This window comes from Andrographis paniculata, unplaced genomic scaffold (genome assembly GCF_009805555.1).
Source record: "Andrographis paniculata isolate CXL003 unplaced genomic scaffold, ASM980555v1 Contig75END, whole genome shotgun sequence".
Taxonomy (NCBI): domain Eukaryota; kingdom Viridiplantae; phylum Streptophyta; class Magnoliopsida; order Lamiales; family Acanthaceae; genus Andrographis; species Andrographis paniculata.
Window position 1 is genome coordinate 1,833,405 of NW_026137612.1, and position 53,348 is coordinate 1,886,752.

Sequence of the window (53,348 nt, forward strand, 5' to 3'; positions counted from 1 at the left end):
AAACAAATACATAGATATGAGACGGAGAGAGTATAAAATATTAATATTGTTCACACAAAATATCTAGTATATATATTCTATTTATTTACAAAAATTAATAATGCAATATAAAATACTCTCACCTTTCAGCTCTAAGGATTACAATTGTTTTTTGCGTATTAATTTTTGAATATTAATTATTATATCAAAACGTAGTACAAATTAAAAAAAATAACAAAAAATACTTCTATCAGTGTATTGTAATACTAATATAGTAATATTGTATAAAAAATTATATAAATATAAAGGTATTTTTAATGTTAATACAATGACGCAAAAAATAAATGTAACCTTAAGAGACGAATAGAGAAGATATTATTTTATATCATAAATATTTTTTCGTAACTAACATAAAAAAAAAAAAAAAAAAACACTTTAAAACAAAACAAACACACCCATAATGTATTTAATGGCTACCCAATATAATATTGTCCTAATTTCCAACTTCTACGGCTCATTCACCTAATTCATACTTAATTATGAAATGGATCAAGAATGAATCATTGCTTTTATTTTGGCAAATATCTCTAAAATCCCCTGCTACTTCAAATCATCAGATTTCCCTAAAAGGGCTTATCCTATTTAGAATATTTTTTTTCTTTTTTTTTTTTAAAAAACAATTATTATAATTCTATGTAAAAATAGTAGTATATCTTTTTTGTTACAAAACATTAAATACAAAATATTATTTAAATAAAAAATAAAAAATAAATATAATGTTAACATTGTATCACATAAAAACATATATTGCATAATTTATACATAAAAATATATTTATAATTTTAAAAATAATAGTAATATATGTTATATTATATTGAATTATATTATATATTGTCAGAACACATAGGGTTGTCAATTTGGTCCAGTTCGGACTGGATCCGATATAAATTTTACAGATCTGAAACTCAATTAAAATTCGGATCCGTATAATATGGTATCGGATTCGGTATTTATGGTTCCGATCCGGAACCGATCCAAATCCGGTAATATATATTATATTCTCCCTCCGTCTAATTGGAAGGGTGGCGTTTGCTTTTTGCACTTAGATTTTTTAATATTAGTATTATATTAGATTGTAGTAAAAAAGACACAAGTATTCCTATTAGTATGGTGTAATATAAAAGTAATGACATTTGTGTAATATATTGTAAGTTGAAAGGGTATTTATTATGTTAAGTAGGTAGTACAATTACTAAATTAGGAAATTATAACCTTGTTTTAGGACAGATGAAAATGGAAAATGGTAACCTTTAAATGGGACGGAGGAAGTATTATTATTTATTATATAATTATATATTTTATTACATAATATTTATATCATATTTTATAAATTTAATATTTCTACTCTAATTAATTTTATCCAAAATAAACATGACATGCCATCGCAAGACCTGCAGTTTTTTATTTTTATTTTTTTTTTTATAGATTATCTTAAATTTGGTCTAAGAGTATTGGACCCGACACCGAATTCGAACCGGACCGGATCCAGTCCACAAGTTACAGATTCCGACGGATCTTGATGCGAAAAGCGAATTAAAAGGGCGAATCCGGATTTGAAACTCTAGGATCCATACCGGATCCAACTCGTTTACAATCCTAAAAATATATATATATATATTATATTATCATATGATGTGAGACATATACGGTTTGTTTTTATTAAATATACTCACTAGACAAATTCTCATCAATTTGACCCAATCAGCATGAAGTCGAACAGAAACAATAACCAAACTTGGGCCTTAATGTAGGTGTAATATACTAATAACTGATCCGTAGTCGAGTTGGGATTTGAATAGTAAAAGATTTGAATTGTAATAGTTGTATGATGTGATATAAATAGTTGTTGATGTGATATTTTGAATGTAAAATTATTTTTTAGAATAATATAGAAAATAAAAAATACGTGTTTGATGTGATATTTTTGGAGAAAAATTTTGGATGAAAAAGTGGATTTTTGACAAAATTCCTCAAACAAACACTTTCCAATATGTCTACTTCAAGCAGCTGTAGATTTTTTATTTCATACCTAATTTTTTATAAAATTTATGTAATTTGATAGGTTTCTAAATTATCTTTCCAACGTTGCAAACAGTGTGTCAATCCGAGTCCAAATGAAAGAGTTATAGCTAAAATAGTAACCAAAGATATGATGTTTACACAAAAATATTTCTTAAAAACGTTATAGCGATTGAAAATCGAATTTCAACATAAAACTTCACTTTCTCGCGTATATTGTACCTTCATCTCATCCTCCAAACATCCCTATGAAACCCTAGCCGCCACCTCTCCCTTCCAACTCAAGTTTAAGGTTATTTTGAATTAAGTTTTTATACCTCATTCTTTTTTACTCTTAAAATTCAATTTCATGACTTGTATGTATTATTTTAAGCTATTTTGGAAATTTAAACCATGAAATTACTGCTTTAGAGCATATTTTGATTCTTCATTTTTTATCTTCACTTTAATATATCTATGAGTTATTTGAAAGAACAATAGATTTTATATGATTTTCAAAAGTTAGACACTTTCTTTCTTGACGGAAAAATACTAAAATCTATTCAATATGTTTTCTATAATGTTTGGATGTTGTTTTTACTTTTCATGTTGTAACTGAGATGTAGATATTTGTGTTAGTTTTAATTAGAGCCCAATTTTATTTAATTTGAGTGGACAATGAATTTTATATAAAAAAATTTAAGTTAAACTCACCCTATTTCTTGAAGGAATGTCTGTTAAGTAAGTTGAAATAATATTTTTTTATATATTATTTTAATATTTTTTAATTGAAAATATAGATATACGTGTTACCTTTAATTAGAGACCATGTTTGTTCTATTTGAGCGTAAAATGAATTTTTAGTGAATTTTATAATAAAACTGTTATATTTTCTTGAATTGAACGGACTCTTTGAGTTAAGATAATATTCTGAATATAATTTACATTACTAATCGAAATTTTTGGTCTTTGAAATAAATTTAGCAATATTAGCTTTGATTTGGTTTTAGTTTCATAATGTTTCGACTATCGGTGAGTCTATAGTGAATTTTATAAGATATGTGCTAAATTTGAGTAAGTTGATTGATCGTATTTGGTGATTAGGTGAAGTCCAATCGAACCAACTCTCACGAGTCATTGGTTGTTGAGTCTATTAGCTTCCTCTAAGTAAGGTAAAGGATTAAATATCACATGTCTGATAGGTCATATGATTATCGCTTGATTGATAGACTATAAAAACAAAATTTATGTCAATGTGAAGTGATATGAGAATATGATGAACATATTGTTTATGTGTAGCCAAATTGATATAAGTTGGGACTTTTTGCAAAATGATTATGTGCATGTATGATTATATGCTATAGTATGCGTAATTGTTGATTTGCAAATTAGCCAAGTTGATGCTAGGCTAACTCATATGTATTGTTGAGTCAGTGCTAGGTCATCCAATTGATTGCAAATGAGTTAGGTCAGTACTAGACTAACTCTTGTACCTTGATGAGCCAACATTATGTCATTCAATTGATTGAGACAGGGTTAGTTGCGCCGGTGCTAGACCAATCTCTGCATTTATGGATGCCAGTCCTAGGCATGCTTTGACATTTTGATGATTGTAATGTAGCATGATAAGTTTTGGTTTATGCATATTTAATTCCTTAGTCGACTTTTGCTGATGATACTACTTTTTTCTATGCGGAGTTCTATTCAGGACCTTTCCCCATTTGATGCATCATTGGGGTGAGACTTTTATTGAACATTCATGAACTTTTGAATCGGATATTGTCCAAATTTAGGGTTACACACTCTTTGCTTTTGAGATACATTGAAAATTTTAAATTTGTGTAATGACATTTTAGAGTTGCATGTTTTAACGTAAAGAAAAATTTGTACACTTAGAGTGCGTTATGTTTTTGTATGACATTGTTCTGATGTTGACGTTTAACACTTCAAGATTGTTATTATATGAGATGTTATAGTGGATCTATCTAAACTTATTCATTGCATCTATTCAATTTAGAGTTAATAAGGTTGATATATATATAATATTTCTCCGTCTCATAATAAATTATATCAATTTTATTTTAATCTATTTTATAATAAATGATATATTTCTATATTTGAAAAATTTTACTAATTTAATAATACATACTTAACAAATATAAATTAACTTAATTAATTTTGTAACATATAACATCATACATTATGTATATCATGTATGATATATTCAAAACTTTTTATTTTTATCTCTCTTTCTCAATAAAAATATTTTTATTTGCATTTAAAACTCTTCATTAATTTTTTTATAAAATTTATTTATGTTAATCATAAATAAATATATATTTTTATTTTTATGTATTATATAAAATTTTATTCTCTATAAAATGATATTCATATTGCATATATTTTATTAAAAAATAATTTTTAAAATATTTAAATGTATATTCTAAACTTTTAATCATATATTATTTTTTATTTTAAAATAATATCCTTAATCAAATATATCATTTAAATGAGACGGATGATGTATGTCTTATTTAATTTTCTTTCATTTAAAATTCTTAGTCGGGCTAGTTCGGCTTGTTTGGACAACTTGATTTGATGAGATGTTTTTATACGAAATATGAAAAAAAAAAAAAAAAGAAAAAAAAAGCTCCAAAGGAATTAGATGTGTTCTTTCTAAAAGTATTTTAAAGAAATATTTTTTATGTGAGATATAAAAAATTGTATAAATAATATAAAAATAATAAATATACATTATATATTATTTTTGGTAACACATTTGATTTTTTTGCAAAACAAATGCACCATCTTGTTAAATACGCATTACAAGAAAATATCATTTTTGTAACGAAATTTTTTGGTCATTAAATTCACTTTTTCCGTTACTAATGATATTAGAGACAGAATTAATGATGGAATTACGTTAGCTACGTGATCTTTAGTAACGAAATTCCGTTACAAATATACTATTTTTTTTTTTAGTGACGCTGTAACAATATGCTAATTGTCTCTTCAATAAAATTTAGGGCTTGCTTGTTTGCATTTCTTTATGATGCAAACTAAAGTTTATTTTTAATTAAAATATTATATGTAAAATTCTACTTACTCGTTCTACATATTTGTTGATATCTTCTATTTTTTTAATTTTAAATAATTTATCATTTTTTTTGAAATATAAATATACGCTTTAATTATATTTAATTTTCATATTTTATAATTTTCTTAATCTTAATTAAACTATTTATTTATCTTAATTTTGATCTATAATTATTTTTATTATACAATAATTATTTTTACTAATACATTCATTAATAAGTACCAATTATACTTTAGCTAAATTTTTATATCTACACTAATAGACCCAAATTATTTAGGATAAAGAGAGTATATTTTCTATATATATATATATATATATATAAACTCGTATATAATATTTATTTATTTTTATTATAAATATCTATTCATTTTTAAAAAATAATTCAAAACATCCAAAAAACCTGTAATACAAACAAACACGTCCCTAAATTGTCCGTGATTTATATCATTTTATCATTATATTCATAATTGAGTTTAATCACTTGCTTCGATTTTTTTCCCATAAAGATTACTTGAGGTTGGGTGTATTTGTATTTTTTTTAATTTTAATACTTCTCCATCCGCCGCAAATGTAATTTTAATATTAGTTTTATTGTTTTTTTTTTCTTTTTTTTTAGTATAAACACTTTTAAATTTAATAAAAAGATATTCATATATTTTACACAATATTACAAATAATATTATTAAAAAATAAATTAACTTGAATATCTTTAACATATATATATATGACTAGTTGTACGGATAACTACATGTTATTACGTAGGTGTCCTTAATATTGTAACATTTGTTATTTTGAGCAGTTGTACGAAGTGGTAATATTGTAGGCAATTATTGCTAAATTTGTCAATTAACCTCTTTATTGTCAGTTATACTGAGGATATTAGGTATTGTTAGGATTGTTATTTCCAATTTCATTTGCTATTTTGTAGTAATTTACTTATAGAAAATATGTTGATATGGTATTTGTAGATCGTAACATTTTCTTTAATACAATAACTTAGTTACCCTTGGATAGCGCTAGACGTGGGCCGCCACCACGTTGAACTTGGTGGGGTTGGTGTTCCCTGTGGCCCTCTCCTTCAAGGATCGAATGTCGTTGGTGCTTAGGGTGAAGGTCCGGGCGTCCACGTATTCGGGTCGGAAATCAAAGACAAAGCAGACGGGGTGCTGTTCCTGGACGGTTAGGGGCTTCCGCTCGGGGTGGGGGAAGGAAACTTGCGGTGGGGGTTTGGCGCTAAGAAGGGTGCGGTCGTTGTGCGGGATGATGGGAAGCGGTGGCGGTGGTTTGCCATCGTCCCTGGCGGGCGGGGCCTGAGAAGCGAGGTTTCCCAGGAACATCTTCAACCCCGCACCGTCGAACAAGGCATGGTTGAAGGCCAGCCCCATCACCACGCTGCCGTAGCTGAATGATGTCACCTATGTATGTATGTATGTATGTTTGTATATATTATTATAAATTAAAACTTGGACCATGTAAACTGAATTTTGTGTTCTTGGAGTTTTCTCCGAATGTGTTAGTTTAAGAGCTCATTAAAAAAATCTCTAAAGTGTGTTTGTTTGGGGGATTGAATTTTAAATCCACTATTCATCCCATTTTTTCTTTCAAAAAACATCAAATAAAATACCTATTTTTTATTTTTTATATTATACTAAATATAAATTTTACATTTAAAACATCACATCAACACATATATATATCACATCATACAACTATTCAAATTCAAAATTTTTACTATTCAAATCCCAACTCAAAATCCAAACCCCCAAACAAACACACCCATATATTATATATACTTTTAAAAATCTTATATGTGTATATAAGAAAATAAAAGTGCTCTTACTTATATATAGATGTACTTGGAGAATACAAAGCGGATCAACTAGAAAAACACCATGTTCACTACGAAATACTTCTTAATCAATACCAAACTCAATCAAAGAAAAAATTAGTAAAATACCATAAGTTAATATAACCATATGAGGTGAATAACATATCAGCCAACTACATCAAGTGTTTTTCTTAACCTTGTACACCAACAACAATAATCGAACCACCAAGTCACATCAAACCTAGCAAGTCAACTGCGGAAGGGAGAGAAGCGGAAGCAAACCAACAAAAAACAATGATGAGTTATAAATATATATGTGTAAAGACGAAAAATCAAAGTGGAGAGTGATCAAAGAGGGAACGAAGCAGAGGCGGGGTGTTTCGATTCAATAACCGCATGAGATTTAATGCAAATGACGAAGAGTTTGTGGATATTATGAGAGATGGATGTGAGTATGTGCTCTATGTATGGGGATAGGTGTATGAAAGACTGCGGATGCGGCAACAGATTTGTGCACCGTGCGTTGAGGTAAGTGTATGGAAGAAGAAGGAAATGACGATGAACTAGAGTACCAAGTGAGAGAGTGAAAAAGATGAGTAGTGATGGTGTATATAAGACTTATATGAATACCCACATAAATATATGTGGGCAAGGGCCACAAGAGAGGAAGAGTGGGCCCAACCCAAAACCTATTCGGTCCATCACTGGCCCAAGAGTTACAATAGTCTATATTGTTAACAACTTCTTCACTTGAAGGCCATCACTAGCAACCTGAAACAAGTTAATTAAATTGTTAAGTTTACAAAGATGAGAGAATGACTTACTATCCAAGCTCTTTGTGAGTAAGTCACCATGTTGATCATCAAATGAAATGAACTGTGTCGAGAAAACCTCCTTAGAGACGTAACCCCTCACCATGTGATAGTCGATTTTGATATGCTTAGTTCTTTCATGAAAGATGGGGTTAGCAACAATTTGTAAAGCAACCATATTATTCTAAAATATTTCTACAAATTTATCATGCGACACATGCAGATTTTGGAAAATACCAAGAATCAGAGTTATTTTAGCATAGGTTTGGGTCATCGCCCTATATTCAGCCTCAACAGATGACCGAGACACAGTCGATTGTTACTTTCTCTTTAAGGAGTGTTATCCCAAAATATTATTTGGATAAAATAATATTTGATTTTGGATAATCTATTAAGATATTAATAGATTTGAATAAAATAGAATTCTAGGCAAATTTGGATTTGGTAGGTAGTAGTATAAATAGAGGTAAGGACACCTTCCTCTTGGACCTCATCTCTTCCCACACAAATTTTAATCTTTTATGCAATTTATTTTTCTTTTCCTTCAATTTACTTTTTTTCCTACTTTTATTTTTCTTTTAGCCTTTAATTTTTTGTCACATTCCTTTAATTTATTGTGTTCTTCTCATTTTATCTCTGTCTATTTTTATCTATTTCTTGATTTCTTACTATTACAAACACGGTTCCGGGTCCTTTTTGGAGGAAGCCGGAGGAATCACTCGATTTTCGGCACGCTCGCTCCGATAAGCCGTCGAAAAATATTTTGAGCGACAACAGATTGGCACGCCAAATGGGACACGTCAATGTTTCTCCCATGAATTTACAAAGTCGTAGTTTAAGCGATCCGACGAATTTTAAAAATAGCTAAGGATCAAATGAAGGTGGTGGCGAACAATCCCCGGCGATTCCAAGAACCATCCCCATACCACACCCGAAAGCATCTTCTTCGACGGAGGCTGGTAGACAAAGTCTATATGCGCTACCACAAGATATTGAAGAGAAGATCCGAATAGGAGTGGAATCCGCCTTCCACAACCAAGCGCTACAATTAACGAAGTACTTGTCGGATGTACTTGGTCCAACGATACGCAATGAGATAGCACGATGGCACGACGATGAAAAAACGAAAAGAAAGACTCCTATAAGTGCCGACGAGTCTGAATTTGTGCTAGACGAGCAAACAACGTCGGCAGCCGTGGCTGGAATCCACGAAGCACTTCGTTTAGGCCAAGTCACGATACGTCGACGAGATAGAGATGTTTTAAATACACAACAACCCACGCAACATTTAAATGATGTCGAACAACATCCTAGGGAAGTGAATGAGACACTATTAAACAGAGATCAACCTGTCCAATGGAGGACAAACCCTCTATTCGTCCCGACGAAAGAACCACATTATTCGACGACCCTTCTAGCAGTACAACCGGCTACGTTTCCGTAGGTAACAACGATTTATCCTCAACATCAGCATGTTGCAGCGATACCACAGCCACGGACTATCCCCGAGCGGAATTCAGCCACCAACTGGAATGGATGGACACCTCTGCCTCATCTAACTTATTTTCCATACAGAACGACATCTCCATGGTATCCCATTGCCCCTTTTCCACCATACGGAGTTGGGGGGCAAACATATAATCCTCCAGGCACATTTTCACACGGGCCAGATGGGTATACACATCCGTCGACTATAATGGCCCCCCCTACCGCATCGCCTCAAGCCCCAACATTTCAAAAAGTTTTTGGTGCATCATCCATGAATCCACCAACAGCCAGTACACATGGGATAAATCATGTAGTTGGGGGGCAACCTGCAGTCGTTTAACAAGGAATATACCCGCAGCCAGTACCGGCGACGCCATCACAATTCGAAAAAAAAAACAAATCCGACTTTAAGAGTTCCCCAAAATCAACCACGACCTGCTATAGGACGAACTCAGGGAATATGCGAATATCCTATATTTAATTAGAAAAAGTGCAATGAGTTAATGCAATTGAAGAAAATGAAAAGATAAATTGCGGAAATTAAATCTAACTAAAAAGCGATAAAATATACGTATCTCGAAAAGGATGAAGCGAGGCGTTTGTGTCTGACTTTTGCGTTCCCTAATGACTAGATTTCCATGGATGAAATGAGCGGGATGACGATAGCGTGATAGCGGAAAATATATGTATAATTGCGGGGTGGCTCGGAGAAATGAATGTGATCGCATTTGCTCGCTTAAGCTGATTATCGACTCGGTTGGTACTTGATCTTGGGGGATTTACAACGAGGCTTCAGCGACACCCGGCGAAGAACATTATAAGCAAGAAACCCTACTGTCACTAGGAATCTCTGTGACCCAATAGACCCCCGCCTATGCCCCATGAATTATTCTTCCAACCGTTCCGCTAGTGGCTCTACCCCTTTTATTACCTCTCTTTAATCAAAATCGAATTCAAAACAGCAACTAAGCAGGTCGACAAGGCTCCCGCGTACTTAGCTACGTTGAACTACCCGGAAACCGCTTTTGGCGCATAACAGGGCTGAAATAGTCGATTCTTCTATCGCCCTTCCGCAACCTTGTTGAAATCCAACTTGAACAATTCAAATCGAACATGGAATTTTTGGGTGAAGGTGAGGTGGAGAAATATGATAGGAATTTTACTAGCTAAAATACTATGCTGAAATTAAAAGAAAAAGGGGGAGAAAATCAGTTTGCTCGCGACACAAAACCGAAAATCTCGTATTATTAAACTAGATAAAAATACGGAAGAAAAGAAATGGAGAAAATGGAATGTATGTTATTGTGTATATATGGTGTATATGTATATATATGGTGTATATTTATCTATCTATGGTCTATATATATATATATATGGTACAATTAGAGGGGATATTTATAGGGGAAAAGCTTCTAGAAGCTTGACGGTTACAACCGCCAATAAATAACTAATTCTAAAAATAACTACTAACTATCTCTAAAAATAACCATAAATAACTAACTCTAAAAATAGTTACTAATATAACTACTAATAACTACATATTTTCTAGAAGGTTCTAGAATAAAAATTACACAAAAATAACCAAAAATTGGCTAAAAAGTAGTGCAGGATTTTAATTAAGGGAGCTGGAAGAGTGTAGTAAATGCAGGAGATGAGGGTGCAGGAGACATAAATGCAGCAGAATTCTGTGCAGGAATTATTGTGGCGGCGCAGTAAATGCACTGCTGACCAGCGGCAATAAATGCAGCGAGAATTAATGCAGCCGCCGCTTCGCTCACTTTCACGTATGGCTTTCCGCTCCGCTCATATTTTCGTGTCAGCCGCTGGTTGAATTCCGTGTTAGCCGCCGCTTCGCTTTCCGTGCTAGCCGTCGCTTGCCTTCCGTGCCAGCCGTCGCTTGCCTTCCGCGCTCATAAATACAGCCGCCGCTTGAATTCCGTGTTAGCCGCCGCTTCGCTTTCCGCGCTCGCTTGCCTTCCGCGCTTGCGCACTCCTATGTAGCCGCCGCTTGTCTTCCGCGCGGCCGTCGCTCGCCTTCCGTGCGGCCGTCGCTTGTCTTCCGCGCTCATAAATACAGCCGCCGCTCGCCTTCCGCGCGGCCGTCGCTTGTCTTCCGTGCTCGGTTGACTTTGACTTTCGCGCGTTGACTTTCTGGCGTTGACCGTTGACTTTTGTTGACTTTCACGCCGGTGACTGTTTTTCGCTTCTGAAGCCATTTTTTCACTTTTTAAGGCCAGTTTTGGGCTCCCATATCAGTTTTCAAGCATTATTTCACCTATATAAATAATGAACATCTTATAAATATTTCTTTAAATAAATAATAGTTATTAAATAAAATTAATTTAGTTAAAATTAAATACTTAAATAGCACATAAATAGTGCCAAAAAAATATAATTCAAGAAACACATCAATTAATTTAATTTATACACCATAATAATTATAAATTACACTTAAAAACTAATAAATTAATATTATACAAACAAGATGAAATGAATACAATTATTAGAATAAATTAACATAAATGATATCAAAATTTGACATAAATAAATAAATAATTAAATAAATATAAGCTATAAAATATGGCAAAATCAAGAGTTATCAAACTCCTCACACTTAACCTTTATTCGTCCTCGAATAAATTCAATTAATGAAATTAAACCAAGTATTTTCTAAATAAGGACTCAATATTGTCGCAATATCAACGGTGGTGTGTAAACGAATCTTAGCTAAAGTCCAGATCCTTAAGCTATTTACGCGATATTACTCATCTGCAAAGATTTGAAATTATGTCTCCCGAAATATTTTCAAACTTAAGTTTTTGGAGTAGCTTCTAAAAATGATGCGACGACTCAAAGTTTTAAATAAACCGCCATAATCAATCATAAATTAAGAAACAAGGCGGCCCGGCAGACATTGCTACCGATAATAAGTTAATTTCGACATTTTTTTTTTTCGTTGATTTTTTTTTTTTAAACCGAGTCAAGTCGCATATAAAGATAATCGGCATCCTCCTCACATAATTCGTTCGTCAATCTCATTTTTAAGGAAACTTAATTCATCCTCTCCGCTAACAAGCGCAGCTAAATAGACGAAAATTCTAAAAATTAGACTAAGTATGAAATTAATGAAACGAAGGGGATATCAACCAACTTTATCAAAATCCCGATTTATACTCATACTCAAAAGAATTTCAATTCTTGAATAGATTCAATTTCAAACTCAAATTAAGTACAATGGAAATCAATTGACTCGAGAAAATAACATATTTCACGGCTAATTTTATTTTAAATAAATGAATTAAATATAAAATAATGTATTTCAAAATAAATTAGACAACAATAAATTAAAAAAATAAATATGAATAATTTAAGCCAAAATAAATTAATTAGCACATATTATTTATTACGGCTGAGAATACACATTATTATAAAATTAAAACTAGAATTAAACTACAGCTAAACAAAAGCATACACATAATCAACATCCTAAACTAATGCTCTGAAGAAAGATAGACTACAACCTACTAATCTTAAAATTAAGCCAAACAAGTACTCAAATAAATATCCATTGAACAACCCTATACTTGCTATAAATAAAAACAATAAATAATTCATAAAACAACAATTATCCCAATAGAATTTAAAGAATGGCAGCAAAGCCTGGGAAAAGACACAATATATGAACTTTTGAGACTAGATTATTGAAAAACTAACAATACACAAAATATTTAGCTAAACGGATTAACTAAATACATAATCAATTAAGTAAACAAGCAGGTATGCTGCAAGTTGTTTATCTAGACAAAACAAGTAACATGGACTAAAATCAAACATAGAAGTAAACTACCCGACCCATTAATTCAAACATGCAGGTTGTTCATGCTAATTATCTAAATTAATAACGTGAACTAAACTAAAACTAACACAGAGCTAGACTAACCAATAAGTTAAAGCAACCAAGCTGGTTTCAACAATTAACAGCAAGACAAAATTAAAAACTCAAACTACGCAACGAAATTGGGGTAATATATTACATTACAGAAAAGCTAAGCTACATCATTTACAAATTCTAATAATATTGATACCAAACCAGCAGCCTAAACTATAATAACTACAGAACAAACTTAATGATGCACTATATACAACTAATGCTATAATAATAACTAAGCAAATTATGCTAACTGCTAATCACAACAGCCTATTACTAAGACTAAGTTACGTAGACTATGAACAGAACTTAGAACTAACCGATCTATCTACACAATAAGCTAAACTATTCTATCATTACTTCTAAACCAATCTGAAAATTAACCTAATACAGCTATATTACAACTACTAATTTATCTAAGTAACACATATTCTACTATCTAACAAGTTAGCAATCAATAAATAAGCCGGCATAAATAATCGATAAGGGAATCAAGAACTTCCCTGATTCATGTCTTGTGCAGCCTGATTTTTGTTCAAAATTTTTGGTGGCGCTGATGACTTCCCTCCTCACACTTGAATTGTTGTTCGCCCTCGAACAATTTGTAGTTTGAGAAGGCGCTGCAAATAATTCAAAATATATTTTCAACAGCAAAAGATGAAATGTAGTAATATTATCTAAGAATTAAAGATATATGACTGCATTTAAACTCCCTTTTTGACTTGTTCGCGGCTCGGGAATATCCAAAACAGCCTCTCCTCACACTTATTGCCAAATAAGTGTGAATCTAATTTCGAACAATTCTGAAAATTTCCAAATTGTTTGTGCAGATTGTTCCTTGCAAAACTTTTCACCGAATGCCCATCAATCAGCCCTTTGCAGACTGTTCGCGCCTCTAAATTATCGATTAATCCCAAAGTCACTTAACCGGCCGGTTCACTTGCAGCTGGGTGTTGCTTCGTTGCGGTCTCCTAAAAAAATTTAGCGCTGATCTGTTGCTGCTGCTTAAGGCGGGCTGCCGCTCACTTTCGTCACCGCTCAAAGAGGCCTAAGCTAATGCTAATTACACATCAGCAATGAACAAAAACAAATTAATGTTAATCAAATCCTAACCCAGCAGCAACAAATTACTATGAATCAGTCTAAGCTAATGCAATCACCAAGTATGTATACAAACTCGACAACTAATTCCAATCTAACCCAAATCCAAATTCCAACATAATTTAATTCCAATCACAACTAAATCCTAAATTAAATATCAGAAGGAGCATAATTAACATAATTACAAGAGGTACAATCCATCCCATAACAGCCCCTGCAAATTTTCAGATTATTAGTATTATGTTCGGAATTAAGAAATTCGATGAAAATAGGCAAGAGAAGGTGAAATTGAATAATACAACCTTTCTTCCGATGTTTACCGGTGGATTCGTAGGCAGCTAGAATTGGAGCAAGTGGTGTGGTTGGCTTCATCGTTGTCGGTGGGAGAAAAGAGGTTACGGTAAAGAAATTGGGGGGATTTGCGGTAAAAGAATTAGGGCTTGACGAAATTGAAAGAAAATCGGGTGTGAAATTCAGATTTTCTCAGAATTAGGTGATGAAGATGACGGAAGGAAGGAAGAGATTGAAGGCGTAAGTAGCTAGGGCTTAATGAAATGGCGAAAATTTCAGGGAAGAAAGTACTGGGTGAACGATGGAAAATGGAGAAATAATTTGGGGAAGAAAGAATATAAATAAAAATCTTCTTACCTCGAATTACCGACTATTGATTCTCTAGCCCAAGACTATGATTTGAGAATTTTCTTAGTAGGCGCAGTCTAACAAAATGAACTTTTGCCCAAAATAAAGAAGAATAAATTCATCGCTTCGCTTGCAGGAGGGGCTGGTCTGGGTCGCTTCGCTGCACTTGACTGAAATTGGCTTCGCTTGCAGACCCGCTCACATCTCCCCCGCTTGTTTTCGCCGCTTCGCTTGCACACAGAGACATTAATGCCGCTTCGCTTTGATTTTATTTTAAACTTCAGATGAACTGATCTGCTGAATGGCATTGGGCGAAGAAGAAAACAAAATTAATTAATTAAATATATATATAATAATAATTTCTAAAAACATATATATGATGCGCATGCCCCTTTCTTTTAAAAAAAATAAAATAATAATAATAATAATTAAATAAAATAATAATAATAAATATAATTTTGCCCTAAATTGGGTGAAGAAGACGCCGCTGAGGTGCGCTCAGGAACTACTTCCATTCTATCGTTTGAGATTGTCCATCGTCGCTTGCCGACTGACTGATTACAAACAGCCCGCTTGGACAATCGTCGCTCATGGCCGCTGCTTAAAAAGGGCGCTGAGACAGGGCTTGATCGGTGCCATCGCTCGCCGAAGTTTTCGTTCGCTTGCTGTCATCGCTCACTTGAAATTTTTCACTCGCTTGCTGGCCCTTGTTGGCGCTGATTTTTTTTTGCGAGAGTTGGAATAATTCTGTCTGGTCCTCTAGCAATCGATTGGTGCATTGAATCCAGTCGTCACTTGATTTTGGGCTGATCTGCGCCGCTGATTTGGACAGACCCATCGATTTGGGTGCAGGATTGGACGCCGCTCGGTTAGGGCTCACCGGCCGGTTTGGGTGCAGCGGTGCTCATTTTGATCAAGGATCAGCGGCCAGTAGATTCATCGCTCTTAAGAGATTCATCCATTGGTTCACAAGGATAGATGTCCGCTTCTTCTACTTAAAAATTCACTGTGAACTGACGAGCGGATCATCTTTAATTTCCTGAATGAACAAAAATAAAATAAAATAAAATAAAATAAATTATTATTATTAATATCATTATTATTATTTATACAGTACAATTATTAATATTATTATTATTATCATTATTGTGCTGAGTATTATTATTAGTATTATTATATGAATATAGAGAAACAGATTAAAATTTCAAAAACAGAAACAAAAAATAGGAACCACTGCCGCAAGCAGTTTTTTTTTTTTTTTTTTTATAGATACATTGCCACGTAGGTTTGATCCTTGAAGGATATCGCACTCTCGAAACCTACAAAGCATACCGCCGACGGATTAAATGTTCAAAATAAAATTCAATATTAAAATTAAATTAGCATTAAACTCAATATTTTCCAATTAAAACAAAGATACTAGGCTTATTCCCCGGCAACGGCGCCAAAATTTGATCGAAGATTTTTGGAGAGTTTTTGAAATATCTTTTAAGATACAAAAACAATGATATATGAAAATAGTGTCGTGCGTGTTCGTGTAGTAACTCCAAAAAGTTCGTCAAAAATAAAAAATCTCTTTAACCGGTGAGTGTCCGGGTCGAACTCAGGGAATATGCGAATATCCTATATTTAATTAGAAAAAGTGCAATGAGTTAATGCAATTGAAGAAAATAAAAAGATAAATTGCGGAAATTAAATCTAACTAAAAAGCGATAAAATATACGTATCTCGAAAAGGATGAAGCGAGGCGTTTGTGTCTGACTTTTGCGTTCCCTAATGACTAGATTTCCATGGATGAAATGAGCGGGATGACGATAGCGTGATAGCGGAAAATATATGTATAATTGCGGGGTGGCTCGGAGAAATGAATGTGATCGCATTTGCTCGCTTAAGCTGATTATCGACTCGGTTGGTACTTGATCTTGGGGGATTTACAACGAGGCTTCAGCGACACCCGGCGAAGAACATTATAAGCAAGAAACCCTACTGTCACTAGGAATCTCTGTGACCCAATAGACCCCCGCCTATGCCCCATGAATTATTCTTCCAACCGTTCCGCTAGTGGCTCTACCCCTTTTATTACCTCTCTTTAATCAAAATCGAATTCAAAACAGCAACTAAGCAGGTCGACAAGGCTCCCGCGTACTTAGCTACGTTGAACTACCCGGAAACCGCTTTTGGCGCATAACAGGGCTGAAATAGTCGATTCTTCTATCGCCCTTCCGCATCCTTGTCGAAATCCAACTTGAACAATTCAAATCGAACATGGAATTTTTGGGTGAAGGTGAGGTGGAGAAATATGATAGGAATTTTACTAGCTAAAATACTATGCTGAAATTAAAAGAAAAAGGGGGAGAAAATCAGTTTGCTCGCGACACAAAACCGAAAATCTCGTATTATTAAACTAGATAAAAATACGGAAGAAAAGAAATGGAGAAAATGGAATGTATGTTATTGTGTATATATGGTGTATATGTATATATATGGTGTATATTTATCTATCTATGGTCTATATATATATATATATATATGGTACAATTAGAGGGGATATTTATAGGGGAAAAGCTTCTAGAAGCTTGACGGTTACAACCGCCAATAAATAACTAATTCTAAAAATAACTACTAACTATCTCTAAAAATAACCATAAATAACTAACTCTAAAAATAGCTACTAATATAACTACTAATAACTACATATTTTCTAGAAGGTTCTAGAATAAAAATTACACAAAAATAACCAAAAATTGGCTAAAAAGTAGTGCAGGATTTTAATTAAGGGAGCTGGGAGAGTGTAGTAAATGCAGGAGATGAGGGTGCAGGAGACATAAATGCAGCAGAATTCTGTGCAGGAATTATTGTGGCGGCGCAGTAAATGCACTGCTGACCAGCGGCAATAAATGCAGCGAGAATTAATGCAGCCGCCGCTTCGCTCACTTTCACGTATGGCTTTCCGCTCCGCTCATATTTTCGTGTCAGCCGCTGGTTGAATTCCGTGTTAGCCGCCGCTTCGCTTTCCGTGCTAGCCGTCGCTTGCCTTCCGTGCCAGCCGTCGCTTGCCTTCCGCGCTCATAAATACAGCCGCCGCTTGAATTCCGTGTTAGCCGCCGCTTCGCTTTCCGCGCTCGCTTGCCTTCCGCGCTTGCGCACTCCTATGTAGCCGCCGCTTGTCTTCCGCGCGGCCGTCGCTCGCCTTCCGTGCGGCCGTCGCTTGTCTTCCGCGCTCATAAATACAGCCGCCGCTCGCCTTCCGCGCGGCCGTCGCTTGTCTTCCGTGCTCGGTTGACTTTGACTTTCGCGCGTTGACTTTCTGGCGTTGACCGTTGACTTTTGTTGACTTTCACGCCGGTGACTGTTTTTTCGCTTCTGAAGCCATTTTTTCACTTTTTAAGGCCAGTTTTGGGCTCCCATATCAGTTTTCAAGCATTATTTCACCTATATAAATAATGAACATCTTATAAATATTTCTTTAAATAAATAATAGTTATTAAATAAAATTAATTTAGTTAAAATTAAATACTTAAATAGCACATAAATAGTGCCAAAAAAATATAATTCAAGAAACACATCAATTAATTTAATTTATACACCAAAATAATTATAAATTACACTTAAAAACTAATAAATTAATATTATACAAACAAGATGAAATGAATACAATTATTAGAATAAATTAACATAAATGATATCAAAATTTGACATAAATAAATAAATAATTAAATAAATATAAGCTATAAAATATGGCAAAATCAAGAGTTATCAGACGTCCAATGGCTGGACATAATGCAGACTTCCCTGCTGAGCCTCCTTGACTTGACCATTAGGCCATAGCCGAAGTTGTGCGGCAGTTGTACGGTGACCCATTGCACATACCTACTCGACAGCATTATCGACGCCATTTTCCAGATCATGTTGCGGACGAACACCCTTTACCAAGGAACGCGCATATTCCAAAGTTTACGTTATCTTTTGGCGATGATGGACGATCAACAATAGATCATGTCAGCCGCTTTACTGCGCAATGCGGCGGTAAATTTGGAAACAACGAATGGTTTAAATTACAATTATTCTATTTATCTTTGACATGCCTCACTTTTAGCTGGTACGCGACACTGCAACCTAATTCGATCTGATCATGGGATAAGCTGGAAATGGCCTTTCATAAAAAAATTTATACATCGTCGCCGGAAATTACTGTTTTGAATTTTACAAGCATACGACAAAGGGGAGATGAGTCAGGAGAACAATTTATCGAATATTTCAAATGTGTTGAGGGACGTTGTTGAGTGCAGATTCTAGAAGATCAAGTAGTGGGAATCGCAATCGATAACATGTTGCCCTACTTAAGAAAAAAGCTTGCATTGCAAGAATACAACGATCTCCGTCAATTGACGTCCAAAGCATTAAAAGCCAAGCAGCTGCATCATGAAACCCAAGCTGTCCTGCAACAACGTGCACATCATGCAGCTCACTTTATTCAAGAACAAGGGGATGAATCATCCTCTGACGAAGATACCGTTGATGTCTGCTTTACTGAATTTACGCAAAGAAAGACGTATACATGTCCTGCCTTGAAAGCTTCTAAGAAAAAAAAAAGTACTCCAAAGGGGCAATACACGTTTGACATTGCAAAATCGGATCAAATTTTTTATTATTTATTGAAGGATAAACAAAACCGATTAAAAAAGGGACACAAATTCCCATCTGATGGGGAGTTGAAAGGGAAAAGTTTTTGCAAATGGCATGGAATCTTTGGCCACACGGTTGGAAATTGTATCGTATTCCATAACGCAGCTTCTACAGGATTATGATTAACAATTTTATGACCTGGCACAGACCCTCGATGATTTGGCTGTTGTGAATTGAAAAAACGAGCAAACCAAATATTATTTTGCTCGATAGCCGAGATGGCTACCGTCGCACACTCTTGAGTATTTTCCAGAATGTGTTGGCCGATTCCATTATCTTCGGATGAAGATGCTGATGAAGAAGAACTTTGAACAACCACATGCGAAGACCCTCCATGTTGCAATTCATTTTTACACTAGATAAATATTTTGATATTTGGTTGAAGTATATAATATATGCCACAAATGTGCTGATGTATATAAGATGTATAAGGAGAGTATTAGGTGGATCCAATAGCTGTCATTTGATCCATCGTGATAGGTGAATCAAACGGCTCTCATTTAATCCATCATGGTAGGTGAATTCAATGGCTCTCGTTTGATCGGTCGTGTTAGGTAGATCGAACGGCTCTCATTTGATCGGTCATGTTAGGTAGATCGAACGGCTCTCATTTCATCGGTCGTGTTAGGTAGATCGAACGGCTCTCATTTAATACATAGTGATAGGTGAATCGAACGACTCTCATTTAATCCATCGTGGTAGGTGAATCTAATGGCTCTCGTTTAATCAGTCGTGTTAGGTAATGACTCTCATTTAATCCATCATGTTAGGTGAATCCAATAGCTCTCGTTTGATCGTGATTCACCTATAAATAAAGGGTTTTGCTTCATATCATGTAAACCACATTTGTCTAAATTTTAATAAATAAAAAAATATGTCTTCTAAAATTTTTGTTGGTTTCTCCCACATTGAAGATCAGTTACTTACTAAGAAATTTCTTGAAATTTCTCAAGATGCAATTACATCCACTTATCAAACGTTTGTCGTATTTTGGATACGAGTGGTCGAAGCCTACAATGCACAGAAGAAAACCTAATGGGTTGAACGTAGTTTTCGATCAGTGCAGACTCGAATGTGCAAATTACAAAAAGATGTAACACAATTTCTTGCTTGTATAAAGAAAGTCGAGAATTTGCATCGCAGTGGAGCATCGGAATTGGATATAGTAAGTATCACTTTAATATTTATTGTTATAAAATTTTAATAAACTTGTAACACTAACTATATTTTTTTTCCCAGTTGCAAGACGCTAGACAAATATATTCGGAAAAAGATAAGACAAGTTTTAAATGTGATCATGTTTATGATAAATTAAAAAATTATGAAAAATTTAAAGATCACACAACGAGTGTGTCTTCTAGAAAAATTGCTTGAAAACATAATGCAACGCATGTTTCTTTGTCATCGGAGCATCAAATTAGCGATTCTCCTGTACTATCTTCATTGTCTTTTCATCTAGAGGATGAGGGTGAGGTTGGAGAATCCTCGTTCAATTTTGCTGATACTGATATCGAAACTCCACAACAACACACACGTTCTATGAGAATAAAAAAATATTAAATTAAAAAAAAATGATGATACCTTGCATTCTGATGTTCAAACCATGATGAACAACATCTCAAAAGTTGTCGAAACTTTAAAAAAAATCATATGAAGAAATTAATAAGTATAATGATATTGACAAACAAAAATTAGAATATATAATGCTTCGACGTGATGATAGAATTTTGGAAATAGATTTTAATGTTGTTCCAGACGAAAATCTTCGTATGCTATATTATAATTAACAACAAGAGATCATAAGGAAAAGAACATCACAATATCAATCAAATTTGACTGATTCGTTCTCGCAATTCTTTGATGGCATTGGTGAAAGTGATGTGATTTAGGTCCGTACTAACCATTATGTGTTTTTATTTTGTAATTTTTTTTTATTTAGTGTGTATTACTAGTGTTTGTAATATATTTTCTTTTAATTCAATAAATATTATTGAACTTCTTTGTAAGATATTGTTGTTGTATTTCTATGTATTATATTGTTTTTAGTTAAATCAAGACGCTAAATTTTCTTTTTATATTGGTCAATTAAATTTTATTTTAAATATATTTATGTATGTTTGTAAGATAAATTATATATTTTTATTCATTACAAATATAAAATATTATTGTGTGAAAAATATACAAACAAAATACACAAATTGTTTTTCAAAAAATTACTTCGAATTTATTGCAAATATTCTATTTATTTAATGTAAAAAACATAATTTAGATCATAATAAATTTAAATCACTAAATAAATAATAAAAAATACAAATATACACAATTAAAATTAAAAAATACCAATTTGCAATTTTAAATATTAAAAAAGTTAAAAAAATATATAAAAAGACACAATAATTAAGTTGCTACAGAGTAACACCATTTTTTATGTTGTACTGTAACAAACACAAAAAATGGTGTTATATATGACATTCCATTGGAGGGGCAAAACTTCAATTATGCAGTTGCAACATTATATTTAGAGAGCGGCATTAAAAATGCCTTACAGACTTTGATTTTTTATTTTTATATATACTTTTTGTTTGATTTTTTTTTTAAAGTAAAATAGATATCAAATATAATATTCATACTAGTATTTTATTGGGTATTGCATGATTAAAAACATAAATAATAATAATAATAATAATAATAATGCAAAAACCTCAACAGATACAAAGCCATATATATTTCCAATATGGAATTTACTTCTAAAGTTCAAATATTTGGGATGTGTATGTAAGGTTAGATGCTAAAAAGTTTAACTTAGAATAAATATATTATATATATATATATATATGCATATGATTAGTTACGAGTGTTTTAACACAGTATGTTTCAATTTATTATTCATCCAATTTTTTTTTTTCTTAAAAATATCAAATTAAACATCTATTTTTTATTTTTTATATTATACTAAAAATCAATTTTACATTCAAAATATTACATCAACACCTATTTATATCACATCGTATAACTATTTAAATTCAAAATTCTTACTATTCAAATTCCAATTCAAAATCCAAATCCTCAAACAAACACACCCTAAATAAACTACTCAAAATCCAAATCCCCAAACAAACACACCCTAAATAAACTGATATTTTGAATATAAAGTAGAAAAGAGTTGAAATTGAAAGCATTAAAATGGAGAGCAAGTCACTCAAGAGTCGAGTATGGTAATATATAAAGAAACAATATATTTTGATGAAATATTTTGTGAGAAAAAAAAAAATTAGAGACACAAAGAGTTCAAATAGTAAAATTTGGGAAAATTCGATTAAGAAACAAAGCCTAGTCAAGTGTAACTACTAACCAAACTAGGTGCCCTGTAAGAAATTCCTCCATTACCATTACTAGCTGCCCTGCAAGAAATTCCTTCATTTTATATTTGAAATATGCAAGGCATGCCACATGCATACACTACTATGTAAAATTAAAATATTATATACTACTACAGGTATTTATATTCAATTTAAAATATTACTAGTATATTAATAATATACTACTATTTTATGAAAAAAAAAAAAGAAAAAGAAGAGAAAAAAGAAAATAAAAGAAGTACTCGTTGGCAGACCCTTGTCTCTAAAGGATGAGTGGAGATAGACTTATGGTCGTAAGATCATGCTTTTCGCTTGTCTAGAAAGCTTAGTTGTATGGTAATATTAATTAGGCAGGCAGGCATGCAGAGCTCCAGGCATGCCATTCACAAAGGCCACCAGGCAATGCCATATATAGCCATAGTCATAATCATGGGTGTACTCTGCCAATGGCATACAAGGAGCCAGGCACACCCACAAATACACCATACCTGCAACAATAATCATCATAATAACAAAAAAATAGATTGACTGATGAAGACGACGACGACGTCTATAAGCTCAGGGGGGATGGCTGCTACCTGCATCTCATCCATCTCATCTCATTTTTACATATTTATTATGAGAAGTATACATACATACATATATATATATATGAAGGAAGGGTGAGCTGGGTGGGTACACCACCAGCACCAGCACCTGGCCCCTCCCCCCCCCCCCCCACCCCCACATATGATCAAAGTGACTTACTTTTTTTTTTTATCTAGTAAGAAATGATCTGGTGGTGTAGGATTACATGTGTAATCGTGAAGTGGTCACCTGTCACACATGATTCGTCTAGTATAATTTGTCTATCGAACTTAATTTGCAGAATATTAGATTCGACCAGCTAACGACGGCGGATTTTCTAGTCATTTAAAAAAAAAAAAAAAACAAAAAACAACTGACTTACTTTTCCAATGCTGCTTTTATTCTTGCCGCCTTTCCTCCCGCCCCTGCCCTTTCCAAAAAGGTTTTGATACAGCCAGGAATTAAGGAGAGGGAGGGGGGCCATCCATCCTTTTATCAAAGTTCCCTTTTTTGCTGTCCCTCTTTCTATTCTTATTTTCTATCAATCATTTCATGTCACACAAATTATACTATTACTACTGGAGTATATATAATATGCACACACAACCAAAAATAAATAAATAATAATAATAATAATAATAATATGGTTGAAAAGTAATCTCCGCCTCTCCTTATTCATTCAAAAAAAAATCAATCTTTGCTCGGAGCCACATACTATATTATATCCTCAATGGGACAATACAATTAATGTTAAGCAATTAGCTCCATTCCATTAATTGTAATTCTCCAGCCACAAATTAAAGAAAGACAAGTTTCACTATGAATGAATGAATACTCCACTCCTACTACTGAGTAAACCAATCAATCAGCCTCCATAGTTCTTGTATGAGCCCAGTGCCAACTTCACTGCCCCTGCCCTCAATATGTACTCATGATATATTGCTGCTATGGCTGCCCCCGCCATCGGCCCAGCCCAGAATATCCACTGCATTACATATTTGTAAATCATATCATATCATATCATATATATATATATATACAAGAGATATAAATATGCATTAACAAAGTAGCAGTAGCAGTACGTACATGGTCATGCCAGGCCTTGTGGTTCCCATACATAACTGCCGCCCCGAAGCTCCTTGCCGGGTTTATGCCCGTCCCGGTAATCGACATCGACCCCAGGTGGACAACAAACACTGCGAACCCAATCGGCAGCGGCGCCAGCACCGGAACGTGGGAGTCTCTGGCGTTCCTTTTGGGGTCCGTGGCCGACAAGACGGTGTAAGCCAGGACAAATGTGCCGATGATCTCGGCGGCCAAGCCGGTGCCCTTGTTGTAGCCGGGGCCAAGCTCGTTGGCGCCGCCGCCGAACCGCTCGTACTCTGTCCTCTGGAATACCTTGACCAGGCCGCACCCGCAGATGGCGCCTAAACACTGAGCCACAATGTACGACACCGCTCGGACCAGCGAAACCTTGCGGGCGATGAACAGCGCGAATGTCACCGCCGGGTTGATGTGCCCGCCTGCCCGCACCCAGCCAGCCAGCCCTTCAAATTACGGATTTGAAATTTTAATAAAAATGATTTAATTATGGTCTCACCGGACACGCCGGCGGTACAGTAAACGAGGACGAAGATCATCCCGCCGAAGGCCCAGGCGATGCTGAAATTCCCGATGCCGGCGCAGCTGCCGTGGCTCTTGTAGCTGATTACCGTCAGGATGGCGATGTAGAGGAACAGCAGCGTCGCGATGAATTCCGCGATCAGCGCGCGGTAGAACGACCACTTGCGGACCTCCCTGGGGTCGTACATCGGCGCCGGCGGAGGCTCGCGGTAATCTCTGACGCCGCCGGCCTCGACGTCGTCGTCATTGCCAGTTTCCCTCATCTTCAATCAAGCGAATCGACAGACGAGCAAGTGAGCAATCGAAGTGAATGCAAATTAATTGTGATTTCCTCTTGGTTAAAGATGATCACACTCCAATGGCGCCACCATGACCGACCTTCTTTGCACTTAAAAGCGTATGGGTTAGACAAACTGTAACAGAATTTTGTTATTACAGTCATGATCCGTCGACAGATGTTGTTCAATACGTGCTCAACAATTTCCTAAATATGGCCGTGGATATCAAGCCATCCATTTGTCCTCCAGATCCATCCGAGTTGTCACACAGTACATACATATACATATACATATACAAGCAAGCAAGTTTTCCAAGTTTCCATTACAGGAATTAACAGCATACAAGAAGTTGCACAGAACCTGCTCATTGGCAGGTCCTATGTTTTCAATTTCGTGGGTCCTGATCAACATTTCTTCACACAATGTTGTCTTTTATTCGCAGTGTTACAAGCAGCCAGATGATCAACAAACAAAGAAAAGAGGACTGACATGTTTGTGTAATAAGTTGCATATAAAAGCAGTATAACACATAGCAAAGCTAAGTAAAACAGTATAATCAATCAATTCATCAAGTGAGGGGAAAAACTTGGTAGGCTAGAAGGTGTGTCCTGCATACATACTTACATACATACATACATATATATATATGTCTCTGTGTGTGTGTGTTTTCCAGATAAAATTTACAAAAACTTCCCCCTCTATAGCAAAATTTAAAATTTCAAAATGCAGTTAGAATTCCCCATCTATGCAGCAGCTCCAGCAAAAGTCAGATTCCTCACCTGGAAATATCATGTGTCTGAGAGTAGCCCAGCTGCTCCATCTCCCAGCTCAGCTTAGGAGCGACCCTTTCGTGGCGCGGCACATATTCCTACACACAAAATCCGTAGTTATATTTAATATACATACATGTAATAAACAGGGCAAAAGAGTATAAAGCAAATTAACAAGGAAATAAAGAAAGTGAATTGCATGCATGCCTCCAGTCTCTTGACAAGCTCCTTTGCTGTTGGGGCAGATATGATTATGTGGCGAGCACTCGGGCTTATGAACCCTTCCTCGACAGCTTTGTCGATGAATGAAAGCAACGCGTTGTAGTACCCATCAACATTCAGTAATCCCACCTGCAGATCATGTGCAAAGTTCATCTCATTACACTCCATTAACTTAGTTACTCCCATGTTTCATTACAACAGCTTACTCATCCTGTCTATGTATATATATTCATTCACATACCGGCTTATCATGAATTCCTAGCTGAGCCCAGGTAATGACTTCAAGTAATTCCTCCAGCGTTCCGTAGCCTCCTACATGCATAATATTATTGCTAAGTTATTGAGCATAGAATACTATAGAGACAACTATAAGTGTAATACTCCATGTGTTAAACGAATATATATATACATATATATGTGGGTGGGTGGGTGGTGGTAGTGCGCATAATCTTGTATAGGGAATATAATCCACCACTATCCAAAAAATATTATTGCCAATTCTTAAACTCTAAATATCACTATGTTTTACACTAAATTCAAACATAAAAATAAATAAATTAAAAAGTCCCAATTAAACACACCTTCTTGTTTCTACTGGCTGAGAGTCGGATCAAATTTTCACTAAGGGGAGAATAATCATTAATGGAATTGCATCTCATCCTTGGTAGGCAGGCAGGCAGGCATGCATGTTTGTTTCAAATAAGGAAAGCCAGCTGGCCCCACCCCTACCCCACGCCCTTTGTGCATTTTCTCAAATTTTGCATTCATTGCATTTGCACCTTGCAATAATGACTTGTCGTGTATAGTTTATATACTAGTAAGAGAGTGCCGGGGGACACAGTGGGGCCCAGCTAAACGAAAGCCTTGAGATCATCTACTCATTATCTAAGCTGCTGTGCATTTTTCAGTGGGTATTGTAAATGTTACTAATGTATTCCATTCCATGTTTCAGGAATATTCATTCTATCATGAAGATAGACTTGAACAACAGATAACAGTCACAGTCACAGTTAAGACAAGGATATGAGAAAGAAAGGCTCATAAAATGTTTCTGAACAGAGAATCAAAAAAATAAACAGCAGAAATTGGAAAATCTCACATTGGGGTTGGGGAGGAGTTGGAGAATATTTTATATCAGGCAGGTTGTTCATCCTTCAATATGGGGGTTGAATCGAAGATTGAATTTTAGCACAAGAATGGTAATTTTAGCAGAGGTGTATACCAACCTGGTAAGGCAATAAAGGCATCAGAATGCCTGGCCATCTCAGCTTTCCTTTGATGCATATCAGCTACTGCCTTCACTTCCCCTACTGTTACACCTGTTATCTGCAAAAGGATGATGATGCAGCACCAAAACCCATGTTAAAATGAGGCTTGAATGAAGATGAAGATGAAGATGAAGCAATGGATATAATGGATATGGACTTTTTCATTTGTCTGATACATCTACAGCAACATGAATAAGACAGCAAGAAAGATAGGGAAAGTGATGAGTAACCAAATCAATGTGATAAATACCTCTGGCCACAGAAATTTGTCTCGGAATAAAATAAAAACAAATAAATAAAGTCAAACAGCTTTCGCTGAAAAACCACTGATAATAAATGGGAAGAACAGTTATGGAATTTTTTATTCAGCAAGAAAAGGCAGCAGACTTTTGAAGCCATAGCAGACAACATATACATGTATATATATATATACATCTGTACATACCTCTCGAGGCATGAGTGTCTTGGGAATCACCCTGCAGAGGAGACGACAACACAGACAAATAGTATCAGTTTTGGCGAACTCATATTTTAATGTTCAACATTCCTTCTTGTCATTTTTGTCTTCACCTTCTTAGAAACCAAGTACGGTCAAGGATTAGGATTCAAATATAGAACAATTACAAGGAAGAAACAGCAGAAGCTCACCCAATGACATGGCGACCGCCATCATGAACAGCTTGTGAAACCAAGCCCATCAACCCTATGCTCCCTCCTCCATACACCAAATCGATGCTCCCCGAAACCTTCCCCCCAAAAAAATGCATGAACATGTTAGGGTTACAAAGAAGAAGAATCTAAATGCATTCAGAAATATGTTGCAATACATTTCTGGAAGAACATTCAAGTATAGAAAATCCGCCATAGCCGAGCGATGATAACAACACAGGATTTGTATCGTGAAGCATCAGTATAACACAGCTAAACATTGATAAAACTAGAGTAAACGTGTGATTAATTGTTTCAATCATGAATATAAACAGAAGATTAAGATCCTACATTCAGCTTCTCTACTCGAAAAACTTTCAGAACCTGCGTTTAAACAACGCCGCTAAATTCCAAAACCGTCGATCAGTTACCAAAACATCAAACTCACAAAAAATCCACACACAAAAAGAACCGGAAAAAAACAACACTGTAGATGCAGATTGACCTTTCACCTACCAAACAAAAGCATAACAATCACACTTTCCCCCCTAAAAACAGAGCATTAAATACGAAAAAACAAAAATAATTAGAAACCGATCCAAAAGCTCGAACAATCAATACCAAAACTTTGCCAAGCTCAATAGCAGCATCTTGATAGCTCGTCTTCCTGCCTTGGCTGCTCCCACAAAACACACAAATCGTCTTGAATTTCGACGGCTTCACTTCAGCTTCTCTCTCCATAATCACTCCCCTTCTCTCGCTCCTCTCCTTTGTCTCCTCCTAATTTGTCCTTTGCCACTTGATGTAAGGCGCAACTCGGAGCAAAAGTGGAACTTTGATTCCAACAGCCTCTCAGAAATGGACACCTTGCTATGGCATATACGTACCACGCCTGTGCATATTCTGTACGTTTGTGCGGAGAAAGATGGATAAGGCGTGTGATGAATACGGACGCACCAGCTTTGTACCGTATGTATATATATATACACACACGCACGCATGTATGTATTTATATATATTAAATGGCTACCACATCGCACGTGCGAGAAATGGAGCTTGATCAAACCGGCCAAGAATATTTATTCCTTTCACAAACTACAAAATTATGCGTCGCTTAAAATGAACTAATTTAAAATCGAATGTATTGGGACTTAAAATGGAAAACAATAAATGTATATAAGAATATGAAGCCAAATACTAGGTTTGTTTCTTTTGATAAATTTGAGTTTAAATTTTTTATTAAAATAATATATTATGAGATATTCTACTAAGGGAGGAAGTATTTAAAAATCATACTCCCTCCGTCGTCTCATGTATTATGGGTCTATTATCGTAGATACAGAAATTTAGATAATAAATAATTAAGAAGTGTATTAGTAAAACGTATAATAAAAATAATTGTGGATTAAAATTAAGATAACTAACTAGTTTAATTAAGATTAAAAAAAATATAAAATTTAAAATTTAAAATGAGATTAAAGTGTATAATTATATTTCCAAAAAAGGAATTGAAAAATTATATAGACTGACTAAAATAGAAAATAGGGACAAATTATGTGGGACGGAAGGAGTAATAAATTTGTTTATTTTATATTTTTCAATAAATATATTTTTATATTAAATATTAAAAATAATATTTTATATTAAATTATTAATTTTTCGTGCAAATAAAAAATCTATTGTATATATTGTGTCCATATGAGTATATATTATTATTATATACTAATATTTATGCCAAAAATATATATATATATATAGATGAACAAACTTAATATGAAAATGAGTATTTGAATATGATGGTTTTAGATGCAAATTGAGATATACATTTTAAAAAATAATAATTTAAAAAAAAACTAGGTTAATTCTTTTGTGTTTTATTACCTATTTTTAATAATTTAATCTCTTATTATTTTTCTTCAAAAATATTAATATCATCTACTTTCTATACAAATATTACTATATCAATAATTATTTTCATTTTAAAAATATCATGTTACAAAACAAAATAAAAAAGACAAAAGACAAAATAAAAAGTAAAACACATTTTCATCTAATTTTTTTATTTGGGGGATTGGATTGAATTTATACTATTCATCCAATTTTTTCCCCCAAAAATATCAAATTAAACACATATTTTTTATATTATATTAAAAATCAATTTTACATTCAAAACATCACATCAACATCTATTTATATCACATCATACAACTATTCAAATTCAAAATTTTTACTTTTCAAATCCCAATTCAAAATCCAAACCCCAAATAATGGCTGCTAAAGTAAATATTATGAGTGAAATATATATGTATATAGTACATTATTATAGAGAATAGGAGTTGATGTTGATATTTTTCAATAATAAAAATATTATAGTATATATAATAAATAAACAATGCCACTCATTTTCATATTTTCTATTGTTATTTCGACTTTCAATTTTTTTATTTAGTTTTATACGGATATTTTGTTTTCCATAAATTAAAAATAATCTATAAAGTTACTTAAAAAAATATAAATTAAAAGTTCAAAATTATATATACTCATAATTATACCATCTAAGAATGAATAGACACGTGTTTGATTTAAGTTTTAAATTCAAATATTTATTATTCAACATACTTATTATAATAAAAGTACATTATATTTTTTTACAAAATATTATACCAATAGAAATATTTGATAATAATTTAGATGAAAAAAAATGTAATACTCCCTCTGTCCCGAAACTAAATATTCATTTGTTTTTTGCACGTAGTTTTAGAAATATGAGTATTATATTGGGATATAGAAGGAATAAAGTAGAAATGACTAAAATAACTTTATTAGTATGTGTGATATAAAGGTAATAGCATTTGTGTAATATATTGTAAGTTGTAAGGGTATTTGTAATGTTAGGTAGAAAGTACAGTTACTAAAAAAAAATGAATATTTTGTTATGGAACGAATTAAAATGAAAAAAATAGATACTTTATTATGAGATTGAGGGAATATAATATTTGAATTATTGGAAAATAAAATAAAATAAGATAGAAATTTATGGTGGTGCATGCATGTATGGTGATTAATAAAATTAGGATGGTTAGGTGCAAAGCAAGATGGATCATTTAAAGGGAATGCAGCGTCATCCTTCACCTTAAATGCGCTGCAAAGGAAAGGCTCATTTTAGGATTAATCAAACACCATATTTATTACTCTTTTCATCCTATTTAATTGGACTAGGTACGAGATTTAACAAATATTGATATTATATTGGTAGTAGGTAAAAAATATGGATAAAAGACTTTTTTGCTCTTGTAAGTGTATTAATGTAAAAAGTAGTGATAATTGTGTAATAAAAATAAAAAAATATGAATACTTTTACGATGATATGATTATTTATGAAAATAAGGCTATTATTTTGAAACGGACAAAAATGATAAACAAAATTATTGTATTGGAACAGAGGAATAGTTTTTTATTATCATAAAAGTACATATTAATTTAATTCAAATTCACACCGTATGATAATAGTTTACAAAAAAATATGTAATTTGATCTTTTCGCATTTTCTTTATTGCATAAATATATTGTATAATTTACAATATGATAATAATTTACAGTGTATTCCATTTTAACTCTAGTTATATATTGTATGTATTTCCTCGATCCCTTAATAATTTATTTATTTTTTTCATTTTAGTAAGTTCCATAACAAAAGTATTAATTTTTTTTAGTAACTATACTGTCTACTTAACATTACAAATATTTTTTCAATTTACAATATATTACACAAATGTCATACATTTATATCATACAATACTAATAAGGGTAATTTAGTCTTTTTATTTTTATTTCTACTATATTCTAATAAAATACTAACATTTCTAAAATTTCGTGCAAAAAGTAAATAAATATAATTAGCGTCTTAAATGCACCCCTATAAAAGTTTCTTGTATTAATTAAACATAATTAGTCCTACGTAATTTAACCAAACTATTAATTATTAATATTATAGTTATGGCTTCTTCTTCTTTTCTGATAATTATTGTTACTTAGACATATATAGGTATGGTACAACTACCCTATCTCTTTAACTTTATTTATTTTACTTTTTTTTTTTTTGGACTACTTAATTAAGGGTTGGCGATCAATTAAGGAAATTAACTTGCACTCGCTCTGTTCCAAACAAGATGCAACATTTGTTTTTAACATTTGCTTTTAACACGGGTTTTTAGGTGAATAATATTAAGTAAGATAATTTAGAAATTAGGTGATGTGATGGAAAAATAAATATATATATATATTTTTTTTTTGGATGGTGTAAGGGGATGAAGTGTGAGGTAGAGATTAAGTATAATTAATTATTTCCTATTTTAGAAATATTGCAGGGTATTTGAGACATACCAAAAAAAAATATTGTAGGGTGTTTGAAACGAAAAGAGTAATTTTTTTTTTTTTATAAATTTTTATATATTTAGAATTAAAAATACTTATTTGATTTAATTGCCATTACAACTTGCAATTAGTATGTTGAACGGAAAAAAATAAAAAATAAAAAATTAATGCAGTACTAAAAATATATTGTAAACAAAAAGTCACTATAATTTATAAATAAAAATAGCACATATTGTGCTGTCCCGTCGTCAGGGATGGCCTGGTGGTGTAGGGGTTGGACTCGTGACCGTGAGGTCATGGGTTTTGACTTTTTCATCGGGTCTGATTTGCAGGATATTAGGTTCGGCCAAATGTTTTACTTAGGGTGTGTTTGTTTGGGGATTTGGATTTTGAGTTGGGATTTGAATAGTAAAAATTTTGAATTTAAATAGTTGTATGATGTGATATAAATAGGGTTTGATGTGATGTTTTGAATGTAAAATTGATTTTTAGTATAATATAAAAAATAAAAAATAGGTGTTTGATTTGATATTTTTTGGGGAAAAAAATTAGATGAATAGTGGAAATTCACCAAAATCCTTCAAACAAACACACCCTTAGTGCGCACTCTCGGGTATGGCTTTTGATATAAGTTTATAATATATGTATATATATTTTGTTTTTTTTTAAAAAAAAATTCACCTATTTTTTTTTTAAAAAAATATATATTATACATATTTATTATTTTTATATTATTTACATTTTTTTTTTTTTTTCGAATCAAAACACGTAACAAACATACTAACTTGTTTGATAATTAGTTAAAATAGTAAAAATCTCTAAAAATTTCCGAACGCACACAACTACATGTGTTTGTCTTGTTTCCTGATTCTGGTTTGCTTTATAATTTTGATTTTATTTATTTAAGTTTTAGTTTTTTTTTTTTTTTTTTTTTTTTTTTTTTTTTTTTTTGTTTTCAATAGCACCCACCTATAATCTTTTACTTTTGTATTTACTTTTTAAATAAATATTTATATTAATTAAAAGCTCTCTATTTTATATAAATTTATTATTTATTAAATAATATTAATTTTAAAATATTTTATTGGAATATTATTTTTAAAATATTTACATATATATCTTAAATTTATATAATAAATTTTTTTTTTCACTTCTAAATATTTTAATTTTTGTCCGTCTAATTCAAAGGTTTATATTTTCTTATTTACATAATATTTTAAAAATAATTTAATATTTAATTTGATTTTGAATATGATATTTTATGTTCAAATAATATTTTAAAAATTTATAAAGTAACAAAAAATAAAATTAAGTTTTAATATAATTTGTATTTTATTTCTGAAAAAAAAGTTAATAATTAATACAAATATAATAAAACAAAAATAACTAAATCATATATAATTATTTTTTTCATAAAATATCATGTTGCATTAATATATTACTACCTTCGTCCCATTTAAATCGTCCTATTTTGCTTAGGCACAGAGTTTTATATATTGTATAATTAATGAGTAATTAAGAAACGTATTAGTAAAAATAATTATAATTTAATAAAAATAATTATATATTAAGATTAAAATGACTAAATAACTTAATTAAAATAAAAATTAGAAATTAGAAATTAGAAATTTTAAAATGTGATTAAAGTGTATAATTATATTTCAAAAAATAAAATAACAAATTATGTGGGATGTACGAAAATAGAAAAAATGAACAAATTAGTACGAATAGAGAGTATATAATTTAGATTTAAATATTATATAAAAATTAAATTTAAATATTTTATGTAATATTCCAATCATACAATTATATTTATATAGTATTTGATCATGATATTAAAAATATATATTTAATTACGATAAAATAACATAATAAAAATTAATATAGAAAATTTATTGAATAAATTTAAATTAAGGTATTGTCTTTATCTATGCGCTAAGTGTTTCATTTGACTTTTTCAGATAAATTAATATTTTATAAATATATAGTGTAATAAAATACTGTAATATCTATTTTACTTTTGATATTAAAGTTATTTTACTCTTGATATTAAAGTAAAAGTAATGTGAAAAATAAAAATTGATAAATGAAATAGAAAAATTTTATATGGAAAGACTAAAATAGTAAAATGAGAAGTCTACTTTCTAATAAAATAGTAAAAGTAATATGCATTGATTTGATAGGTAAGATTGTGTAAGTTGAAAAAGTGTATTTTATGTATTTTTTTTTTGTTTTTCTTTTATTTTTTTTTTGAGAAAAATGAGAAAAATTATTTTTTTGGATATTTTGGATTATTGTTTTATTTGAAAATAATAAAATTTGAAATTCTGGACAATTTTTTTTTTTATCAACCTATTTTTTTAAAAAAAAATAAGGTATTTGAAACAAAAATTTTATGTAGAGGAATTACGATTATTTATTGGAGAGAGGAGTTAATTGTACACGGCCGATTAAAGGGCATTGGTGGCATGAAAAAAAAAAACACTCTTGTCATCATCGTAAGAACATGCAAGTCAGTTCAATATATCAACCGTGTTGCCCTGTGAAGGCCGTCGTCATTTCACGTAATTCTAAAATGAAAGCACTTGAAACTGCATACGAGCAACGGTGTGAAGGAAAACAATGCAATATTATTTCGTAACGAACAAATCCTGGTACATAAAAATAAAAGATGACAACAACTTGTGAAAACAAGAAGACCCGTATGTAACTCGGAACTTGAACGAATTACTACAAAAGAAACAAAACGACACATGGTTTGCGAATGCCCAAGGAACACAGGCACGGAATGAGCGTCGTCACCGGGAGTGAGTCGCGATGATTCGTCAACCAGATCCGCTCGTACATCCTCACATATCATGATAGTGGTTATAGTGGGGAACGACCGCGTCAGTAGATGGTTGTGTCCGGGGTGTGCCTGCCGCGGACATGGATTCATCTATGTCAAGTTCAACACAAAAAATATATGGATTATTGAACTTGACGCTTACCGTTAACCATGCAGCTTTCTTCTCGGCGGTTGCATCATTAAGTCCCATGCCCGCATCCCAACGAAAGTTTGTCTCTCGAACAATAAGTTCACGTAAAAGAAAGTACGATATCCTAATCGCTTGAGCTTCTCTTTCATTTGCCTCAGCTCAAATGCACAATCGGTTTCCTCAATAAATTGCGTATGTATCTGAACCCAAAGCTTCGGGCCGAGGCAGCGCTCATCAAATCCATCTGCTAGCCACTGCAACCACACAATATGTATGAAGTATTGTTCAAGTTGATAAGTCCATTGCGCCGGTATTGTACGTGACACCCCGGGTGTCGCTCGCTCAAAACGGATGCATGCATTTGCTTTTAATTACTGGAAGGGTGAAAGGTTAGAAGGACGAATGAGCTAGTAAGATGTAATAGTACTTCACAATAGAATCAATAATGAATGCTTGTCCAAATAAAATGGAGCATCCTTGCAAGAAGATAATATTCGCATATCCCATGCGATTGATTTTTTGTGACACTTCTTTTCATAGTGTAAGGACTTTCTCTTGACATAGGCAGGTCGAAAAGGTAAGGGGGAGGGCGATTACCGTCATATGCGCTTGGGGGTTGCATGTGTAGTCATTTCGCCATTATTTGCGGTAATGATTTCAATTTTTTGAAAGACTTGTTGGGTTTTCCAAAATAAACAATATTTTGTTGAAGTGGTAATACTCTGGCCGAATAGATTTCCTAATCGGGTTGCAAACATTGTTCCACATTAAGTCAAAAGTTAATTCAAATAGAGTTAAATCAGGGATTTGCATTTAGATTTCGAATGGTCCTTCGGCAGTAGGAGCGATTACTGGATAGTATGATAAACTGCAAAGTAACTACATAAATGAAGTATAGACATATGCTCAACATACGTGGTGACATAAAAATGAGTGATCCGTACCGCCAAAAGTAGAAAACAAAGGGAATGGGGCCGTCAGCGGAAGACAAATGTAGCATGAGCTGGCACGCCATAGTGCTCACAAAGGGCCTCCACTCTAGACTCAATGATGCAGAGCCTCTCATCAATCCACGCCTGCACATGAATGAGCCGATCCTCCATAGCGGCGATGCATCCAATAGCGGTTGCAGATGTGCCCTCATCTGCCGCATCGTCCATCGAGGCCTCAATTTCCAGAGAGGTCTCCCCGCGCACCCTCCTCCAGACAATGCCCATTTGAATAAGCACTTCAAATCCGGCAGGCTTTATCGTCGAGGCCAGACTTTCTCCGAATGAGATCAAAATGTGTAGACAGTGTGCAAGTCGGGTGACATAAGGTCCAATGGTGATTGTACGATTGCGGCCATCCAATGCTTGCCTTGTGAACAGTCGTGCAAGGCAATAACCAACGTTGATAGGCACCCTCATCTCCATACTCCAAATATATTTGAGATCATCTTAAGTGACCACACTTATGCTGGAGTTGCGGCCCGTCAGCGTGCGGTAGTACGTACTATATGTAGCGCAATGTCGGGGATCGGAGTCCCGACGCCTTGGACTGACCCGGGTGGTATTCACGTTGGTTGCTCACCGATCATTAGAACTTCTATTGTGTCGCCTGCCACTCTCGCGTAAACTCATACAAACCCATGACAGTTGAGAACTCCGTGCAAGAGAGTCGGAAGCGGAGCATTGCGGAAAAGTCGACCTTATGTAATGCTTCTTGTCCACTCTAGAGTAGCCAAAAGTTCCAACGTAAACGTCTAGTGTGTATCGCCAGTAATTGGAAATAAACCGGCGCCATACACCCACATTCAAGTATCCCTCGACCTCGTCCGTTACGTTGAGTTCCCTTACGGTATCCTGAGAAATGCAGCGGCCCACGAAAAAGGAGACCCCCTTAAGGTGCTCAAACTTTGCATATTGGTCCGCAACATAGAAGGGGTGCAGAGTCTCCACTCCACCGAATGACGCAGTTGGCTTTTTCATGGTTTTCTTCTTAGATGCAAAAACGACTCATCTTCTTTGTTGGTGCCGTCCTCAACAGTCAACAATGAACCTACATAGTCAAAAAAATATGTTGTCATGTAAGGCACCGAAGACATAGCTCACACCTGCAAATCTAACAACGATGAATAAGCTCGGGGGACGGTGACATGAGTCAAGTAGCTGAATCTCGGGCAATTACTTAGCCGTACGTCCACGTGGGAAATATTTTAAGTAGGTTCCATCCTGAAATAGCAAGTATTGATTGTGTCTACACGGTCACGCAGACCTCCGTGTAAATTCCTGCGTTCAGAATACAAGGAAAATGTAAGGGTATCGCCACGCCCATGCAGTTTGGTGCAAGATTCCTTGCAGGAAGGCTAGACAACGTCAAGTCAAAGTCGCCACGGCCGTGCAGAAGAGGATGTAATTCACTGCTGCAAGCATGCAACCATTCACGTGGTCGTCGCCACGACCATGTACGAAAGGGTGTATTTTGCCCCAGCAACGACATATCAAATCTAGATGGCATCGCCATGGCCATGCACACCTGGCTTTAAGTAGTTGTCCTGCCTTCACTTTCACATCCAAGATTGTGCGCACGGCCGTGGCGACCCCCGTGACTTATTACCGGGCCAACACTAAACATGTAGGGATCCGCCGAATAGAAAGTTGTGATACAGATTTAAGGAACAACAAAAAATAAAATTAAGGTAGGTTTGTCCCGCATCCTTACAACACTATCGAGTAGCCCCCATGAATGGTAACTGAGGAAAAGTGTTCTTAAGCAATCGGAATTACAAGCAAGAGTATTTGTTGTTGTAATCCTACATATTAACCAAAGTGTACACAACAACCACAATAGCTGCGAAAGAAGAAGCTTGTAAGTACCGGCACAACCCATCCGGTCCTCCACTCCTTAAGTTCCCTCAGGGACGACGACATCCCAATTTTCGGTTTGTGTGCCCCTGTTTGCCTTGTTGCAAACAAGCGGTTCCGGCTCATGCGTATCAACAGATGGTGCATCCCCGGACCAATGTGTGGACATGTATGCTGCTCATTTGGAAGACTACCAAAATAACCTTTGGCCCCACGGAAAAAATAAGGCACAAGAAGTAAGCTTAGCCCGGGTTTTTGGTGCTTAACTTATGCGCTCAGGCATCGAAAAACCACTAACTGCACATTGGGAAATATTGCCCTCTAAGTTCATCTGCATTAACATGCTCATATAGATGATTATCAAAGTAAAGATGTGCGTAACATCCATAGGAGATATAATTACATAAATTCTGAAATGATAACGGTACAAAAATAGGGACGAAAGTTGAGATGTCGGCCATCCAACTAAGATGTGAACAAAACAAATACGGATCCACCTACAGACACTATAGGTGGCATAGTAACAACGTGCACGAAATCCGGGGAGATAAAAGAACGATAAACACTAACGTGACAAAGCTTCAGTGATCTCTTGATCGTGCACCAATGAGCATTCGTGGTCAGGTGCAGGGTCGCTTCCCTCCTCGTCCTGCGTCTCCATATTTTAGCCATTCGAAATCACGTAGTTGTGGACTGTAGGGCAGGCTTGTACGAGATTAACATGTTGGAAGAATTTGTACAGAGGCATCGACCCTCTCAGAATTGCAAACCTTCTCTTAAGCACTCCAAAGGCGTATTCCACTACGTTCCGAAGTTGAGAATGATGATAGTTAAAGAGTTCTTTTGGTCCGTTCGGCCGATCGGGGGTATATCATGGAAGGTCTCTTAATGGTAACGATTGGACCAGAATGGGGTCAACATCAGGGCCGAGTTTGTGTAGGTTGAATCCCCGATGTAGTATTTTCCTATGGCATTACATGATGAATTGAGAGTAGCGTATAGTGGAAGGGTTACTCCGATAAAAATATATGATGACTTAAGGCACGTACCAGCAGGGGGGAAGGAGAATCTCCGGCGAAGGTAATGGCACGATTAAGAACACGGGAATCGTGTCTACTTCCCTCAAACCCGGCATAAACATAGATGAAGTGCATGTCAAAATCTACCACGCCGAGGACTAATTGTTTAGTATTACCTTTGTGACTCCGAAAATATGGTGCATCTACGGTGGGGACGGTAGCATGTATAAGCATTCCGTCGAGTGCACCACTACAATCCTAATCGTTAATAAGAAAGTAGAAGTAATGGTTGAGAAATACTTTCATAGGAGGTCATTAAAAGAGAATTTGGATATACAACTCGGTACCTTGAAGTATGGCATAAAGTGTCTGTTCGTTTCAATAAAGAGATGCGTCATAAGTTGATCTCTGGGACACACTATCTCTGTGCCAAGAATGCACAATGCCTAGCTAACACGCTTGACATGCCTGAATATAGTATGTGTCGAGTTCTGAAATCATTCTACACTGCTGCGCTGCTGGTTAGAATGTGCGACAATATGTAGAAATATAGCCACCGCCTCATGTACACCTACGCACTTTTGAGCCCTAGTCCTAAAGAGACCCTTGGCCGAGAGTGTGTCGCATAGTTCAAGAAACATACTCTTCGAGATCCTTAGTAAATTTTTAATTCTGAAAGGGTGTCCGTTCAACAGTTCGTTCATGAATTTTTCACCACTTAGGGCCGAATCGTAACAACGCTGGAGCGTAATCCAATTCACGAGTGCGTTCATTGCCATTCGGCTTAGTTTCTCGAGTGCATCAATCTCCATAGAGCCATCATTTCCTTAGTAACATCTTTCCCACTGTCCTCGTTCTTGTCTGCACTCGACAGACGGCTGGATGGGATTGTGTAATTGCCCTGGAATTCCCCGTTCGAAGAACTAGTCATTGCGTTAGTAGTCTGAAATTGCATAATTTAGAGAACAATTCAACATAGCTCAGACATAATTTTCATCACCAATATGGAGTCATTAGAACTACATTACACCGAACCGTGCGTGAAAGTTAGAACGAATTGCACTATGGAAACAACAAACATATAAGAATTGGACGAATGTGAGACCGTACATACTATCGGTTCAAAATAAGTCGATGGTCCACATTTGCAGCTCCAGGGTCCATGAAAGAAATAGAAGTCGATGGTCCACATTGCAGATCGCATTAGCTGCTCGGAGAATGCATCTTCGGGGAGGCCCATGAAATTTTGTAGAATGTGATGTGCTTCAAACAATGATTATCTGCGCTCATTATGGAAATCGGTAAGCTTCTCTTGAAGCTCTTAAACTCCGTTGAAAACCTAACAACTCGGAGTTTGCAGACATATTTGATCCGCACCGATGTGGTATCAGACCCCCGCTCCATATTGAAAGATTGGTAGGGAATCATTCGTTTTTGGTTCCTTGGACCCCGCTCTCACCGGGCCCATCCTCACCTCCATGTCCTCCCCCTACCGTTGAGGGGCCGGCCGATCGCGTGGCAGTTCCTTCAGATGTATCCATGCCTCATGGAAATGGATTGTTGGACTGAGTACTAGTGCCTGTGGCAGATTGATTTGCAAACATATTGTGACAGTAGTCGAAGTGGGCGAACAAATATGTTAGTAAATGCCCGTACCCGGGGTATGCCTGCGGAAAGGGCTAAGTGAGTTCAATGCTCGGTGTTGGTAAGAAAATAATGCATTACTGGATTGCACGCCAACCGTTAACCACACGGCCTTGTGCGCTTCACTGGCATCGATCAGGCCCATTGTTGAGTTCCAACCTAGGCATGTATCTGAAAAGACGAGGTCACACATTAAACTGTACGAGGCCTTAATCATCTTGAACTTTTCCTGAAGTTGTTCCAAGTTGTAAACACACATTTTCTTCGTGGAACTGTGTTACTATCTAATCTCAAACCACCGGCGCAAAGGTGTCTCTGCGGAGTTCATCAGCTAACCAGTGCAACCACAAAATGTGCGTGAAGTACGGCTCTAACTCATAAGTCCAATTCGCATGAGGTTTCTGTGGAACAGTAGAGGTGCACGCCATTGAGGCATTTGTTTGAAGTCAAACAACTGATTGAGAAACGGAAAAAAAAAATAGTAAAACTAACTATTTAGGATTGTTGATGGTGGAACCATCCTCGAGAGATGGTATTAGTGATACCTCACATTTTCTCTTACAGCGACACAACATCCGAATGCTCCATACGGAGCTTTTGGTGTTAAGTATTTCAGGAATGTCCAGCTTTGCGTGCTTATGTAAGCCAATAGCGGAAGTGTATGGGTTAACCGATATTCCGTGAAAATGAACATGATATAACAAAATAACGCATGTAACTTAGGAAGTCCTTTTTAGGGGAGAGTAAAGGAGACCGTTTTATTGTACTGCCTACATGCTAAAACTAAACCGAAAACTCTAAAAAGAGGGTGTACCTTGTTGCCATTAATTTTGACGGTAATCACCCCACACTAGCCCTACAGTCCAAGTTTTCGTTGTAATGATTGGCCCTCTCCTCGATGTATGTAGGGATGCCCCTACCATGCACCAAGGGAAATCCATTATCAATAATTCGGTAAGAACCCAAGCGGGACTTCTATTTACACAAGTCAAAAGCATTATGAAGACAGTGGACCCCGTAGCAATAACCCCACAATTTTCAAACGCAACTTCGGAGCATAGTATTATGTCTTTCATATCGTCACCAAGTTTGTACACGCAACGACGTTTGACACAATAAATTGCTTGGTCGGAGACTAGCTGGGGCTTCCGTTAACCCCTAGATTGGACAACGTTGGCAACGCAATTTTAAACCAACTCTAATAAGAAACAAGTCACTTCAACCTAGGCTACGAAATCAAATTCGGGTAGTAAGATTTAGCTAACCCCTAACTCACTGTCTCTGGAAGGCAAAGAAGGCGTTGCTATAATTACAAATCCCCCATTCCCGCAAGGAAAACAACCTAGTAAAAATATTCTTTAATGCATTAAATTTGCCGTTATGAGGAGCCAACTCATAGTCAGTAACTATATTCTCAATGAAGGTGAAATCGAAAAAGCAAGGTATATTTTGATCTAAATGCATATGTATAGATAAAATCCCCCCGGAAACATTTCTTACACACTACTCGGCGAAACGACGACGACAGCACCATTCTTTGGAGATCGTAACTCCACTTAAACAAAAAATATATATATATTTCACACACACCCGCTCCCCCAGTTTAATTCGCTTGTCGTTCGAACTGCTAATATTTGTTCCTATAGTCAAATGATCATTAACAGTATATCTATTTCAATGTTTCTTCTCAACTCACATAACCAATGGTTTGTCCTATTAACGACACACCGTCTCTCTATTTATTTATACTAATGATTCTTGCAAAAATTTGTACTTCCACATACTAGAGACTCCGTCGGCCCGACGAGGTGGACACGGTGGAGTCTCTGCCGACGAACTGCCCACACCCTCAACCACTACGCCGCCATGTAAACCCCGAACTCTAGATTTGTGGCCCCTTTAACGTTTTACCGTAAACCCTGTTTGAATCTTCATAACGGAGTTCTAAAGAAATTCGACAACAACCCTTTACATCTCTCAATATTCTTCGCTACAGATTTAACATTCAACCGATGATGCGTACCATATCAACCCTAATCCTTCTAAATTGGAAATTTTTTAACCTAAAAAATGCAAATCAAGCTTATTTTGTTGCAAAAAGCAAAGAGGAGGTTAGAGCAGAGGCATATCTTGCTTAGCCGATGCCTTACAACTTTATGCACTTCCGGGTACCGGCCGATGCTCCGCGCACTCCAAACTCCTCAGTTCGAGTCCCCGTCCAATAGTCTGATTGCCGTCGGATTACAAATCCCTCATCGCCTTCGAATTCTCTGTTGCTAGCCCGTCGCCGTCGCCTATGTTATATGAATGCTCGAAGATGAAGGTGGAAGGGGAAAACACGCCGTCACCTATAGTGGTTGTAAGTTTGAAGGAAAATTGGAAAAAAAAAATGTGGGGTAGGTGTGCATACCCCCTCACCTTCCACATTAAATAAAAAATATAAAGAATTAATAATAATAATAATAATAATAATAATAATAATAGAAATACGAACCATCAGCTTATTAATCAAGATGTGTCAGCCATTTTCGGGTAGAAGAAGTTTCGCGCAGCCCGAATTTTCAACAGTATGCGAACAACAGGTTAAGGAAACATACCCTATAAATTTATTGAGATTCTCTTTCTTTCACATAATATTATTTTATTGAATATGAGAATATAAAATATTTTAGCATAAAAGATTTGATGCCTTATACGGCAATCCACATGGATTGAAGTGCATTCTCCAATACTTAGAGCAATTAGGGTGGCTATCCAAAAAAAAAAAAAAAAAAATCTCTACTTTATAATGTGTTCGAGTCAAAGGGCGGACAAAGGTGGGGGCGAGGGTGGACTGTAGCCTCCACCTCAGTCCGTTATTATATATATTTATATATATAGAAAAAATATATAATTAAGAAAAGTAATTTGAATAAATAAAAAATATTAAAAATTTGTATAAATTTTTTTAATGAAAAATTGTATAATTTGTCCAATTAAAAAATACCAAAAAAATTATATATATATAATACTATATCCGTCCGGCTCTAAGGGTCTCATTTACTAATAGAAGGACATTTGTACAAAAAAAATTATACAAATATAAAGATATTTTTAATATTAAATACAATAACGGAAAAGGTAAATATGACTATTAGAGGCGGACGGATGGAATATATAATTATTATTGTTTTAGTTTGTTATTTGTATTTATTTTTTTAAAAATATAACAACTAGAGCAATATAATTTTCGGACACCAAATAAATATAAATAATTATATATATATATATAAATTATTATATTCTATAGAATTAAAAGATTAGTCCCCCTCGGATATAATTCTCGTTCCGCTACTAGTTCGAGTCACTATTCTTAGCCGGTGTGATCAAATAAAAATGCATACAATTAGGCTTCAGAGGAGCCTCTACTGCACCAAGTCTTCTTGCCATATTTCGGCGGTGTTTACCATGCTGATTAAGAGTGTGGTTGACAATTAGTTGATAAACTTTTAACTTTTAGTTGATTCAATTAGTTATAGTTGATTCAGTTAGCTGATTTGACTAGTTGATTCAATTAGTTATTTGTATTAAAGTGTTTGGTAAAACAAATATTTGACATTAGTTGTTTATACATAAAATGACAATTAAAAACTTTGATGTTATATTTAAAATATTTAGTTTTGTTCATGTTAGTTTAAAATTTATAAAAGATTTTGTTATTAATTATTGAAAATTATAAAAATATTATAAAAATTTTTGTTATTAATTATTGAAAATTATAAAAATATTATAAAATATTCACTTTTATATTTTGAATTTGAGAAAAAAAATATTAAAAAAATAATTTTTTTATTAAAATTGTGTAAAATATAATATAATAAATTTTTCGTATATATATTTTTATTATGTTAATTATTATTTATTAAATTTTAATGTAATATTTATATAATAAAAATATATAAATAAATTAATAATATTTGTCTTTTCTATTTGATTTAATTTTAATAAATTTATATATTTTACAAATAAAATGATTTATAGGTAATAATTAATAATAACTAGTATTATTTTAAATTTACAAAAATAAAATTATAATTTAATAAATTAATTATATTAATAAATACTGCAATAAAAATATATTTATATGTATGAAATAAATAATTAAATATTAAAGGTAAATAAGAAATATACAAAATCAAAGTGAAAAAACTATTCCAAAACGATGGCTAGATTAGTTTTTTTTTATTCTAAAAGACTTTTTCAAAAAACTACGTAAGTTAACTTTTTACTGGTTAAACAACTAAAAACTGTTTAATAACCTAGAAGTTTTTTCCCGAACACTCCTAAATATAATAAGTACTGAATAATCTTAATTCATTGAATTAAATTTTTAATAAAAAAGACTGAAGATGGCGAAAGTGTAATTATTTCTCTGTCCAATTTAATTAGATTTGCAAATTATCCTTCTGCGAATTTGACGCAAGTCATACTTTTGTAGAAGAGGTAACTCACAATTTAATCGTATTTTTTTTCCTACAGTAACTTTCTTCCTCCTTCTGCAGCAGTTTTGTTTAACCTTCTTCGCTACAAACTTATGAGTAATTTGGATTAACTTCTGCGAAGTACTTTTGGCTTATACTTTTAAAATATACTCCATCCGTCCCAGATACCGTGTTTGCTACACTGTTGATACGGTATTTATTTTAGGAGGGGTATAATTAGTAGATAATTAAGAATGTATTAGTGTCCTATAATATAAATAATTATAAATTAAGATTAAAATAATTAATTAGTTTAATTAAAATTAAAAAAAATAAAAAATTTAAAATAAAATTAAAGTGTTTAATTATTTTCCAAAAAATAAAAGTGACATAGTATGTGAAACGGAGGGAGTATTTATTTATGTTTGTACTGGCTTTTGATAAAAGCAGAAGTAGGAAGCACCTCAGATTTACTTACGAAAAAACATAAGCAATTTTATAACACAAATTACTATTTTATCTTTCATAACAACAACAATAATAATAATTAACTATATTATATATAAAATTAAATAAAATTAAAATAATTCATTTATATATTATATTTAAATTAAAATTTGAAAAATATAATTAAGATATTAAATTTTAAAAATATAAATTTAATTATATATTAGATAATTTAGTATTTTTAAAATATAATTTATAAAGTTTTAAAATAATTTATAGCGTAAATTTAATTTTAATTTTTAATTAAATTAAAATTTAAAATATAACTTATACATAAAATTTAATATTTTTTCAATTAGGGTAGATGATATAAAATTTTTAAATATAATTTATAAAATTTTAAAATAAATTTAAAAAGTTTAATAGAAAAAAATATCTACGTAACTATATCATATTTGGTAATTTTATACTTTCAACTTTATTATATTCAAAAAAAATTTTATAAAAAATCTGTATTTAAAATGATTCATTCAAAACATAAGATGGAACTGCTTCTACTTTTTGCTTTTGCTTTTGTTTATCTTTAAAGTCAATTCAAACGAGCCCTTAATTGCTGTAATTTTTTATCATTATCATTATTTTACAATTGATTGGTAGTAACATATGCATATCACAAATTAAACGGTATGAAATTAATTACAGGGAACGAAAAATCTAATTAAAAGAATGTTAGATAAGTTGGTTGGTTCCATTCGAAGTAGATGTCTGCGCTCCCATTCTTTTTACTCCCTATGTCATATTTATTCTCACTTTTCTCATCTAAATTTATTTTTATTTTATTTTTTTACTAAAAGAATACTATTTTTTTTTACTTTTTCTTTACCTTAAAAAAAAAAATTCTATTTTGACCTACTTTTTTTTAAAAACATGTGCCCGATCAAATGGATATATATTTTGACAACAAAGGGAATACTATTTTACTGTGCTATTTTGATATTATTATTGTGCTACTTTGAAATAATTTTTGTGCATTTTAAATACTATTGTTGTGTTTTTTTTATAATTAATTTAGTGCTTTAGCGCTATAATAATTATGCTATATACTATTGTGTTTTTTATATCAATTTCTTTATTTCTTTCTTTCCTTTTGTTCTTTTTTTTTTCTTTCTTTGCATTTTTAAATTAGTACGAATCACGCTATGTCCAAATTTGTTTGTGGTGGCTTATGTGCTTCAATTTGATTTATTTATGAGAGAACTTTATACATAGATGATCAAGTGGTTCATTGTTTGAATTATGCATTTACGGTCACGATTTTGATGTTTAATTGCACTATACGATTTTTTGATTATGTTGTTTTCACATCCATATAAGAAGATGATATAATATACAAAAGTTATGTTTATATATATTATATGCATATTGTGTCAGCGTCATATTTTATTGTGCTATTTTAAAATTTTTATTGTGTTCTTTAAAGTACTCTGTGTGCTTTTTAAATACTATTGTTGTACTATTTCATAGTTTATATTATGCTCTTGTGATATAATCATTGTATTTTCGTAATATAACCATTATGCTCCCATCAGGGCCGTTCCTGAGTTTTGATGGCCCAGGCAATAATAAAAAATAATTATTTTTAAATATTTTTTTGGGCTTGTTTGCTTCTATTACAAATAAAAATATAATACTCTCTCTCTCTATCCCAACTCAAAGTATCATTTTAACATTTTTGTCCGTCCCACTCTAAAGAAACAATTTTCTATTTTAGTAAAAGATCATACACCAATATCAAAATACCCTTAATTTTTACCTAAATTATAAAAATATCATTTCACATACAATAATTTTTTACATAAAATAAAAAATATCAAAATCTCGTATACACTTCCACTACCTAACTAATAAAATAATATTATTTATTAATTTAATATAAAACTTCAAAGCGCTATTGAAAATTTAAAAAAAAACTTTCAAAAAATTATATAGACTTGACATCACCAAAATATGATTAGATACCCTACAAAAAGATTGTAAAAATTAAATGAAGTTAAAATACACCATACTCTATGCATTTATAATTTGATCAGATGATTAGAATTTAACTTGAACTTATTGTTGTTCGTATTTTATTAATGCAGGGGTTATTTGGATTCAATGAGATTTTGCAATAAAAAATACATTTGGAGTTCTATAGTTATTATTATTGAATTATTGATTTTATAATAATCAAAATATTGTTTATTTTCAATTGATAATACACTTTATACGTATGTCCGTTTATTATACTTAAAAATGCTACTATCTTCGTCTGATTCGAAGGATTCCATTTATTCCCCTACGACAATAGTTATCACCGAAATTAAAAGCCTTGGAAGAAGGCGTGCCTTGATGACATCATCGAAGAGCATGCGAATCACGTGATGGAAAAACATAGTCAATGATGAGTGATATAAACGAGTTCTCTGATGTGGTTGTACGAAGGAAACTCCCTACCGTACGCCATTGATAATCAACAAAGACTTATTCAAAATGAAGCGCTCACAGAATTACATTTTATCAAACGGAAATGCACAACATCATTTTGGTAAGGGGCTATTCCATCTCCATAGTTGTGATGGTACAGACATTCCTTACAACCTTTAATCAAATGGACGGTTATAACCTCAACACTCGAAATTACATCGTCAGCTACAAAGGGAACCTTTATGCGTTTAAGCTACTCTATATATATGAGACAACTGAAATCCTTTACCAATTACTAGGATTAGCCGTATCTATCACCCTCAATCGAAGTGACAGATTCCACACGTACATGTGTAATCGGATGTCAAACGAGGTTCATATTCCAGTAAAAGAAATTTTAATGTTAAATGCAATCGGAGTTAGAGTTTCTAAATGTTGGAACGGCCAGCCAGCATTATGGATCGAACCAATTAGGTAGCCGAGCAATTTTCGGATAAAGTTACCTATCGGATTTAGTTCACCAAATGAAGCAACTATGAATTTCTTATTCTGAATGATTGCTTAAAAAAAAGCACCGCATATGAAAAAGTTCTTTTGGTTAACTGTCCAACAGACACATCTAAATGGACATGAATTCTCCAATATTAACTCAAAATTGGTAGGTTAGTAAATCAAATAGTCCGCCTACATAAGACATTACTACCCTTACAACTATTTCACTAAGGTGAGCACGGAAAGAGATTTAGAATATACAAATCAAGAAAGTACTTCACCAAAATAGACTGCGGGGTGGGGTGCTGTCTCCAACCGTATGCCCTTTAGTTGGAAAAGGGCCGACAAACATCGGCCCACGGCAGAAGATACCCAACATATCTTTTAGTCGAAGGCGCAACACAAGCAAATAAATTCCAAATTGGTTCATAGTTCTACCGAAAATGGCAAGAAAATTAAATCCTAACAATTGATTGTCGAAGCTCATTTAAACCTCAAATGCAAAAGAAGATCGAGATTTTACAGATTTGAGCTCTCCCGCCGGAAATGGAACGATTGCTCCTCCACCCATACAGCGTGCCCTCTTAGCCACATCGCCGGTATCGTCGCCTTCAGCCACACACCTTCGCATCTGTTGACAAGCACAATACAAATCTGCAACTATCGGTGCTTTTGGGAAAAATGAGAGGTTGTGGTAGGTGGAAGATTAAGTGGTGAACTATTAAATCGGGAAGAGAGAAAAATAATGGTAAGAGAGAAAAAAATAAATTAAAATCTATATCCACTAGTGTCACATGTGTTGGGAATACACAAAGGAAAAGAAGAGAAAGCCAAATAACAAGACACGAGAATTTAACGTGGTTCGGTCTCACAACAGACCTACATCCAAGATCCCAAAACGGGATAATCTACAAAAATATTTATTACAATTTTTGTACGGATAAAATTGCAAAACCCTCTTCACAACAACTCACCAATCTTAATTTCACTCTCTCTAGTTATAAAGAAAAAAACTTGTTGGCATGTCCTAAAATAGGACCCAAATGGGTCAATTTATAGGAGTCAATGTCCCTACCTTTTTATCTACTTCCGATGTGGGATATGGGAAGTTACACAAAAAATCCTCTCTCTTTCCCTAGTATCACATATTTCGACCATGTCAGAAAAACGAACTCTCTTCTCGATTTTCTGATTATCATTGCTGCTCTCCACATTTGCTCGCAAGGCGCATCCATCTAGATAATAGATGTTGTTTTGTTTTTCTCTCTCTTCCCTTGTGTGTTCCAACAAGTGGTATCAGAGCGAGGTCATTTTTTAGCGAGGTCTTGGCAAAGGGGGGAGAGAATGAGCAAGAGGTGTTTCGAGAGAAGTTGACGGCACGCCAGCAGTCAGGTTGCAGTTCCGCAGCGGGTTCCAGCAACACACCAGATTTCTGCCAGAAAGGTCGGTTCTGCTTGATTTGAGTTCCTGGCTTTAATTTTTAGCCTCAATTTATTTGGTTGTTGGAAGTGCTTGTTTATTGGAGAGTTATTAAGCACTATGTCCACTACTTTGAAATATGAGATTCCGCTCTTTGATGGAAATAGTGATTTTACTATGTGGCAAAGCACAATTCAAGACTATTTGGTGCGGTAAGGTCTTGATGTTGCCTTGGAAGATGCAAAGTCTGAAGGTATGAAAGAAGGTGATTGGAGTATGATTCGGAAAAAGGCTGTTAGCACGATTCGATTGGCACTCATCCCACAAATAAATGTTACCGTGTTGACGGAAACATCGCCGAAGAGGTTGTAGGATACCTTGGAGAGTAAATTTGCCACGAAGACGTTGACTAACCGCCTAATTATGAAGATGGATCTATACTCTTTGAAGATGGAGGAAGGAGGCAATATAATTGACCATACTAACAAGTTTAATGAGCTAGTATGTCGGCTGTTGAATGCAAGAGAGGAAATTAAATAGGAAGAGCAAGCATTACTCTTGTTAGCTTCATTGCCAAATCCTACAAGTCGTTGGTGCAATCAATGTTAGTTGGGAAAACTACATTGAAATTGAATCAGACGATAACAGTTTTGAAGGAGAATGACAAGATAATGGGAAATGAAGGCGCTTCAAATGAGGGTCAACTGCTAGCTGTGGGGAGTTCTGAAAGAGGGAGGAAAATGAAGAGTGACTGTGGTGGAAGATCGAAATCTCAGCCAAGAGATTACAACTTTGTTGAGTGTCATTATTGTGGAGAGCTTAGTCACATTCAAAATCATTGTCGATTTTTTAAAGAAGACTTGAGAAGTTTGAGAAATTTGAAGGGTAAGTCGAAAGTTGAGAACTCCGCGAACGTAGTCAATTATAAAGGTGATTTACTTCTTTTAAATAAAAATCATGTTGCCGATGTCCATATATGTAAAAATCAAGCTTTATTTGACACTTTGCATACAAAGGGAGATTTCGGCTATATCAATGTGGGGAATAAGATGAAGCAACGAATTGAAGGCATTGGAAGAGTTCGCTTAAAACTCCACAATAGTAAGGTCAAAATAATTTTTAATGTGAGGTATGTGTCTACTGCTGGAGTTAATGTTATTTAATTGGGCGAGTTAGCTTCACATGGGCATAGATATGTTGGCACTAAAAATCTATGCAAAGTGTACAAGGGTGACAACTTAATTATGCAAAGGAGGAAAAAAACAAAATAACATCTATTATCTAGATGGATGCGCCTTGCGAGCAAATATGGAAAGCAGCAATGATAATCAGAAAATCGAGAAGAGAGTTTGTTTTTCTGACATGGTCGAAATATGTGAGACTATAGGAAGATGGAGGATTTGTTGTGTAACTTCTCATGTCCCATATCGGAAGTAGATAAAAAGGTAGGGGCATTGACTCCTATAAATTGACCCTTTTGGGTCCTATTTTAGGACATGACAACAAGTATTTTTCTTTAGTAACTAGAGAAAGTGAAATTGAGATTGGTGAGTTGTTATGAGGAGGGTTTCGCAATTTTATCCATGCAAAAATTGTAATAAATATTTTAGTGGATTATCCCATTTTGGGATTGTAAATGTAGGTCTGTTGTGAGACCGAACCACGTTAAAAATTGAATGTCACCTAGGGGTTGCCTCGCGCCAAAAAGTCTATCCACAGTGTGCGTACAGTAGGTTTGCGAAGATTGGCGCCAAAGAAACACAACCCTAGGGTTTAGGGTAGGGATTTTCAATTTAAATTTTGTACAGTAATTGTACAATATTTTGTAAATCCAATCCGCCAAACAAACACATCTTTAAAATAGAGTATTGATTTTAATTTTTGTTTAAATAGAATTTTGACAGAGAGTTTTGTAAAAAAATAGTGTACTTTTATTGAAAATCCTGCATAGTGAATAATGTTGAATTAAATTTAAAATTTAAGAAAAAAATCCTATATATATAATATATCTCAATATTTTAGTATTCATCATAATTATATTTCATATATAACTTTAAATATAGATATTATTTAAATTTGATGGTAGTGGATGATACTAAAATTATAACCTTAAAATTATTATATAAACAATCTCAATTTATCTTACACTGTGATGCAACGTATTTGAAATTATTACAATATTATGTATATTATATATATACACTTCCTCCATCCATTAGTAAATTTCACATTTGTCATTTTAGTCGGTTCAAGTCATTTCATTTTTTTTAAAGTATCACTCTAATATATACCAAAATATCTATACTTCTATTTTTATATTATTTTTTAAATTGACATTATATTACTTTATTACATGATATATTTATAAAATACTAATTTACCTTAATCCGTATGAAAAAATTAAATAAAAAATTTACTAATGGATAGAGAGAGTATATTATTTTATGTTTTATCTATTTAACATGCTAACAAATAAATATGTTAGAGGGGTATTTGGAAAAGAGTTCTTTAAAGACCTTTTAGTTTATTAATATTTTTAGTTATTGAACCAATCAAACGGTTAATTTAGGTGTTTGGCAAATTAAATTTTTAAAATTTTTAGACCTAAAAAATTAATTTTTAAAAAATTCACTTACCCAATGTTTTAGAATATATATTTTTTTTTATTTTTTATTTACCCTTAAAAATTAATCATGTATTTCACAGACACATATATATATATATATATACATTTTGATTGCAATATTTATTCATTATTTTAATACTCCCTTCGTCCGTCTCGAAAGATTATATTTACTTTTTGCGTCATTGTAGTTAACATTAAAAATATCATTATATTTATATTAATTTTT

The 53,348-nt window shown here is 33.5% G+C and overlaps 2 protein-coding genes and 1 long non-coding RNA gene across 12 annotated transcripts; all 3 read right to left on the bottom strand.

Annotated features, from left to right (window-relative positions):
* Nucleotides 1-24,229: 24,229 nt before the first annotated feature.
* LOC127266339 (probable aquaporin PIP2-4) lies at nucleotides 24,230-25,705 on the bottom strand. The gene is made up of 3 exons (XM_051296552.1): nucleotides 25,143-25,705; nucleotides 24,629-25,065; nucleotides 24,230-24,527 (listed from the first exon to the last, which is right to left on the bottom strand). Exons 1-3 carry the CDS (start codon nucleotides 25,426-25,428, stop codon nucleotides 24,408-24,410), a joined length of 843 nt encoding a protein of 280 aa, XP_051152509.1. The 5' UTR covers nucleotides 25,429-25,705; the 3' UTR covers nucleotides 24,230-24,407.
* Nucleotides 25,706-25,967: 262 nt separating this feature from the next.
* On the bottom strand, nucleotides 25,968-29,275 carry LOC127266340 (cytokinin riboside 5'-monophosphate phosphoribohydrolase LOG1-like). Its single transcript, XM_051296553.1, has 7 exons — nucleotides 28,973-29,275; nucleotides 28,352-28,449; nucleotides 28,149-28,179; nucleotides 27,662-27,761; nucleotides 26,677-26,747; nucleotides 26,421-26,564; nucleotides 25,968-26,311 (listed from the first exon to the last, which is right to left on the bottom strand). Exons 1-7 carry the CDS (start codon nucleotides 29,090-29,092, stop codon nucleotides 26,219-26,221), a joined length of 657 nt encoding a protein of 218 aa, XP_051152510.1. The 5' UTR covers nucleotides 29,093-29,275; the 3' UTR covers nucleotides 25,968-26,218.
* Nucleotides 29,276-35,335: 6,060 nt separating this feature from the next.
* LOC127266237 (uncharacterized) lies at nucleotides 35,336-43,624 on the bottom strand. 10 transcript variants are annotated; one of them, XR_007842116.1, is made up of 4 exons: nucleotides 42,027-43,624; nucleotides 41,758-41,847; nucleotides 35,716-41,613; nucleotides 35,336-35,642 (listed from the first exon to the last, which is right to left on the bottom strand). It is a non-coding gene; the product is annotated as an uncharacterized LOC127266237 (long non-coding RNA). The 10 variants fall into 10 exon arrangements; XR_007842117.1 differs by lacking the exon at nucleotides 41,758-41,847; XR_007842113.1 differs by having other exon boundaries at nucleotides 35,716-41,847.
* Nucleotides 43,625-53,348: the final 9,724 nt, after the last annotated feature.

Coding starts and splice junctions, on each gene's coding strand:
- LOC127266339 (XM_051296552.1), bottom strand. CDS start 25,428: ATGAGGGAAACTGGCAATGACGACGACGTCGAGGCCGGCGGCGTCAGA. Junction 25,066..25,142: donor CTGTACCGCCGGCGTGTCCG/GTGAGACCATAA, acceptor GGGTGCGGGCAG/GCGGGCACATCAACCCGGCG. Junction 24,528..24,628: donor ACAAGGCCTGGCATGACCAT/GTACGTACTGCT, acceptor TATGTAATGCAG/TGGATATTCTGGGCTGGGCC.
- LOC127266340 (XM_051296553.1), bottom strand. CDS start 29,092: ATGGAGAGAGAAGCTGAAGTGAAGCCGTCGAAATTCAAGACGATTTGT. Junction 28,450..28,972: donor TTGAGCTTGGCAAAGTTTTG/GTATTGATTGTT, acceptor TTTGGGGGGAAG/GTTTCGGGGAGCATCGATTT. Junction 26,312..26,420: donor AGCTTGTCAAGAGACTGGAG/GCATGCATGCAA, acceptor TTTTGTGTGTAG/GAATATGTGCCGCGCCACGA.